The sequence below is a fragment of the Budorcas taxicolor genome, chromosome 13 (genome assembly GCF_023091745.1).
Source record: "Budorcas taxicolor isolate Tak-1 chromosome 13, Takin1.1, whole genome shotgun sequence".
Lineage (NCBI taxonomy): Eukaryota > Metazoa > Chordata > Mammalia > Artiodactyla > Bovidae > Budorcas > Budorcas taxicolor.
Window position 1 is genome coordinate 54,830,640 of NC_068922.1, and position 54,037 is coordinate 54,884,676.

Consider the following 54,037-nt stretch of genomic DNA (forward strand, 5'->3'; position numbering starts at 1 on the left):
CCTCAGGGACATGTCAGGAGCATCACACTTTAGCTGGGGGAAACAGATGTGTGGACCCACCCCTTGCTCGATGTGTGGGCTTGTCCTCATCAGGGCATCTGCAGTTGGGGGACCCTGAGGTGTGGGTAAAGCTGCCAGTGACACCTAGCAACACAGACCTGTCCCTGACCATCCTGGGGCTCAGGCTGCCGACACCCTGCCTGCAGCCTGCAGTTAATAACCCACCATGAGGCCCAGGTCGGATATTGGGAGCATTCAGTCGTGAAGCTCAGCTTCCACAGAGCACAGCACCGTCTGGGATGACAGAGCGGGCATCACCCTCACTGATGCCCTGTTTCTTCACAGCTGGGCACCTGCAAAAGCTTCCTCACCCCCTGCCTCACGCAGCAGACGGAGCATCCCTGTGAAAGGGTGCCAAAAGCTGTGGAATCAGAGGCCCACCTCTGCCTCAGCTGCCACCACCCGCGAGTCAGCGCTGCTGATGCTGGCTCCTGTCCACGTCCCATCTGGTGACGTCAGCCAGCATGTAATCCCTGCTATTAATAATTAGGGGCCAATTAACACAGATGAGCCCATTGCAGCATGTCACTCACACGCAGGCGGGTGTGGAAGCACTGGGGAGAGACTGGCAGGGGCAGGAGCGTTCGCTGCCCAAGGGGTCCTGTCCCAAGGCAGGGGGTGTGTTGGCTGGGAGTCCCAGGTTGGCAGGAAGGCCCCTGCACCAAGGCCTCCCAATTCCCTGGGGCTCCTTCCTCATCTCCAGTTGCAGCTGGCCTGCCAGGTGCGGCCTCCTCTGCTACCACCGCAGCGGCTGGCGGCCGTGCTCTAGCTCGGTGGCCACATGGCGGTCGTGCAGTTCCTTCAGACGCAGCAGCAGCTCCTCCAGGTTTTCCCCGGTGGCTGCCGACAGGGCGATGGCCTCCTGGCCCAGACGGGCCTGCAGCTGGGGCAGCCGGGCCCTGGCCTGCGGGAGGTCGATCTTGTTTGCCACGACAGCGTAGGGTCTCTTGGACAGGCCTTCGTCGTATTGCTCCAGCTCATACTTCAGGTCGTCCAGCTGTGTCCAGGGCTCTGGCACTGAAAGGTCCACCAGGAACAGGAGGAAGGGGCAGCGCTCGATGTGCCTAAGGAAGGCCAGGCCCAGGCCCCGGTTTTGGTGGGCACCCCGGATGATGCCGGGGATGTCAGCCACTGTGGAGAGACAAGCAGACAGTCAGGAGGGGAGCCCGGGGCCTCTGGGCACTGAGACTTTCCTTCCAAAAAGTATCTCATGAGTGAAGTCGTTCAATTTTCCGCCTTGCTGATTCACCAGGCCGATTCCATCTGAGGCACTGCAGCTTCCAGTCTTGCTAATGCTTTGAAATATTTGGGTGACAGGCATGATGACAGATCAGTCTAATAAGAACTACTTAACACATTCCAATCTCTCTGGCTTCAAAAGTGATTCAAAAAAGGGGAAAACGGCTTCCTGTAATCTATTAATAATTTGATTACCGATAGAAATTATGATAGAGTCCTCTGCAAATATAAAGTGCTATACAAACCACGTTGCCAGCAGGCTTACTATTTTTAATGGGTACATTATCTTCTGGAAAAAGTTTTCTTTCTCAAAATGGTACAGGGAAAGCTTTTAAAATCACATGTTGTCCACATGACTGATGCTGCCGAATTCCCCGTAGATGGAAAAGAAGAATAGAGGCGGTGAAAAGGAGTAATTTCCTCAGGTTTGAAATTTAAACTCAAATTCCCGAACTGCCACTAACAGATGCCTGGGGGAGGGGGTGGGAAGCAAATCTAAACCGATTTTGATAAAGAACTATAATTTTTAAATGAAGAAAAACAAGGCTGCATGTAGGTTACACAAGCATGGCTCTGAACTCCACCATCACCCAATCCTCTGAGAGATCCTACCTGCTATCTGCTGGTGGTCCTCGTAGTGAACAATCCCCACGTGGGGGTTCAGGGTCGTGAATGGGTAGGAGGCCACAGCGGGCCTTGCGTTTGAAATGGCCCGGAGAAGCGAGGACTTCCCGGCGTTGGGGAACCCAACCTGGAAGACAGTGAAGACTATCACCACAGAGTCTGTACCTGGTTGGGTCACAGAGTCTCAGGTTGGGAACAGGGGACAAGCAAGAACAGGGCTCCTAATGAAGCCAAGAGGACCTGATAGGAGAAAGCGGGCTGCTCAGCCGCCATGATGCACAAACACCCACCAGTCCAGCATGTGCCACCGTCTTGAGCTCCAGAAAGAGGACGCGCTCCTGGCCTGGCTGTCCGGGGGTGCAAGTCGTGGGTGCACGGTTGTCGTTAGCCAGGAAGAAGCGGTTACCCTTCCCCCCTGCCCCGCCCACTGCTGCAATGAACTCGTCTCCTGGGCGCGAGAGGTCAGCCAGGACTTCATTTCCCTCCTTCACCAAAGTGCCCACGGGGACCTGAAACACAACAAAGCGTTTTTAGGGGTTCCAGAGAAGGGGGTAGTTCAAGCTCCCAGAGGGAGGAGGGCCCTCAGGGTTCTGTGGGGCAGGCTGCACAATGGCTTCTCCCAGTAGCACTTCTATAGCATCAGGGTGAGCAGAGCATCTGCGAATGAGAGCGATGCTGAGGGCGTGAACCCACTGCTCACACGGAGATGCCCCAGGGGGTAGGGCAGGGGAGGCTTGCGGGGCTGCAGATAGGGACTGCGGACCTGTGGGTCCGCTCGCTGGAAGGCAGAATCGTCTCAGGACTGTGAACAGGTCACAGGTGCATATGGTATGAAATTGACACTGAGTCCCCGACTGGGGTTGCTCTGTGGAAGACAGGCCCCTCTGGACCACTCGCAGGACCTGGGAACCCGACGGCCCACAGGGTGGACAGGGGACTCCACGCCTGGCCTACCCGAATGTAGAGGACAGCGCCATTCCGCCCAAAGCAGTTCTTCCTGCCGCCGTCCTCGCCGTCAAACCCTTGGTACTGCGACAGGACAGAGGACAGAGACTTGACCTGCTGGTCAACTGGAAGTCAAAGCGGGAAGCGTCACCGCCCTCTGTGTTAAAGGCAGACCCGTCTCATTTCGTAAAGTTTCTCTTATTCAGATTAAGAATGCACACGGGATGAAGTCATGGCAAAAGTTACCAAACCAGCAATGAGACTTTTTGAAAAAGCTAAATTCTTATTTTCCTTTAAAAGATACTACAGTTTCCAAAAAATTCACAACTACCCACAATATCACTGTGATTTGAAAATAGCTGTACTTTATTATTATGCTGTGAATGGCTACTAACTCCAAGTGGACTGGTTTGCTAGGCCTTTGTGCTCCATGTGTTTAGGGGCGATCAACACCCTTTTAGCACTTGACTGAGATAGTAACAGTAACAGATTTAACCCTTGGACATATGGTACCAGAATGTTAGATTCTCTGATAGTCTTAAACAACAAACTATCAAAGCTGGTTTGAAAGTTGGTTTGGGGTAAAATATCTAAATGTAAACATCCACGTAATTTAATAAAATGATGTCCACACATCGGTTTTGAATTCAAATTCCTGTTAGGGCAAGAAGGTGCAAACTCCCCATCCAGAGATGACAGACAAAAGTGAAGTTCCCCAGCTGCCCAAGGGCACCTGCCTCTCAGGATGACATGGCCCCCGTTGCCTCCATCACCACCGTCAGGGCCTCCAAACTCCTTCCGGGGTTCACTGTGAAAGCAGCTCACCCCATTGCCTCCGCGTCCCCCTCGGATGAGCACTCGGCGATGATCCACAAAATGCCGTTTCTGCAGAGAGCACAGGGTGCCCTGATTGTTATTAACTCCGCAGTCCTTCCAAGGACCAAGCAGCCATTTGAAAGGTACCTTTTCTACCTAGGAAGAGCTTTAAAATTAGATGCTAATGATACTAACATTGTTAATCTCTCCTAAAATGCAAATATAAGAAAGAGTTCCCGGAAGTCACTGCTATTTGTAGGCAAATGTAAATCCACGACGCAGATGTAAAGAGTGGTCAGCGTGGAATACATGCCCCAGAAACAAACAACACTAACGACCTAAATACAGCACAGCACAGGAGACACTCCTTAAATAAAGCATCTTCCCAGATTTTTTTCAAATAGAAACACACTACTGAAATAACAGACCTTTACTAACGAAGTTTCTGTTCCTTAGCACGAGACACTGAGAGCGACGGTCCCTGGGCCATTGCCAGGCTTCCCGCTAAGGGCAGAAGTCTCTGGCCAACTGAGTAGGTCCACATTTTTAAATGTGGTGATGCAAACCGAGCTCCAATCTGTGAGCAAGTTCTTCTCCAGGTCCCTAAGGGAGCTACAACCGACCTCAAGAATTAGAACTAACCGACCAGGCTAATGTTTAATAAATGTTCACTGGCACAAGATGTCCAGCTGCCCGAGGTGCCAGGGTGCAAGTTGGGGCTACCACCCCAGACCAGCTGCCCTGTCCCAAGAAGCCTGCCTGCTTCCCACAGGAGCGCACAGGCAGATGTGGCCGCCCACACAGCCCCTCCGTGGGGACCAAGGCATCTGCATTTCCATAAGCAGATCTTTTTTTAAAAAAGGAAAACACACAAATATTTTAAGATGCTCTGGCACCACCACATGGAAAAACCATGAATTACTATTCAAAAACACAATGTATAATTTTGAACACGAGGGAAAGCAACCTGATGGGAAGAAAGCACAACTGATGAGCACTGAACAGAAGATAAAGCTCAGAATCAACGCTTACATTCCAGGGAGGAGACATAACCATTGGAAACCTGATACATCTGAGTACACTTACTGACTGCCAAAGTAATTTCCCCACAGGAAGTACTCTCTGCCCTAATGAGCCTCATGTGGAACCCCCTACTTAGGAGAAAACAAAGTGGTCTTAAACATGTACATTCTTCAATTTGATTAAAGATCATTCATATTTTAAATAGGTTTTGGTAAACAGAAGAACAAAAAAAGTGTAAGACTTTGAGAACTATAAAACTAAACGTCTATGTACCCCCTCTCCAATGTTATAAATTAAGAACTATTCACACATATTTAAGAATATGAAAGTGATAAGTGAAAGTGTTAGTCACGCAGTTGTATCTGACTTTTGTGACCCCATGGACTGTAGCCTGCTAGGCTCCCCTGTCCATGGAATTCTCCAGGCAAGAATACTGGAGTGGGTAAGCCGTTCCCTTCTCCATGCATTTAAGAATATATATAATACTTATCTCAGACACACAGGCTAGTGATACAGGAGTCTGGGCACCCTCCTGGTGAAGGCAGAGAATACCCAGAAGGGTCATCACTTCTACCACACTGGGCACCACCTTGGGGCCACCACAGTTTTGGCCAGCATGGTACTTGGTATCCACAGGCCTTCATCTCATGTCCTCATCTTCAAGGATAAATGAAGACAAGATAATGGGAGCTCAAAACAACACCCTGTGACTTCCAATGAGGAAACTGGAGGCAAATCCCTTCAGGGTTTCTAGAAGTCTCACCAGTTTTTTCTCCGAGAGTGGCTGCTTCCTCGGTGGTTCCTGGTGCTTGGTGCAGTCCGCACAGCTGACTGAGAGCAGTCTGGGAGAAGCGCGCAGCAGAAGGCGGCGGCTGGGCCCATGGACCATGCGGGCTGGTAGCATCCAGCACCCCACACCCTCCAACACCACTTGGGGTCTCGCTGAGAAAAGCCTTGAAGGTATCATGACTCCTTCACAAAAGGCAAACTGGTAAAATAAGACATCTGGTTTAAACCTGAACATGAAATTGAAACTAAAGAAGTGTGGGCGCCTGGGCCAAAAAAATCCTGATGTACGTTTCTGAAATAAATGAGCCCACGGAGGAAGCTCTCACCTCACTCCTCACTCACCACTTTCCACACGAGTCAGGCCCTCTTAGCCCATATGCCACTTGGAAGGAGTTCCCTGGTGGCCTAGTGGTTAGAATTCTGGGCTCTCATTGCCAGAAGCCTAGGCTCCCTCTGTGGCCAGGGAACTGAGAGCCCATAAGTCTTGAGGACAACCCCCTGCCCCCACGCCAAAACAAACCCATCTGTTTCTTACAACCCTATGAGAGGTAACACCGCATACTGGACTTTCTCCATTTACTTTTCTAGACTCCTTTCCCACCCTGCTCTGTTTCAAGAGAATACCCTGCAGGACCACCCTCAGTTGCCTTGCTGTTGGGCAATGGCTGGATGGAGTAGCAAGAGCTGGATATCGACTGAAGGCTGCACCACCAGCCAAGGAGGCCATGTCTACACTCCTCTGTCCTGGTCCTTCTCCTTACCCTGCGGGCGTCCAGGAGCGGCAGCAACGCCATTGTCACCAGCTCCAGATAAAAACATCAACTCTGCCGTTTCCCTGAATGCTCCCCTTCAAATGGGGGCCTTTACACCCTCCTTAAATTGTCCTCAAGAGACCGTGCCAGGATTTCGGACCCTTACATTTTGCACGCCCATTTTAAAGCAGTGGAGGCTGAGACTCAAGTGAGGCTGTCACTTGCCCACTTCACGTAGTATTCTCACTGCACCAGTGATTCACAGCAGTGTTCTTCAAATGCAGGACACACACACGACCACCGTCCAGGGCACCAAGGCAAAGGTCATTTTTAAAGAATCAATGTTGTGTTTCTTAACTCTGGACACGTTTCCGCTGCTAAAATCTATGTGCCTGAGAACTATCATTTAAAAGCGTGTTCTCCTTTCCGCTCGTGTCTCGAGAAGGGTCCTCTACAGAAGGAAGCCCCCTCCTGACGGACCGCGGTGCCAGACCAGGACGAGTCTGAGAGGTCCAGCCTGCCCCAAGCTGCCCTCAGAGCAGGACGCTGCTTCTGCAGAACTCTACACCCGTGTTCACGCTCACACTGTTCTGTGCGACCGCACCACCGCAAGTACAGAACAACACCCGCGAGGACCTCGGCCCGAGGGCTTCTCCGGGCTGCCGGAGCGCGCCCACGCGGGCTAAAGGGAAGCAGGAAGCCTGGGCCAGGGACTCGAGGGCGCTCTCGGTCCCACGCCTGTGCCCTACCCTCTCCCACGGGTGCCCGGACGCTACCCACACTCACCACTCCGCGGGCACGTCACTTCCGGTGCCGCCTCCAGGGATCACTTCCGGGACCGGCCCCGCCTGCGCAGGGTTCCTCAGCGCGAATGTGCGAGAGGGGGAGGGGCTACGGGCGTCCGGCGAGAGCCGAGGAGGGTTTCCAGCAAGTGGGCGGGTGTTTCCTTTGAACCCAGGGACTCCGACACCGCGGGCCGGGCAACCCTCTCCCACCGCGGCTTCCGGCTCCCCATCACCTCACGGAAACTCAGTCTTCAGGTCGGTTCTCGAAGAGCCAGTTTATTAATCACACCAAAGGCATAAAACAAGACTCCAAAGTCCGACTGAAGAGAGAAACGGCGGATGAGGACGGTTGTCCGAGGACGGCCTGTGCTCGTGAACGAGACGGGGCGACCTGCCCGGTCACGGCCGAATGGTCAGACGCCCACCTCTGGCTCCGAGGTTGAGCGGCCGCCGGCGCTCAGCGACCGCCGAGGCGAGGCTCCGGCTGGGCGCGGGAGAGATGCTCGGTCGGCCGTGCCGGGCCGGAGGTGCCGAGTCCAGACGCGGCCGGGGCGGGGTCGCCGCCCGGGCGCCCGCACCTCAGCCGGGAGACCAGGCGGCACCGACCGCGCCGCGCGGACAACTCGCTTCGGCCTGAGCTGCCGCGGACAGAAGAGACACGAGAGTAACGAGCCGCTAGCATCACTCCCCACATTACATAAAAATGGACGGCACGTTAAATAAACATTTTGTTATTAATCATTAAATATATTAACACCAACAATCATGTATAAATTAGGAAATAAATGTACAAACTATTTCACAAAGTGCTTTTTAAAATATATACACGACATTCAAGAAATTCTTAATGTAAGACATTTCAGATTGAAGTTTTGGGATAAGATTTTTCAAGTGTCCTTTTCCTTCAAAAAGTATTAATACAGCACTTAAAAACACACACACACACAAAAGGCATATTCCCATATTGGCAAAGAATAAAAATAAACTATTTTCACAGTTCTCAAATGTTTTAACATTTTCAACAGGAAATTTTAATCCCCGATTGAGTTTGCAAATTACTTCTATGAAAATTGTCAGGAAAGAACAGAACAAAATGAAGGGAAATGACTCCCTAAATTGAAATTGCTAATGTCTGTGTCATTTAGCAATTAAGGGCTCTCACTTAAGTAATTTAATATAGAGATGTATTTTTTAAGCCCTTACTAGTATTAAGGGTTTCTAAAACCCGAAAGTCTACAAAATAAACATTTCTATCCCACTATCCCTGTGATTCTGTCTCCACAGAAGAGGGCAGAACGTCCTAGAACAGGACTTGTACTGGACCCCAGCTGTCCCTTCAATGAGCCCTGGTGCTTCATCTGTAAAACAGCAACAGTAACTGTCGCCATGTTCCCAGTGGGGACGGAATTCATTCTGCTAGAAACACATTAAAAATGTCTTCTAGACTGCAAAGCATCCAATTATGGATAAAGTACTACCTTAAAATTTTAAAACAGAAGACTTCACTAAAACATCAACTTCAGTAGACTTGATATCAAGAACTGGATTTTTTAATTTTTTGGTTCTTGGAAATATGTCAGCATTTACCCGAAGATGTTTTTAAAGGGGCCATAATAAATATGGGTATTATTATCCAAGTAGAGGTTGATAAAACGTCTGTATGACTTACTAGTGAAATGTATAACTTTTCCTTTGACCTGACTTTTCCACATGAGCTATCTTTAACATTTGTGCAGAATTTAAATGGCATTTAATGTCCTAGGAATGTAAAAACGACTCAAATTTCTCTACGTTAGAGCTTTCCTTCTTTTTAGGAAGAACACAGTGAAATCAGTGGTGTTCTCTTTAAGATGTGAATTTCAGATATTCCTAAATGAAAAGGAATGCTCGCTTGGCAATCTGAATAAGCAGGTCCTGGAAGAAGTATAAAATAACTTGCCAACTCTTTGGAGAATTCAGTGTCACTATTTTAAATTATGAATTTAGAATTGAGCATATTACATATTAAAATTCCAGAAATGACCATCCGATAAACAAGGGTCAAACCCAAAGTAATTCCAGAGGACTACCCTCTCCTTCCTTCAGTTAAGTTAACACTGCTCTCCCTGGGTGAGGCTGATCACAGTTGCCTTCTTGGATTCCTACTTATTTGGAACAAAGTCATTGATCCCTCTTTACTTTGTAATACAAAAACGTGTAACTTTTTGGATAAACAGAACCAGTGAGAGACACAGGTAAGGAACGAGGTCTGGAAATCAAGGTTCAAGGCCTCTCCAAGTGAAGGTTATTTATCCTTTCCATTGGGTAACAAAGACTGATGCAAACCACAGAAAATGCCTGCCCAACTCCCCTGCCTTGAGGCCCAGGAAGAAAGAGGCTGCCATCCAGGGGCAGTGCAGCCAGTGAGAGACAAGTTTACAACCCCCAGTACAAACATGAGAGGAGAGTCAGACCTCAGGTCTGTTCATAAGAACATGCGGACTGTGGCCTCTGGTAGGTTTGTCCCATCACTGGGCAGAGAAGACTCCAATGACAAAGGGACCCCTAAAGCTAGCTAGAAACATGGATGGGGGGACAAAAAGGGACAACCTCTCTGTTGTATGGACATACAATACTATACACAGCACCAAATGTGTCACACCATCAAAGCGCCATCTGGCACCAGCGTGCACGCTCGGTGTCCTACCCCACATGAAAAGTGTGCGCTTCACAAGCAGACGCTGCGTGAGATGAGGGGCAGCCTACAGGTCACAGCCCCTCAGAACTGTCACTGGCCTGTCCATCCTGGGCGGACATGCCACCTCAGGATTCCTCATAGACACGGGTCCTTCACTGCTGGTAATTTCCGTACTGGCCCTGCAAGAGAGCAAGACACAGATTATGCTCCGACAGGCCTGCGTGAGATGACCTGGGATGAGACAGATCCCACCTCAGCCCACACCCAGGGTGAGAGGTGGATGGGGCATCGTTGGCCAGCGACCAAATGCCTCAGCCTGTGTCCATGAGGCAGGTGGGTAGCTGCTGTTCTGGAAGCCACCATCCAGGCTGAGAGACTGATTTAGGTCAGTGGGTGGAAGAGGTTGGTCCATGTGGTCACACAGCAGCTGACTGCACTGGGCCTGGGCCAGGTACCCCTGTCACATCCCCACCTGACCCTGCTGTGAGCAGGTTTGGGATGGGCTCCCCAGGTACACTCCCCTTGGCACCGCTTCCTACATGCTCACCGGAACGTTCCAAAAGCCAAAAAGGTTTGCTTCCCTAATAACTCTGCCCTGAGCTTGTTTACCTCTTGTTGAAAACTCGTTCTCTATGTATAACTGGCTCATTCTTTATCTCTCTTTGGGGAGCAGAGTGAGAAGTATTTAAATAATGAGATACAGGACCTTACCTATTCAGGTACCAAGAGAAAAACATCCCTAATCCACACAGTGCCTTAAGGTTTTATTAGCCACGTAAATGGTCGTTGGTGCCTCTGACCTACCACATAGTCACTGATGGATAGTCACCTCTTGCCCGGGACTGTCCTCCAAGGAGACTCCAGAGTGTCCAGGACCTGTCTCCTCCCACCTACCACCCTGCTCCTGCCCGAGACAGGTCCAACTGTGACAGGCAAGATGCAAGCTCTACAATCTGCCTAGGTGCCATAACCTGCAGGCACGCAACAGACACTGCCACTGCCAGGCATGAGGGAAACATCCGAGGTGTGAAAGGACGAGACTCTGGGAGAGTTTAGGACACAAAGAGCCAGCTGTGTCTGACTGAAGTGACAATTTTTAAAAACCTTACAGGCTCAGAGAATTCATGTTCCGGAGGAACCTGGGGAACCAGCCTGTCCCATTTTAGTATTCCTCATGGCCATAGGGGAAAACTTTGTCACATGTGATGCACAAGGCGGGGTGTGGGTCTGGAAACGGGCAGAAGGCTTGCCTGCTCGTAGCCATAAGGCCGCTGCTGCTGGGCGGACGGGCCCGTCTGAGATGCACGGTAGCTTCCGTACTGCTGGCCTTGTCCCTGCTGGTAGCTGGAGTACTGTGAGGGGGCACCCTGGGCAGGTCCTAGAACACAGCAGGATCATGAGATCACCCCCCGCACCCTCTCCCACAGGTCCTCCCAAGCCCCTGAGACGTGCATTCCTGCTAATTCAGTCGTGTCTGACTCTTTGCAACCCCATGGAATGTAGCCCGCCAGGCTCCTCTGTTCATGGGATTCTCCAGGCAAGAATATTGGAGTGGGTTGCCATGTCCTCTTCCAAGGATTCTCCCTGACCCAGGGATCCAACCTGCATCTACTGTGGCTCCTGCATTACAGGGGGATTCTTTACAGCTGAGCTACTGGGGAAGCCCCTGAGACATCAGCACCCATTTTTCTACCACATTAAACCTGAGTAGTGAAAGCACCACAGCTGGCGGCCAAACCTGCTATGCCCCAATGGCTCCAGCTATGCCTCCCCCACATCCAGACGGGGACTGGGGGCCGCTGTCAGAGCGCTAGACCTGCTTCTTGGGACCAGTCTACACAGTCACAGTTATTACTGTAAACACGAGTTAAATGTGCAGCAAATGGCGAGAACACAGCCAAGACAATGATGGTGCCTCGAAGCCTAAGTGGACAGGGAAGGCGGAATTGACAAAGGCTGAGGGGTTTTTCCAAAAGCTGCTTCAAGGCCTGGGACAGGGGAAATGCTGTGGTCCCAGAAAGAAGCACATGCCCAAAGCCAAAAGCAGGGGGCACGTCCAAGGGGCATGGGCACCAACCCAAGCTCCTGAGAGGCAGGGCTGAGACAGCTTGAACCGTAAAATAAAGAAGTTTGGATTATAAGCCAATGTGTAACATCAGTACCTATGAGCACCTACCAATAGAAATATATGATTAATAACTAAGTGAACAGGGGAGAAGACACCTATCTTCCCTGGAGAAGACTTCCTGGACAATCTATGTGGATGATGCCCCTCAGGTGGGGATGGACCCAGTGACACCACAGTCTGGAGGAGGGGATTGAGGGAGTGGGGCAGTGGGAAGGCCTGGCAGGCGCCATGGGCCACAGGACCACGGTCAGCCTCAGTAGAGGCAAGTCACATCCATGCGAGGGGATACGAAGGCACTTCCCCACCATGGTCTTTTTTTTAGAATCCAGACAAACCCAGCCTGATGGAGGGTCTACAAAGTGCCTGCCTAGCCCTCTTCAAAGTCCCAAGGTCAGGAAAGACAAGGAAAGTGCGAGCAACTTGCAACCCAAGGAGTTGTGGAACCCCGGACAGTCCAGGACAGGAAAGGACATGCAGGTAGGCCCATGAGATCTGAAGAAACTGGGTTCAGTCCACGGCCACACACCAGCGCTGGTTTCTTAGCTGTGACCATGGGGCGCTGGGAATAGAAGAGGTTAGCTACAGGGAACCATCAGCTTTCCCCATAGCTTTTCTGGAAACCTACAGCTGTTTCAAAATAAGATGTGCGCAGGCACCCATTGAATGACCATGTTCCTGCAACCCCCACCGCCTTACCGTAGCCTTGCTGTTGTCCGGGGTAGCTCTGCTGGTTGGGGTACTGCTGTTGGGAGTACGTCTGCTGCTGGGCTGTTCCCTGCTGGTACCCTGTCTGCTGCTGGCTGTACTGTGAGTTTCCTGCAGCGGGAAGTAGACATGAACTTGTTTCCAGGGAGCAATGGCAGCTCCATTGTCCCCCAAGGTTTGGGCTGCTTTGGGTTCCATAGATCGACTCTATTGCTCCAGTACCTTTTCTTTTCCACAACAATACAAATTATTTTACTATACTTCTCTCTTACTATCTGATAGAAATACAAATATATGGCCAAAATGAAAAGACTATTGCAGTTAAAACAAAGCCTGATACCAGGGCTTTGAGGTCCTGACCCCGGGGACCTGTGGCCTTATTTGGAAAGAGGGTCTTTGCAGATGTAATTGTTAAGGGGAAGCCATACTGGATCAGGCTGGGCCCTAATCCAGTGTTCCTATAAGAAGGAGATCTGGACACACACACAGGGAAAGGCTGTGTGACTCCCAGAGTTCAAAGGGACCCCACACGTTTCAGTGCCATTTCGTTTTACAGGCAAATGTGCAAGCCAGTTCAGACCTGTAATGTGTTTTTTCCTCTGACTTCATGGAAGAAAAGATGTAGAAATTTGCCTCTGTGTTCTTCATCTATATGTGGGTATAGTCCCAGAGATGTTTTAGGTTCATTTTTTCTTTTTTTTCCCAAAGAAAATGCCTTAATTCTCATTTTCAAGACTCTTAACTAGCCAGCCAGCACCCATGCTAAAAGCCTCATTTTTGGAAGAAAGCTCACAGTAAAAGTTGAGAGAGTGGTAAGCATATTAACAAATAGTTATCAAGGGTTAAGAGCGAGTGTTAACAACCATTTAAAAATCCTACACCTACAATGGAAAAGAACCTAAGAAAAGTACATATGTAAATATATGTATATATGTATAACTGAATCACTTTGCTGAACACCTGAAACACAACTCTGTCAATCAACTATATTTAAATAAAATGTTAAAAATCAATAAAAATTAAAAATATTTCTACAAAGTCTTCCTAACGCAGGTCACAAGAGTTTCAGATTGGTGTAGAGATTAAATTCCATTCAGTTTTCATACTGCCTTTATACAAAGACCAATTTAAGCCTAGTTTCATTGTTTTCTTTCAAATAGGGCTTTGCTCTTCAACACCACAGTGCCTGCCCTTTAACTTACAGTATGTCGGGTCCTACTTTGCATAAGACCCCACCCTCTAGCAGGAGCAGCTGGAGGCCGAGGGCCCAGGAGTGTTTACTCCTCTGTGGCATCAGAGAGCCAGTGAACAGCCTGCCCAGAAAGGAGAGCTGTTTGTTGTTTTGTTTTTGTTCTTTATTCAAAACATATTCTGGAAGTCAGAGACAGAGGCACCATGACAAGAGGCCAGGTTATGAACAATGGAATCCAAATAACCCATTTTTCTACATTATTTTTCCAGTTGTAAATAACTTGCCTCTTCTAGGAGTTATAAATTGTAAGTATTTAAAAACTGGGATCCTGATAATGTACATTTAAAAATAACAGCTTTATTGAGAGCAAATTCATGTGGAAAGGCTTAAAACCCCACTAGGAAGTCCATTTCCAGCTGCACACAAAGAAAAGGAACACACTCTGTAATATGGGCAAACTCTTCTCCAAGGTGGGCTCTGAGGAGCCTGTGGGTCTTTTAAAAAAATTATCTGTTTCTTATTTGGCTGAGCCAGCTCAGCTGTGCTGTGGCATGTGGGATCTTTAGTTGTGGCAGGTGGGATCTAGTCCCTTGACCAGGGAACGAACCCGTGTCTCCTGCACTGGGAGTGCGGAGTTTTAGCCACTGGACCACCAGGGAAATCTTTCCTCAGTCTTTCTGATTGATCACCATCTAAGGAAACACCTTGACCTCTGCTCCCTCCTCACCAACCATGGCCGGTCCCAGCAATAATGGCCAATGGGACAGTCGATGGCCAAGGAGGTGTCAGCAACTGGTGGAGATGGGGGTTCACTGTCCTTGTGTCTCCTGAGAAGTGCATCAGAGACTTGGCAGGTTTCTCCAGGGCTGCAGAGTTTCTGGGCCCATCTGCACGTTCTCATGTCTTACAGTCCCTGTTCTCCTTCTGTGGCAACAGGTAAAGGGGCTAATTCACAGCAGCAGCTGCTGAGGCCTGGACACAGCAGGTGTGCAGTGAGTGAGAACGCAGCACAGCTCTCATGCACCCAGAAAAACCTTCCCTTGATCCAGGGCCAAACCCCAGGGGAAGATGGGCTGGTTTGGACAACTCTGAAACAAGAGGCAGAACTCTCTGAACATGCCTGAGGAGTTCTCAGGAGGGTCTTGTGGGAGCAGCAGAGCCAGGGAGCCCAGATTCTGCCCTTCCTGGAACAACCCGGGGCTTTCCCACCACTGGGGCAGAGACGACAACTTCCCTTGTTTTTCTGCTCCTTTTCATTGGTTTCTATCTTTAAGAATATTGCGACAGCCTATGACGTGGCCATGAGAAAAGGAAACACTCATTGGTTAAAGAAGAGGCTGGTGTTAATAAATGTGGCAGGAATGTGGCCACAAAACAAAGGAACAAACCCATGATGGTGACTTGTCTATAAAACCTTGTCGTCAAGCACAGATGAGCCTCGGGGCCTGAGTGGCACCGAATGCCCACCCACAGTCACCACTGCCATCGGGAGAAACTGAGAATCGACCCGAGGACTGGGGGTCGGGGGCAGATCTGCACAGCCACAGGGTTAGCACTTTGATTTTCAACAACAGCCAATAATGTTTACTATTTCGAAGTTTGACTTCTAAATGGACAGATGCATTGATGCAATTTGAAATCTAAAAGCAAACCCAGTCCACCCGCCCAGCCTGGCCTTATCACCCCCGAGTCACTTCAATCGCTGTCTCCAGTATTTCTCGTCTGTTTATGGTGGGTGGGTGTGCTCTTAGCACTCATCGTTTTACACAGAAGGCAGCATCCAGACACTCTGGTGCTGCACACCTGGTATGACCCAGGGGACCTGCCACAGCAGTGCCCTGGACATGCTACAGTGGACACTGGCTGTGTCCAGCCTCTGCTCCTGCAAACCTCATGGAGAGAAAATGCCAGTGGGACATCAAGGTTTCCATGGAGGGCTCTGCAGTGGCCCCGACAGCAACCCTGTCCCACCCATCTGGGTTTGCTGTGCCCCGGACCACTTCTCGGCCCTCTCACTCCAGGGAACCTGCAGGGCGCCTGCCTCCTGTGAACAAAACCAGGACCAGCCACCTGTGTCTCTTGAGGTTCCTCATTCCCTTGGGGGACAAAGCTAATTATGGGAAAGTTCTTTATGTCGGCTTCAAGCCACCCCTAATCACCCCCACCCAACACCCCTGCCTTTCTCAGGGCACAGACCACTCCTCTGAAAGAAACACCCCACCTCCCAACCTAAAAAAGACCAGGCAGGCCACCCACTGAGGCGTGGCCAGTACCGTGTGTGGTCCTGTGCGGGGGTCACTAACCAGGTGGAACAAAACATTTCCAGACCCAGGAGGAAACCATGCCGTCTGCCACACCTGCCCTAAAAGAAGTCACTGGACGTTTTAGCAAAGTCCTCATCAATTATGGAGGGTGAGTGGTTGTAGCCCAAAGAGAGGGTACAAACTGCACTTGAGACTTCGACAAGCCCGCCCTGGTGAGCAGCGTGAGGGCTCTTCCTGAGGAGGAGGCTGAGCCCAGCTTTCCTGGAGAGGGTGGGGAAACGGAGGTAGTATTTACTGGGGACAGATGGTCAGTTCAGGAAGATGAAGGCTCTGGGGACGACGCTGTGATGGTACAACGCGCACGTGCTTAGTGCCGCTGGAGTGTGCACTTAAAATGGCTAAAATGGTAACGTTATGTGTTTTTACAATTAAAAACAGGTCACCTCAAAAGTCACATTTTCTAGTCACTCGTTCCACTCGCATCATCTGTCTTTTCTTTCCTGGGCCACTGGCAGCCCTGACATTGTCCCCACTCCTGACCAGCAGACTGGGGGCCCTGGATGCCATCACCCATGAGCTTATCAGTGGCCCCTCTCCTCTCAGGGTTTCCTGGGGGCAGCAGGAAGTCCTTTCCAGGGCCAGCTTGGTGCCATCACCTTGGCGGCCTTATCGGCACCCACCCCACTTCTGCAGGCCCTGTGCACGTTAGGCCTGGAGCTCACAGCCAGCTGCCTTACCGCCCTCGTAGTAGTGCTGCGTGGAGTCCTCAAACGACCGGTCGTAGCTCTGCTCTGTGTAGGATGCCGGCTGGTAGGCGTAGTCACCGTGTCCTGCAAGGAAATGGGGCGCCTAGCAGTCAGCAGAGGTCCTGGCTTCCCAGACCCGGGGAAGGCCACATGGACTCAGCCATCAGGTTGGGATGGCGTGCCCCTGGATATGGGTCCCGTGTCCTAGATTGAGCCTGTGGGGGCTCTTCCTGCTGTCTGGCAGCCGAGGTTCCTTTAAAGTGCAGATGGCTACCTGCTCCTGGGGCCAACAAGCCAAGGTTTACAGAGCATACTTGGTGCCCCATGTCCGACACACACGTGTCCGTTAGCTCTTAACGTTGCTATGTGGTCACCATCCCGTCGCCGACTCCCATTGGAGTGTGTGACCCCTCTGGTCTTGGCCACCTCCCCACTGCCCACTGCCTGACCTGGTCACACATCCCTGCATGGGGTCCTCCCCAAATCCCACCTGTCCTCTGCAGTCACTTTAAGGCATCTCCACAAATCCTGATTTTAAAGATGCCGGAATGGTGACACAGAAAAGGAAAATGACCTGCAGAAGGTGTAACTGAGCAGCTGGGAGGTGACTGTTACGAGACATACAGTTGGCTCGGGTTCGTTACCTTCCTGAAGGCACTTCACCACGAGCTCATATCCATCCTTCGGATATTTGTGTCCATCCATTCAGAGGACTGTGCCCCCAGCCCCAGGGAGCCCAGTGCCAGAAGCTTCTCTCAGCAGAGACCAGCCCCCACCCTCAAAGGGGACTCTGGGTGCTTTGCTGGTGGGGGCGCTGGGACTGAACTGGGAACAACTGGGGAGTGTGGACAGATGCCAAGGAAGTGGGCCTCACCATCGGGGTAGTACTGCTGGCTCATGGGCTCCGAAGCAGCCTGGCCGTGGCCGTACTGCTCACCGCCGTAGTACTCCTCCTGGCCCAAGTACTGCTGGGACGAGCCTGGGGGGACAGTGCTGATGTCACCTCCCCGAGCCCCAGAACCTCCCAGACGGGCCCACTCAGAGGACACCCCACAGGCCCACCCAGGGGACCCGGGGCCCTGCCGCATGTCCAGCCCCCAGGAGCCGGGCTTCCCACAACGGCCCTCCCCGCACTGGTTCCCTGTACCGAGGGTGGCCTCACCTTGCTGGGAGGGCCGGTAGGGCGCCATGGGCCGCTGCCCCATCACACCGCCGCCCTGCCCACTCTGGCCCATCATGGCCATGGACTGGCCCTGGTAGTGCTGGCTTCCGCCCTGCGCCGCGCTGTAGTGAGACGAGGCTGCCTGCTGGTGCATCATGGACACTGGGAAACACGACAGACCCCAGTAACCCAAGCAGTTCCCAGGTGGTGCCTCCCCCACCCCCAGACCAGCCTGCACCCTCACTCCAGGCTGCGGCTTCCACAAGGCCCCCCCAATGGGGCCACATCACTCTTCCTGCCAAAGTGCCTTTGGGTGACTCATAAAATGTGAAACGCGGCCCCCACCCGCTGGTCCCAGAGAAGCCTGTTGCCCTGCCCTCCCCAGACGGTAGCCTCAAAGGGCCCTGGGGGGCCCTGCCTGCCTGTCCTTTCCTTCCCCCTTGCTCGGGACCCTCCAGGCAACACTGTCCAGCACAAGGTATGTGAGCCACATCACGGAATGAAAAGAAACCGGTAAAATCTATTTCAGCAACATTTTATTTGACTCAATATATCCCAAATAGGTTGTTCTCAGTATGTAATTAACATAACGAGAAGCAAGGAGTAATTTCACACCTTCTGTTTCTGCTCTAAGCTTTGAAACTCACTGGGCACCCCAGTTTGGACCCAGTGCTTCCTGAGTGCTCAAGGCCCCAAGCTGTCAGGCTGGGCTCCTGCCACCCCTCAGCATGCCCTGCGTGCCTTCTGCCTGTGGGAGCCCTTCCCTGTCCTCCCAGCACAGGGTGGGGGGGGCATGCCACCACCCTTCAGAGCCTCCCCTGAAGCTGCCACGGGAGCAGCCAAGCCCCCTACCCACCGGGCCTGTACCCACCAGCCCCGCCCCTCAGGGAGCTGCCAGAGGAAGGGCCATGGGCCGAGCGGGGTGGTACCTGGGTTGGACTGCATGTTGATGTTGGCCCGGGACACGTAGTTGCTGATGGCGCCCTGGCTCTGCAGGGGTACACTCTGAGAGGCAGGGCCCGAGTGGCTGTAGCCGGGCCCCGAGCCATGGCCACTGCCCGACATACTCATGGAGGTGGTGGGCAGCGTGCTCTGTGCCGTCTGCTGCAGGGACACGTGGTTTGGACCTGTGGGGGGTGAGGGGGTGTGAAACCCACAGAAGACCGGCTCTGAAAGACATCCCCCGCGAGTTTCCTTCAGGTGACTGTGCAGGGGGGAGGCTGACCGCGGTCAGCAACCAGAGAAGGACGCAACCAGAGAAGGAAATGGCCTGCTTCCCATCACATGAATCAACCGTCCCAGTGGCTGCTACCGACTCTCAACCCAAGGACAGGACACCTGTGCACTCAGATGACCAGGTGACACGCGCCGATCTGCAGGGTCACAGCCAATCTGGGGCTGCAACAAGGGCCCTACCCCCCCACCCCGTATCACCCGCGCACTTGTGCCCGCAGCAGGGCCTCCGGGAAGAGGGGGTCTCCACCGCAGCACCAGCCACTCAGGAGCCCAGTCAGTGACCCACTTGCTTCCCAGAACCAACCCGAGCCCGACACGCCGGGGCTGCTCACCGTTGCCGATCTGGGCCTGCATGAGGGAGGAGGGTGGCAGGCCGGCCCCGATGGCATCGCTGAGGCTACCCTGTGAGTGCAGGCCCTGGGCTGAGCCGCTCTGGGACAGCCCTCCCGGGCCCAGCGTCATGCTCTGCGTTGGTGGCTGTGGCAACAGGAAGGTCACCAGGAAGAGGGTTAATGCGGAGAATGGCCTCTAGACCATCTCATCCAGGGACTCAGCCACCCCAAGACCTGCAGCCACATTTGCTGGCTGCCTAGCAAATGTCTCTAAGACAGACCACCGCTCTCATATAGCTGGACAGCTCAGGCCAAGACAAAAACGCTACTCCAAGTGTTCCTCGAGCTTTTCAACACACACTTTGAGGTTCAAAGCTGGACCCCCCCCCCCCCATTCCTGGGACTCAGGGAGATGCTTCACCAGCCCCAGTCGCATCCACCTCACCTTTTCCACACCCTTCCCCACCCACCTTGGTCTCTCTGGTAGCCCTGAGCCCTTGCACAGCCTGTCCTGTGCTATAGTATCAGGCTGCCAGGCACCCTGCTCCTCCTCCACGCCCAGGCCCACCTCTGGTCACAGGACTGAAGATGGAGCTTCCAAGTGACCCCCTACCTATCCGGGCACCCTCATCTCCCAGATCTGAACCAGAGAGCAGCCCTGTAGCTTTGGACCAACGGTGTCTATACCTCCCCCTCCCCCAGCCTTGGTGGGCACTCACGGCAGGCAGCAAAGACTGCATGTTCTGGTTGGAGTCTGCGATCGTGGCCAGGTAGACCAGATTCCGGTGTAGGATCTGCTGGTACCTGCAGGCGGAGGCGTAGGTGAGGGGAGGAGCCTGCCCAGCCCTGCAGCCAAGCCCTGGGGTTGGGGGGAACCGGCAGGTGGCACAGCGCTCTGCAATTCAGAAAGGGCCAGGGGTGGGGAGGGATACCCTGACCTGGTACCACTGAGTCTGTTCAGAGGATGGAGGTGGAGGTGAGTCAGAGGGATGTGGGGGCCAGGGAGACACAGGAGGGTCTGCCAGGGGGCTAGCCTCGCCGGTGGACCCTGGCACTGGGCTCACTTGATACCCCAGCCCTCGAAGAGGCAACAGCATCTATGAGAGCAGCTCGTGAGCCCCCTCTGCACCCAGTCCTGGGTCCCACAGTGGTCCGCTCTCCGCTACACTCGCATTTCCCTCCAAACCCGCCCACCTCTCCGTGGGGAGCCACCCAGGGGGAGCCGACTCAGCAGCTTGGCTGACCCCGAGGCCCCACTCTCTCAGGCCACCGAGCCTGAGGCAGCTGGGAGGGGTGCAGGCGGTGTGGCCACTCACTGGGTGCACTCGGCCGTCTTGCCCTTGCTCTGATAGTCCAGGATGCATTGGATCAGGTGATGGTTCTCGTCCAGCATCTGAAGGAGAAGCAGACGTGAGCGTGGGAACATGGTGTGTTTTCAGGTGGTCTTTCAGGGGGCTCAAGGGTACCATCCCACAGCTCATGAGGCCCAGTGGTGCCATCAGCAGAGCTGCCCCCTCACGGCCCGAGCCACCAGGGCCCAGCACTTTCCACATCCCTGGGCCAAGCCCGCAGCCCCACAGGGCCAGGGTCCATCACACCCGGCCCCACCCAGACAGGTCCCAGGTTGTCAGTCTGCAGAGGAAAACCCACAGCCTGCAGGACCTGTTTTCCAGGGTCCTTGAGGGTGGACTGGAGTCTGGAGAATGTGAGACCCACAAGTAATGGCCGTGTGGGGGGGACGCCTAGGGGAGGCATTCTCCAGAATGCCCCCACTTGGGGACAGCACCTGGGGCAGCCCTGGAGACCAGGAGGCGACAGAGGCTGCAGAAAAGGTCACTGCGTGGGAGCGTGGGAGGGGCTCCCAGAGACCGACCAGAAGGCCCTGAGTGGACACTTCCCATCAGGACGTGGGGCAGAGATGGGGAACCCAAGCACTGAGGGCCTCGCCCTCCCTGCTCATCCCTTGAGCCTTTGGGCTTGGTTTCTCTTGCTTGGCTTTTTTAGTTACAACCTCCTCCTCTTTGCTAGGCTGTTTTCCCCACCCTAGAGATGATGCGCCAAATTCTGCCATTCCCACGCCGGCGGAGGGGCGGACCCGAGATGGGGAGCCACAAGGGGGCGCTGTGGGCCGGGGCTGCCTGCGGAGCCCAGCGCAGGCAGGCTATTAGACCGACGAGGACTGGGCATCCCTGCCATTTGCCCAGAAAGTCTTTCCCAGATTAATTAAGAAAGGAAAACAACCACAGAAGGCCATGTCCTCTCCCTCTCAGAGCTGCCCCTAAAAGGCACCCCAGGCTCTACCTCCTAGGCTCCTGATGCCAGGCAAGAATCCTCTCCCAAAGTCACATGCTTCACATGAACCATAAATCCATTTCAGAATCCTTCCTGTCTGCTCAGAAAAGGGGGGATGCTAAGTGCTCAATGTTGGGATAACGAGCAATGACAGGAAAACCATAGGTTGAGACGTTAACCAGCTGTTACGAACATTTTTGTAGTTCTCATAACTATGAGAAAATGTTACACTGTTAGAATTTTTTTAAAACAAGCAACTATCTCACTTCATGGAAAGCAGAAGAGGAAAAAGTAGCAGCAGTGACAGATTTTATTTTCTTGGGCTCTAAAATCACTGTGCATGGTGACTGCAGCCATGAAATGAAAAGACATTTGCTCCTTGGAAGGAAAACTATGAAAAACCTAGACAGTGTATTAAAAAGCACAGACATCACTTTGCAGACAAAGCTCTGTATAGGCAAAGCTATGGTTTTTCCAGTAGTCATGTATGGATGTGTGAATTGAACCATGAAGAAGGCTGAGCACCAAAGAAGGCTCATGAAGAAGGCTGATGCTTTCTAACTGTGGTGCTAGAAAAGACTCACGAGAGTCCCTGTGATAGCAGGGAGATCAAACCAGTCAGTCCGAAAGGAAATCAACCCTGAATATTCATTGGAAAGACTGATGCTGAAGCTGAAGCTCCTATGCTTTGGTTACTCGATGAGAAGAGCTGACTCATTGGAAAAGACCCAGATCCTGGGAAAGATTGAAGTCAAAAGAAGAGGGAGGCAGAGGATGAGGTGGTTAGATAGCATTACCCACTAAATGGACATGAGTTTGAGCAAACTCCGGGATAGTGAAGGACAGGAAAGCCTGGTGCATTGCAGTCCATGGGGTTGCAAAGAAATGGGCTTCTTAACGGAGGCCACTGCATCTGTTGTTGCATCTCACAGGCTTAGCAGCTCCATCTTCCTGGATCAGGGATCAAACCCATGTCTCCTGCATTGGCAGGTGGATTCTTAGACAGTGGCCCACCTGGGAAATCGCTGAAGGAGACTTTCTGAGAATAATCAGACCCTGGGAGAGACTTCCCCAAGGTAGATGACCCAGTTCTGACTGAGACGTTCTGAGGAGGGATGACCTGATCCTGAGGTGGATGACACTCCTGAGGGGAGATGGCCCAATCCTAAGGGAGACTTCCTGAAGAGGAACGTCCCAAATCAGACAGAGATTCCCTAAGGAGAGACAGCCTGATCCATGAAAAGGATTTCTGAAGAGGGATTACCCAATTTCCAGGGAGACTTTCTGAAGAGAATGACCTGCTCTGAGGGAGATTTTGGGGGAGGAATGACCTGATCCTCAGGGAGATTCTGAGCAAGGATGACCTAACCCTGAGGGAGACTATCTGAGGACGAGTGTCGGGATCCTGAGGGATACGGTCTCAGGAGGGATGACTGGATCCTCAGGGAGACTTTCAGAGCAGGAATGATCTGATCCAGGAGACCTTCTGATGAGGATAATCAGACCCAGGGAGAGACTTCCTGAGGTGGGATGACTCAGTTCTGACAGAGATCTTCTGAGGAGGAAAGACCTGATATTTGAAACACTTCCTGTGGAGTGACGACCTGATCCTGGGTAAGCCTTTGGAGGAGAGATGATCTGATCCTTAGGGAGACTTGCAAGAGGAATGAGCCGATCCTGTGGGAGACTTTGTGAGGAGGGATGACTGGATCCAGAGGGAGACCTTCTGAGGCGAATTATTTGGCCCTGAGGGAGACTTTTGGACGAGAAATGAGCCAATGGGGAGTCTTTCAAACGAGGGGTGACTCAATCCTGAGGGAAGCACTCTCAGGAGGGATCAGCCCACCTGAAGGGAGACTTCCTGAGGATTGGAGACATCCTGAGGCATATTATCTGAGGGAGCTTATGAGTCCTAAGAGACTCTGTCAGAGGAAGAATGACCTGATCCTGAGGTATACGTTGTGAGATGGATTACCTGATCCTTAGGGAGACTTTCTGAAGAGAGACGACCAATTGCCTGGGAGACTTATAGAGGTGATGACCTAATCCTGACAGTGCCTGCCAGAGGAGGGACCACCTGGTCCTGAGGTGTGTCTTCTCAGGAGAGATAACTGGATGCTGAAGGGGAGCTTCTGAGAAGAAATGAGGCAATCCCAAAATATGCTGGGGAGCAACAACCCGATCCCGAGGGAGACTTAATACACTTTCTTAGCACAAACAGGAAAAGGCGTCTTCCACCCTAATTGAGTGCAGTGTGTCTGTGTTACTTGTATCCGACTCTTTGTGACCCCATGGACTGTAGCCCGCCAGGCTCCTCTGTCCACAGGATTCTCCAGGCAAGAATACTAACGTGAGTTGACATTCCCTCCTCCAGAGGATCTTCCCAACCCAGGAATCGAATCCAGGTCTCCTGCACTGCAGGTGGATTCTTTACCATCTGAGCCGCCACAGAAGCCCTATTGAGTGCAACTGACCCATAATCTTCAAAATGTCAAAGTTTTAAAGGCGAAGATAGAAGAATTCCTTACTGGGAAACTGAATACACATGACTTGGGATTTTCTTTTCCTATGAAGCACATTTTTGGCATAAATGGGGAATTAGAATTAGGTCTACAGACCAGATAACAGTCCTGTGTCCATGTCAGCTCCCACATTCCCATCTCTGTTCTGTGGTTATGTCTTTGTCTTTAGATAGTGGTGCTTGGACATTTGGGAGTAAAAGTCAGTTTGCAAATCTCAAACGATTCTGGCAAAAATAATATTTATACACAGGGCAGGGGGGCAGAGAGAGGAGGAGAGAGCAAATGAGGCAACAGGTTAACTTGGGGAAATCAGGGGGCAGAGAATATGGGAATTCTTTTAAAGGTTCATGTCCCACAAACCTTTTTTCAGGAATCTGTAAAATGATGTGGTCCCATAAAACAAGGGAGCAAATGGCAAAAGGGGAAGATCTCAGACCAACACAGAGGCCTAAAGAATGGGGACCACGGTGGAGGGAGACCCAGAGAGGCCCAAGAAGAGTAGCCCTGAAACCATGGACTTGACAGATTACCTGAGCTGAGCTTTCCATGACTGGGAGGAAGTCTAGGATAAAGTAGTGAGAGACGATTTAAAAGAAAGTGAGATAGCCAACTCCAGGGGAAAAAAAAAGACTGGACAGGAAAATGATCACACACAAGATTGTGCATGGAACATTTACACTACCACAACCAGAGGCGGATCAACCACCAGGGGGCCATCCTGGGGCAATAGGAGCACTTATGTGTGGTGGAAGAGGGAGCATGAATACGAGCCATGACCCCCCTTGCCGTCATCTTCATGTGAGAGCAAATGTTAGGGACTGAATATCTGCTGTCCCCCTAAAACTCCTGTGTTGAAGCCCTAACTCCCAATGTGATGGCGTCTGGAGGCAGTACCTTTGGGAGGTGTTCAGGTTTGGATAAAGTCATGGGGGTAGAGCCCCCATAATGCGATCACTGCCCTGGTGAGAAGAAGAAAACACCAGAGCTTCCTCTGGGATGAAGACGGCAAGAAGGTGGCCGTCCACAAATCAGGGGGCAGGTCCTCGCTGGGCATCAAATCTGCCACCACCTTCGTCTCAGACTTTCAGCCTCCAGGCTATGAGTGGACTGAGTCAACAGACAATGCTTAAAGCTAAAATCATTCAAGAAGCAGCCACTTGGTTTAGCAATGGTGAGGGCAAGTGGTGCTGCTGGGAGGTGGAAACCAGCATGGGGGTGGAAGAATGACCCTGAATTTCTAATACAAGCCCCACAGCACGATTTGATTCTTTATGTGCAGATGTGGTTTTGATGAGTGTAAAATCTAACCTTAAAACAAGAAGTAAATGACCAGAGGGAAACCCTGGCTCACTCTGTATTGGAGATTACAAACAGATTTTATTTCCTATGAAAGTGAAAGTCACCTCAGTCATGTCCAACTCTTTGTGACCCCATGGACTATATAGTTCATGGAATTCTCCAGGCAAGAATACTGGAGTGGGTAGCCTTTCCCTTCTCCAGGGGATCTTTCCAACCCAGGGATCTAACCCAGGTCTCCCAAATTGCAGGCGGATTCTTTACCAGCTGAGCTACCAGGGAAGCCCAAGAATACTGGAGTGGGTAGCCTATCCCTTCTCCAGCGGATCTTCCCAACCCAGGAATCGAACCAGGGTCTCCTGCATTGCAGGTGGATTCTTTACCAACTGAGCTGTCAGGGAAGCCCTGATATTTTCTGATCGACTGGAAATCCATTGGGGTCTCCCTGCGCAGGTTCATATCCTGCCAACTATGTGGTGGTTATCTGTGAATCAGTTCCTTCTTATTCCCTATATGTGCTTATTAAAATTTCTAAGAGAGGCATCTGTTGCTGTTACCATTTAAAAGATGATTCTATTATCTTTAAGCTTTTTTTTTGATCTTTAAAATTTTTATTTAACTTTTTCTTTTAAAAATTTTTTCATTTTATATTAGCGTATAAGTGATTTACAACTTTGTGTAAAAGGTAATTTTAAAGAGTCTGGGACTGCCAGGGCTGGGTGGGTCCAGGGGTTCACTTGTTCTTTTTCCTACCAGTGTGCCCATGCTAAGTCGCTTCAGTTGTGTCTGACTCTTTGCAACCCTATGGACTGTTGCCTTCCCCCAGGCTTCTCAGTCCATGGACTTCTCCAGGCAAGAATACTGGAATGGGTTGCCATCTCCTGCTTCAGGGGATCTTCCTGACCCAGGGATCAAACGCTTGTCTCAGGCATCTCCTGCACTGGCAGGGGCGTTCTTTACCACTAGTGCCACCTGGGAAGCCCCTTTCTCTACCAAGTGTGCGTCTAAAAAGTGTGTATCCTTAATACAAAGTTGAAAAATAACGACAACACTTACACTGACAGGGGGATTAACAATCTATTTCACATATTTATTGCTGTCTTCTGAGCTTTCTCACAGGAGACCCTGTGTCTTCCTGCACCAGAGGGCATGCCCCTTGCTCTCTGCCCTCTTGGGAAGCCTGGTTTTTCATAGGTTCAGGGGGATGGGGCAGGTGATGTCACAGAGAAAAGAGCTGGAGACTCATGAAGTATAAGAGCTGAAACCCAAGTGCCAGGCGTGGCCCAGGGCCTCTGGAGGCGAGAATCCTGGGGTAGACAGTAGAGAAGGTGGCAACACCATTTGGAGAAGCTGGTGCTCAGCATTGAGGGCCACGACTGCCAAGCGATGGTGAGATCCCATCTCTGAAGGCCTATCCTAGACCCAGGCAAGCGTGACAAGGAGGTGGCCAGACCCCACCCTTGCTTGCGATGGAGTGGGCAGTAGGTGGCTGGAGTCAGGGCGAGTCGGCCACGGGCACATATCTGCAACTGTGATCTTGACAGCAGGGATCCAGGAGCACTCAGCGATGATGTCTGAGCCATGGTTGGAAAGCCGACCAGGAACACACAGGTGGAGTTGGAGGTAGGGCAGCCTGAGTGGCAGGGACGGCCCAGGCAAAGGTGCGGTAGAGCAGGGCACATCCGAAAGCAGAGACAGAAGTTTTAGGAACGTGCAGAAGAGGATGTGGTGGAGATGGAGAACCATGGAGCGACTGGGGGAGGGGGAGGCCTATGCCCAGCAGAGGGGGACCTGCTGAACCGCAGCCTGGATGGACTGCAAAGGCCAATGCGACCAAGTTCATGGGACACAGGGCACAGCTGTTACCTGTTGCGTGTCACAAATGTCCCCATGCCCCATGGTGAAAACAGCGGCTTCTTAGTTCTCATGATTCGGGGCCGTCAGGGAGGTCTGCGCAGGTCTCTCCCGGCCTCCACTCTGGCATCGGTGGGGCCTCCTTGGCATGTGGTCACCCTGGTGGTCTCAGGCCCCAGTGGGTAGCCGGAGAGCACAGGTCTCATCAAGCCTCTGTTGTGCTGGCCGCTGTTTCAGTGGTCAGAGTACCATGAAGCAAAGCCTGGGGCCACCGTGGGGGTGGGAACACAGGCTCAGAGCTGGGGTGGCCCCACTCAGCTGCTGTTTCTGTGACAATCCACCACAGGCTTTACCAGGGACTGGACCTGGCTTCCAGGGAGGTGCTGACTGACCTGGCACTCTGCTGCCCATGGGGCTGCCTGGAGGTGAGGACACAGGTGATGGGGCAGGGCTGGCTCAGGGGCCGCTGACGCCATACGTGGGGTCCTGACTGGGTGGGTGAGGGATTGAGGATATCAGAAATTTGTGAAGGGGAGGGACTAGGGGTCCTAGAGCCCACAAGAGGGTGGGGTACAGGGACTGGAGCCATCAGGGAACCCTGGAATAGGGGCACAGAGGGACCTGGAGGCCCTGAAACTTGCTGCCGAGGGGGGATCAGGTCACCCCACAATGGGCAGAAAGACCCTTCACAACGTCCTTGTGCCTGTTCTTGTAATTAACAAAGGCTGTGCCCTCGAAATGGGAAGAAATTCACGGACGTGCTGAAGTACAGGCGGGCCCGGGGGAGGGTGGGTCTCCAAACCCCCACCCTCGGCTGCCACTCCAGCCAACCTCGGCTGTTCTGGAAGCATCTCCCTGTCCCCATTGTGCACACATGGGGAACATTTCCGTCCCGCTGGTCTCCCACCGTCCCTGTCTCAGCCACAAAGTTCCCCCCTCATTGTTTCCTAAGCACCAGAGAATTCCACAAAACAAATACATGGTACTCAGGGGCTTCTGTGGCTACAAAAGAGACCACAGTGCATGCCTGCACACGTGGGGTCAACTCCATGTAATAACTCCCGGGAGCCACCTGAGCTGTGGGAGGGACGACTGGAGAGCTGGGTAAGCGTCCCCGGGTGGCTGACCCCCCTCCCACCATGGTTCTCAGGGCAGACATTTTGCTAACCCATCAGGGCTCCTTCTCACCAGCACATAGGCAGCTGCCACCCGCCAACCCAGAGGATAACTAGGAGCCCCCAGGCCACAGACCCTGTTGATGAACGCTGACAGGACCCCTTCCAACAAACATCTGCCTGATGGGTGAATCTGTGAATGGGATGTGTGGGTTTCAAAAACCCCAAACCTTACTCCTATGGTGTCCTTGGGAGGGCTGGCCCCGCCCTGTGGTCCTCCCTCCGTGTCTGACATGTGTGTTCAGACTCGAAGGACATGGTAAGGCACGTTAACATGGCTGTGGTTGTTCAGTGGCTCAGTTGTGTCAAATTCTTTGCAACCCCATGGAGTGTAGCATGCCAGGCTTTCTCGTCCTTCACCATCTACTGGAGTTTGCTCAAACTCATGTCCATTGAGTCGATGATGACATCCAACCCTCTCATCCTCTGTCATCCCCTTCTCCTGCCTTCTATCTTTCTCAGCATTAGGGTCTTTTCCAGTGAGTCGGCTCTTCACATCAGGTGGCTAAAGTACTGGAGCCTCACCTTCAGCATCAGTCCTTCCAATGAATATTCAGGGTTGATATCCTTTAGGATTGACTGAGTTGATTTCCTTGATGTCCAAGGGACTCCAAACAGTCTTCTCCAGACTACAATTCAAAAGCGTCAATTCTCTGGTGCTCAGCCTTCTTTACGGTGCAACTCTCACATCTGTACATGACTACTGGAAAAACCATAGCTGTCACTATACTGACCTTTATTAGCAAAGTGGTATCTCTGCTTTTTAATATACTGTCCAGGTTCATCATAGCTTTTCTTCCAAGGAGGAAGCATCTTTCTATTTCATGGCTGCAGTGACTTCACTGTCCTCAGTAATTTTGGAGCCCAAGTAAGTAAAATCTGATCTATTTGCCATGAAGTAATGGGATGAATGCCATGATCTCAGTTTTTTGAGTGCTGAGTTTTAAGCCAGCTTTTTCACTCTCCTCTTTCTCCTCATCAAGAGGCTCTTTAGTTCCTCTTCACTTTCTGTTATAAGGTTGGTATCATCTGCGTTTCTGAGGTTATTGATATTTCTCCCAGAAGTCTTGATTCCAGCTTGTGCTTCATCCAGCTCAGCATTTCTCATGATGTATTCTGCATATAAGTTAAATAAGCAGGGTGACAATATACAGCCTTGATGTATTCCTTTCCCAATTTGGAGCCAGTCCGTTGTTCCATGTCTTGTTCTAACTGTTGCTTCTTGTCCTTCATACAGATTTCTCAGGAGGCAGGTAAGGTGATCTGGTATTCCCATCTCTTAAAGAATTTTCCACAGTTTGTTGTGATCCATGTTAACATGCATGCAGCTGCAAACATATGTCCATCCTCCTCAAGGATGTGGGGCCCCCACATTATTCAGTCACTGTCACTCTGCCCCTGTGAGCCTGGCTCCCTTCCTTCTTCATAGGACCCTGGACTCCTGCAGTTTGGGATCACCTATCCTTCAGGATCTACTCATCGCTTTTGCTCAATGTCAAGAATACCATCAAAAGGCTGAGACCATCACTTACTTACAAGGTGGCTCGCCTTCCTGTACCAGGTGATCACGTGTTACCACAAGTGCAGTTGAAAGGATCCAACCATGTCATCTTCCTTAAAACAAGGGACCTGAGGCCTGGGGGTGGAAGTGGGGGTAGGGGGCACTGGGCTGTGAGCTGCCATAGCTCCACCCTCACTGCAGACCCCACGGCCCACTGCCCATCCACCAGCCCTGCAGTCCCAGCACAGTCACCCATCTGCTCAGAAGCCGTGCTGGCCAAGGGGTTGGGGCCACATTTCAGGAGCCTCAGCTGCACAAACATATAGTATCTTTGCCCTGGGGCCTTCTGACTCCTGCCATGTTCACGCAGCAGGGCACACAGTCATGGTGCGGTCCAGACTGGCCCGACGTTGCCCAGGCCCTGCCACTTGTGGACACAAGAACTAGATCCCCTCACTGCGGGGGTGGGAGGGTGGCTTCTACTCAGAGCCTGGGGACTGCATGGATGCTGTCATCCAACTGCCAGCACAGGGCCCGCCAGCCCGGGGAGCAGGCTGGGGCAGAGGCTGGGGCAGAGGGCCGGGGCCCCGGGCAGGGCACAGTGGGGACACCTGTGAGTGAATGTCAGAGGGCCCCTGGCTGCCTCCCCCTCCCTCCACCTCCAGGCTCTGCAAGAGAGACACAGCCCTGAGGAGGCGGGCTTGCAGAGGGGTGGGTGTGGGGGGTGTGGGGGGGTGTGTGTGGCCTGTACTTTATCCAGAGGCTTCCATCCTCCACCAGGGGGCTCCCAGGACAACACCTGGGTTGGGGCAGTGCCTGGGCAGAAGGGCAGAGGCTGGGTGGGGGCTGTTCCCTCCCTGAGAACACCCACAGGGGCTGCACTCAGAGCCTCCACAGCGCAGGTTCAAGTGCGCTCAGGGGCAGCACCCTGCCTCCCCACCCAGGGCTAGTCCCAGAGACCACAGTGAGGGGACACCACCACTTCCACCCCAGGAGACCCTTCCCAGGCCTCTGCTCACTGAGGAGAAAGTGCTCTCAGTAATTACTGCCTGAGATCATCAACAGCAAAGTTCACAGGAGGCTCCGAGTCCCCAAGACCCTCTCAGTTGCGAATTTTAAAATGGCCAATCTACCTCCCCCATGAATTAGCCTACATTTTTAAGGCAAGTTTCAGGTCTGAGAGAGTACAGGGCACCCTCCCCTGACAATGGGTCACCCCTTACCCCTGTGCCCCCACCCTGCCCCTGGGCACAGAGGTCCTTGGGGCCGGGCAGCCACCCTGCTGGTCTCTCTTCTGTGCCTGACCTGCATCAGCAAACACACAACTGCCCACCCCTCCATAAGCTCCACGGAGCCTGTCTCCCCCACACAAGGGGCTCGGGTGCAAAGGGACAAGATGCTATCCCTGCTCTTCAGCTGAGGAAACCAATATAAACAGTGATGATAAAATTCCCATTTATTAAGCAACTACTATGTGCCAAGCAGCAAGGAGGCACCTACACGTCGGCCAAGGCAAAGCAGTCAAGGTCCCCTCCAACATGCCCCAGCCCAGCCACACAGGCTGCAGAGACAGCAGAACCCCAACCCCCACCAGTGACATCCAGAGCATGGTCTTGGGTCCCCAGCCGGAAAGAGCAGTTCAGGGTGGGTCCTGGCCTATAGGTCAGCTGGCCAGGTACACAGTCACTGGCTTTTCCTGGGGACACTGCCCACCTCCAACTCAGACCCTCTGGTCAAATCATGTCCTCCATGGTTCTCAGCCTCACACTATGCTTGGTCACTGCAAGCAAGACCACTGAGTGCATGACTGAGGGACCCCTAATCAGGCTGGCCCTTCTAGCCCCGCCAGTTTTGGTGCCTGATGTGAAGAGCCATCTCATTGGAAAAGACCTTGATGCTGGGAAAGACTGAAGGCAGGCAGAGAAGGCAGCAACAGAGGATGAGACGGTTGGATGGCATCATCGACTCAACAGACATGAGCCTGAGCAAACTCTGGGAGATGGTGAAGGACAGGGAAGTCTGGCGTGCTGCCGTCCACGGGGTCACAAAGAGTCGGACATGACTGAGCACTGAACAACACCTGCTCTACTCCCTGCAGACCACAGGCGGGACCACTGGTGACTCTCAACCTTTGAGACCCTTCCTATCTCCACTCTTTGGTCCTCCTTTTCTGATATGCCTCTGCCGCAAGTGTCCTCCTTTAGGAGTTGAACTGTGTCCCTCAAAATAACCTGGTCAAGTCCTATCTCCCAGTATCTGGGACCATGGCCTTATTTGGAAACTGGGGCCTTGGGAAAGTAATCAACTTATATTTGAGGTCACATGGATTAATGTGTTAGTTGCTCAGTCACGTCTGACTTTTTGTGACCCCATGGACTATAGTCCATCAGGCTCCTCTGTCCATGGGATTCTCCAGGCAAAAATAATGGAGTGGGTTGCCATTCCCTTCTACAGGGGATCTTCCTGACCCAGGATTGACCTCAGGTCTCCTGCATTGCTGGCGGATTCTTTACCATCTGAGCCAACAGGGAAGGATTAGGGTAGACCTTAAATCCCACACCTGGTGTCCTCATGAGAAGAGGGAGATTGGACACAGACACATAGGAAGGGGGCCAGGTGAAGATGGAGGCAGAGATCAGGATTATGCATCTGCAGGCCAAGGAGCTCCAAGGCCCACCAGCAAGCACCAGAAACTCAAGAGAAAAGCCTGGAATAGATCCTGCCTCGGATCCCAGAAAGGAAGCAACACTGCCAACACCATGGCTTTGGGTTTCCAGCCCTTAGAACTGTAAGAAAATTAATTGCAGCTGTTTTAAATGACCCTGTTTGTGGTAATCTGTTATGACAGCCATAGGAAGTGACTACTACTGCCTATCCCAAACACTTGACTGATGGAATCAGGGTCACAGATGTTCCAGCACATGCTAGGCACTGACACTGTGCCAGCCTGGGGACACAACAAGAACGGGTCAGCAACACAAAACTTGGGAGCCCAAGTGACATGTCAAAATGCTGCACTTACCACATGACTGCCAAGGGTGCACAAGGAAGGGGCATTTCAGTGAGGCCTTGAAGGTTGAGTAGGAGTTTGCCTGGCAAGCTCCTGTCTAAACATACTCTAAGGACAAGAGCGTACTCCCTGCTGTCTCACTACCAAGTAGGCTTCCAAGGAACCCCTGGCTTTTTCTCAACGCTCTGAGCATGAGCACATACTGTGGACACAGCTCATATGAGTGCAGAACATGTATCTCTGATGCCCTCTCAGAATACCAGTTTAGAGAGCTCTGCGTATATACACTGACAAAACACTAAGGTGACTACACAGACCGCTAGCCCTAAAAGGTCAAACCAGATGACAGCCTAAGCCGAAGACCCATCCCCAACGGTGAGCATGCAGACCTGCCCTGCGATGTAGTCTTTCTGATCTGATGTTTGGGAGCAGTGCTCAAACACACACTTCTGCCTAGAGACTTGCAAAGTGCAAACGACTGGATGAATGCTGACGCCAAGGCAGCTTCAGGAACAGTGACTGCACTCGTCACACTTAACTCCAAAACCCAGGGTCCTCAGAGCCCCTTGGGCTGCCAACATGTGCGTCTGGGTCACATGCGTGACTCTCTGCCCAACCAAGAGTCTGACACGGAGTGTCACTGTCAGGGAAGACCCTGGAGCTGCTGTCCAGGTGTGACTCCTGGCTCTACCGTGTACCAGCAGGCACGCAGCCTCCCTATACCTGTCTCCTGATCTGTAAAATGGGGACAATAGTAACTCGAGACATTAAACGAGTTGAGACCTGCAAAGCCCTTCGAATAAGGCCAGTGAGCACCCCATAAGGGTTAACCAATCAAATAAGAATGCTCTACTTTTAAACCTGTATTTCTCCTGCTTCTTAAGTCCTCTCTTCCCCATTTAGCATTTATGAAGCTCCTCATTTGTCAAAACCAGTCACGGCAAAAGTCGTCTCAAACAGTCAAGAGGCTGAGGAGAAGTCCACCAGGTCCCTGCAGGTCATCAAGGAAGAAGGGCCGCGGCCATTGAAGTGAATCCCTTCAGGGGAAAAACAAGCTCACAGAAACCAAGGCATACTGCAGAGGACCGCAGGTTAGAAAAGAAAATAACATAGCTGTCAAAAACACCAAAAAAATTCAAGCGGCAATGACTAACACTCTTCTTTCTTCTGAGCTTATCTTCTAAGGAAAAACAGTAGGAAAACTGAAATCTTCATTTTCACAACTTAAGGCTTTATTAAAGGTGCCCCCAAACCAACGGGAAGGTTATCTCTAGAAAACCACAAGGCCGAACTTAAAGAACGTGGGCAAGGCTGTAAAGCGAATGTGTAAAGTTTCTGTTAGTTGAGAGGCTAGCTAGGTGTCACACTGAAAGACAATTTGACACGCGAATAAGGGCAGCAAGATCTGGCCGGCAGGTCGGCCCCGGGGTGTAGCGCGCTCCTCGAAGGGCTGCGGGGCTGCTGAACTGCGTCCCACCCTCTGGATGCGCCCCTTTGTGCCTCCGAGTGCTAGCACTTACGGGGGCGGTAGGGGCCGGCTGCTGGGACCTATTCCTGTCGCCCCGTGCGCCCCTCAACCAGTCAAGGTGCGCGTAGGGGCCAGGGCCGCCCACCACGCAGCGCGACCGCTTTCGCCAGCGAAGCGGATCCCCTGTGCGCGCGGGGTGGCCGGCGGACACCACTCGGTGGGCGCCTGGTCCCACCGCCCTGCACCCCTGCCCATGGACTGTGGCCCCAAAGATGGTGAGTCACCACTGTGCCCGTGCGGCCCGCAGTCGATCCCGGGTTGGATCCGAGGATACCATCCCGCGAGCAGCATCTTTCGGACACCACCCCTTGGGCAGTCTGTTCCGCCACCCTGCGCCCCTGCCCGCGGCCCCTGGTCCCGAAAGCGGCGGGTCCCCACCGTGCCCGGCGTGGCCCAGGGTCATTCCCGGCTTGGATCCGCCGACACCACCCCGCGGGCCGCCCCGCGCCCTGCTCACGACCCACGCTCGCCCCCGCCCAAGCTGGCGCACGTCGGCAGCTAAGCGCGCGCGGGGCCCCGGCGGGGTCGCTGCGGTCGCCTGCGCCCCGGCTTTGTTCGCGCCCCGCGTCCGCCGGCTACCCTCGACCCGGCCGGGCGCCCGCCCGCACCCAGCGGCTCCCGGGCCAGCCCGGGGCCCCCAGCCCACCTTCTGGATGGTTTGCTGCGTGACCTCGCCTTTGCCTCTCGGCCGGGCGGACGCGAAAGCCACCGACATGGTAGCGGGCGCGGGATCAGCCCTAGATCATCGGGGTTTATTCTCCGGCTGCCGGAGGCGCTCATTCTCCGCAGTCCCTGGGGGGCGGGGGGCGCGGGGGACACTGCATTGTGGGCTCGTCCGCCCCGCCGCTGCCGCTTCGCCCTGAAGCCCTCCGCGCCCCTGTCTCGTGCGCCGCCTCAGCTTGAGGCAGAGCCCCGCACCGCGCCCCCGGGAGACCGCTCCGTGTCCCGCGCCCAGCCCGCGGCAGCCGCGCCACCCCCCGCGCCCGGCCGCCTGTGGTTCGGCCGGGCCCCGCCCCGTTGCGCGCGCACGTCAGCCAGCACCGCCTGACGCCCCGGGACGCCGCCTTACGCCGCTAGCGTAATCGGGGGCGCCGGGGGCGCCGGGGGCGGGCGGGCGCGCGCGGCGCCGGCGCAGCAACGTTGTGAATCGCCGGCTGCGCGGCCGTGAGTGTGCGCTTTTCCCGGGCCCGGCCGCGTCGTTCCGCAGGCATGAGCTACGACCGCGCCATCACCGTTTTCTCGCCCGACGGCCACCTTTTCCAAGTGGAGTACGCGCAGGAGGCCGTGAAGAAGGGCTCGACCGCGGTGAGCGGGGAGGCGGGGCGCGGGGGGCCGCCGAGGCCCGGGCGGCTGGGTGGGGCCCGGGCGCGTCTCGCCGACCCGCTTCCCCGGGGGCCACGCTGACGGGCGCGCAGTGGTTCGGGGCCCAGGGAGGCATGGTGGCCTGGGGCGCACACGGAAGCTGGGACTGGGGCGCCACTGCGAGAAAGGAGCGCCGCAAGCGGCGGTCGCGAGGGCAGACCGGGCGGCTCTCCAGGAGCCGGCTTCCGCGTATGGGCGAGCGGGCCTGCTGGTGCCTAGGCAAGGGCTCTGCTGGCTGCGGGCTTCGCTTCCCCGCGCCGTGTCCAGAGCCGAGCGCGCGCCTGCTGCCGACGCCATCTTGGCGGGAGCCCCCGCGCGGGCCTGGGGGGCCTGGGGCGGTGCGAGGGCGCGGGGCTTAGAGAGGCAGGGCCCGGCCCTTGCTAGTTCCCGGGCGCTCCTTGAAGGAGTAGGTGGCTGGGGCGGACAGAGTCTGGACAGCTCCCAGGTAGCCGACTCCCCCCTCCCTGTCGTCCCCCGCCCCCAGAAAGTAGTTGCCCTCCAGGCCCGGGGCGATCTCGAGAACAAAGGGCGGCCGGTGTCGCATCGGCACTGCAGTTCCCGGGCTGCCGGCGCGGCGGGCAGGCTCCCTCCTGGGTCCGACTGCTGAGTCCTCCCACTTTGGACCCTGCCCCCGACTCGGGTCCCGTCGCACCTGAGCGGTCTGTCATTTAGGCCGCTGCTTCAGGTGTGAATACCTGTTGTCTTTAAGATAACCTGTCAGTTTATCAGTCAAACTGGATGATGGGTTTTTGTGTTGTTTTTTTTTTTTTCCTAATCATTTAGTGTTTCAGAGGCCTGAGTAGGCAGGGACGGTTGTGAATTTTGAAGTTTTTTTATTTTGTGAATCTCGAAATTAAGGCTCCCAAATCCACTTTCTGACCTACCTCAGCTCAGCTTGAAGACTACTGGGGGAATGTCAACTGACACCCCTCCACCGTGGGCCAGCCAGATGGCTGCCTCTGCTTGCCCTGACTGCTGCCTCGGGGCCTGGCCTTTGCAGACAGTTTATGAGAAAGCTCCTTGAAATCTGAAACGCTGCCACATGGTGCTTCTTTGCACGGGACATGGAAATTTCTAAACATCCAACAGGGCTCGGACCTGGCCCCCCACATTGAAGAATTAGCTGGCCCAGGTGCCTGTAGGGCCAAGGCTGAGATACCCTGTCCAAACTGAGAGTAGTTGCTTTTACAAGTGATTGTCTCGTTTGTGTCTGCTGTGCTTTGAGTGGGTTAACTGGGCAGCCAATGTGGTTCCCCCCCCATGTATTTAAAACATCTTTTTTTCTGCTATAGTGTCAGCCGTAAGCAGAGAGCCATGGGTCTCCCAGTAATAGTTGATATGTTGTTCATCTGATACCATACCAGGCACTTCTCCACCGCTGTGCACATTGATTTCAAAAGTGCAGGAGGGGGAGTTCCTTGGTGGTCCAGTGGTTAGGACTCCGTACTTTCACTGCTGTGACCCAGGTTCAGTCCCTGGTCAGGGAGCTAGGATCCCTTGAGCCTGGTGGTATAATCAAAAAAGAAAAAACAAGTGCACAGGAGAGAGAGGGAAGGGTTCGGGTACAGTTTCATAATCACAGCAACACTGCTTTTGGAACACCTGACTTCACTGTTAGGGACTCATGCTCAAGCTTTACAGAGACTCTGATTCACTGGGTTGAAATGACACATGTTCACAAACATATGGATTATATAGCAGTTTTTCCTCAGTTGTGTTGTAACTGAAACTACACATCAGTATTTTAAGGCACAAGGTTAGGTGCCTAGATGGTGATGCCTGGGCTAGCTCTCCCAAAAGTGGATTAAGGCCCACAGTTTGCAGGGTGTGCGTGCCCCCACAGGGGTGTTCACAGGACCATGTTAACGTCTGCTCTTAGTGCTGTGTCTCTGGTGGCAAAACCTCTGGTCAGTTTCATAAGTGCCCCGTTGATATCTATTGAAGGTCGGTGTTCGAGGAAAAGACATTGTTGTTCTTGGTGTGGAGAAGAAGTCAGTGGCTAAACTGCAGGATGAAAGGACAGTGCGGAAGATCTGTGCTCTGGATGATAATGTCTGCATGGCATTCGCCGGTGAGTCTGGGGCCAGCACTGTCCATGTCTCTTGGAAGAACGGCCCTCTGGAGGTTAACCTAGTGAAAGGGCTATGGGGGGCACGTGATTGGGTAAACCGAAATCGTTTAAGAGAAAGATTTGGCCTTGAAGAAAAGGGCTGGCCTCAGTTTCAGGGGTATGATCCTCCCCAGGAGGCTGAAGCAAAGGGGCTAAATCAATGGTTCCAAAAAGAGGGGGTGTGCTGTCTCCTCATTGCTGCTGTCAGGAGGAAGGTCAGCTGTGCATAGTTAACCGTGTACCTATGAAGTGGGGCAAGCTGGACAGCGCCCTGCTCTCGGGATGTGCAGTGTTCTTGCACTTATGTGGTTTCAGTCATTTCCTCCTTCAGCAGGAAGATCCCAGTTCCCATAGAGACTGACTTGTCAAAGACTTAGTGTGTGTGTAGCCTAGCACCCCTAGCTCCTTACCTATGCAGCTTTCTCAGAGGATTTCACAGAGGCTGCTGGTTCCACTGTGGGGCTCAGAGTAACCTTGGTGCTGCCTGTCAGGACCAGTTTTAGAACATGCCCGAGGTTATCTGCTGTCCATTCATGTGATCTGCGCCATCCTTGACAATTGTCCAGATGAGGCATGGCTTAGGGGGCGTTGTCTTTGTGATCCTTGCAGGCCTCACAGCTGATGCAAGAATAGTCATCAACAGGGCCCGCGTGGAATGCCAGAGCCACCGACTGACCGTGGAGGACCCGGTCACCGTGGAGTACATCACCCGTTATATTGCCAGTCTGAAGCAGGTGGGTGTTCCTGCTGTGGCTCGGCTCTGGTGATGAGCTGTGTCCTGGAGCGTCCTGCCACGGGACATCACTGTGGGCAAATCGGGAGACTGCGCTTGTTCCACAGGCACAGTCCTAACCTTGACTTCATTGCAGTTTTACTATTGTGTATCCTTTTCAGTGGTATTTGTGGTGTTTTTATTTAGTGGCCTGGAGTAGTCCAGATTTATATTTCTAGAGGGACATGATGTAGTTTTTGTTTAGTTCTGAATGACCTGTCACCAAACAATTGTGAAGGGGCTAAAAGCCACCCCCGCTCTTGGTGAAATCTTAGTCACCTGTGAACCTGGTATGTAGCCAGATTGTGTCTGCTGTCAAAGTAACTCCAAGGAACCCCAGCTCCATGATGCAGTTCTGTTCTTTCTAAGAATGAAAATGTAGCACAGGAAGGAGGAATGCTGAGAAACCATGGGCTCGTTTCATTTTTCACTTGAATTACAAGTAACCTGAACGTGGGCTTAATTTATTTTCATCCTTTTGTTAAAATGTGTGTTTGGAACACAGTGTGTTTTATTTGCGGTGGGTTCTGGGCAGCCTCCATGAGGAGGCTGCAGTGTCACTGCGTCTCTTTCTCCACTAGCGCTACACGCAGAGCAATGGGCGCCGGCCGTTTGGCATCTCTGCCCTCATTGTGGGTTTCGACTTTGATGGCACCCCCCGACTCTATCAGACTGACCCCTCGGGCACATACCATGCCTGGAAGGTGAGTCCCTGACAAAATAGGGGCTTGGGGCCATCTTGCCTGTAGAAACAGTTTTGGAGGCTGTTGGGACCTTGAGCTGGCTTCATCCTATAGAGGGATGTATGCATACACACGTTGCGTGCTCATGACACTTGTGATGTGGAAGCCGGGAAATTGTTCAGTGTTGATGTTTGGGAGCAAAGGATAGTGAGCTGTAAGGACACGTGGCGTATGCAAGATGGCCATGTGTCTTTCATTAGAATCCCATTCTTGGTGGGCATGAGCACCAACTCCAAATAGCCTTTTGCAAAAAGAAGCCATGGGGCAGGGTCTCCCCCAGCCCGGCTGCCTCTCCACAGTACGTGGGAGCAGGGTGGCACTGGCTGTCTCTGGATTGTTGGATTCTGTGCCATGTAACACACATCCCTGTTTCAGGCCAATGCTATAGGCCGGGGTGCCAAGTCAGTGCGTGAATTCCTGGAGAAGAATTATACTGATGAAGCCATTGAAACAGATGATCTGACTATTAAGCTGGTTATCAAGGCCCTTCTGGAAGTAAGTTTGTATTTGAAACCTGGGCAAGATGAATACACCCATGCTATGGTGGTGGTGGTACTTGGCCTGGGGAATGGACAGCATGGGATGGAACAGCCTAATGTGTAGGCAACAAGGAGAGGCGCAGGCACTCACGGTACCACCAGGCACCACTTTGGTGCTGTCAGCTCCTTTATACATCTGGGGCAGTCAGGGTACCAAGTGGCTAAGTTGGCCTAGAGTTCAGACTTTCTGAGGCTCAAGCTATTGCTAGAGTCAGAATTAGAAGAACTGGGAATAATGGATGGGAGCTGTGAGGTCTTAAGAGTTTGTCAAGACCTTGGAGGTGCTGGGGGTGAAGCCAAAGAGGCAGAGGGGGATTACAGCTCTAAGGCTAGGCTGGGGCCCAGGCATCAGGCCTCGGTGATGGGGCAGGCTGCGAGCAGTTGGCAGGGCCCTGAGTCCATCTGCCCGCAGGAGGAGGGACAGCAAGCCTGCCCAAACCCAGCTGTGCCAAGATCAGAGGAGTGCAGATAGCTCACAAGGCCGCATCAGTGGGCAGCCAGGGCACCCCGTGTCCACCCCTCCCCTTGTGCAGCAGTTCTGGGTTCAGGTTCATGGGGTACCAAGTCTGGTTGAGGTGGGTGAAGTGTCTGATGCTCTTTTCTCCCCTCAAAGGTGGTTCAGTCAGGTGGCAAAAACATAGAGCTTGCTGTCATGAGGCGAGATCAACCCCTGAAGGTAAGCACCAAGTTGGTTTGCTGTCCTTCTCTTTGGGTGCGTTCCCAGTGGTCAGGGCAGGGGGCAGTGCATGTTCAGAACCGCTCTAGCGCCAAGAAATGTTCTTTCCAAGGGTCCCCACACGAGTGGAAAAGAAAGCATTCCCACATTGACCATCTACACATTGGTTCCACCTTGTCCCCTGGGTCGGCCACATGTGGCTTCGCTCTCCTGTAGAAGCAGCCAGAGGGGGCATCTGGGACTTAGGTTTGGGGGCACCTTGTGTGGCTAATCATATACTATTCCTTTGGTAGATTTTAAATCCTGAAGAGATTGAGAAATATGTTGCTGAGATTGAGAAAGAAAAAGAAGAAAATGAAAAGAAGAAACAAAAGAAAGCATCATGATGAAATGAAATTTTGCTTGTAACGATTTTTAAATTCAAATCATGGCTGATTTCCAAAAGGATACATATGTGTTTCCATTCCACTTATCCATACTGTCCAAGTGTCCTACAATAAATTTGCCTATTTTTTAACCTTTCTTTCAGAGGTGATTGCATCTTTAAGGTGTATGGCTAGCTCTTTAGGGAACTTGTTCACTTTGGGTCTCTGGAACACTCCTTTCTGCTCCTCACCGAGGTCTAAGACAAGGGGATGGTTGAGTGGAATCCCTCCCTTGGGATTTGTGGAAAGGCTATACAGGGCAGTAGACAAGAGGCACCATGGAGGCAGAAACTTGGGGTTTCTCCAGTTTAAGGGTTCTAGACACAGAATGACCATTTCTTCTCACACTTTGTTGTAGTCCTTGATGAATGTATGACATCAGGACACAAGGACAGACTGTGCTCAGTTTAAACCTGGAGCTCACTTTGCAGCGCAGCTCCGGAACTGGTCTTGAATTTCTGGTTCTAGTAAATCAGGTCAGCATTCCTGTTTTGATCCTTAAGACTTCTGGTTCCTACCCCCACCCCCTTTTTAACCAGAAAGATTATCCTCCTTTTAGCTTCCAGCCCACTTACAGAGTAAGTGATGGTCCTAAACTTTGCCTGGGTAGAAGAACCCCTTCCACCCGCTTTGCCTGCATAGCTCTCTGCCTCTTGTGGGCTCTACTACCAGCTTTAGCAATGGCATTGCCTTTTGGCTTCCGGTACCGCAGGAGAACCCAGAGAGCTCTCTTGAGTCTCTGGGCTGGTGGTCTCTTCTGACTGCACTGGTAGTACTCCAGGGCTCTGCTCTGTCTCGTCTGTGGCTTTTCTTGAACTGAGTTCTCGGTTCAGTGGATTATATCCATCCATCAGACTCCTGAAGAGTACAGGGTGATCCAGGGGCAGGACTTGGCACTTTGACTGCTGAGGGGCCCCCCCCCATTCATTCATTCACTCCCTGGTCCGGAACCTAAGATCCCATAAGCCACACAGCACAGCCAAAACAGTGAAAAGGCCTAGATACATTGTAAACTCAGCCTGAAGTGTCACAATGATTGACAGTTTAAATTTTTAATAGCAAGGTTGGTCGTAGGTGGTAAACTGACAACTATATTTAGAATCTCTAGCAGAGAAATACTTGTTGAGCTTGAGTGTGGAGTCACCTACCTAGTTTAGAACTAGTGTTTAGGCTGGTTGTATCCAGCAGGTCAACTGTGGAAGGTATTTATTTTTCACTGGTCAAAGATGTCAGTCGCCCGAATGGAAAGTTGCCAAGAATTTGTTCAAATTCTGCAACTACCACCAGGGCTCAGGACCTGCTAGGAGTGGTGGACTGCCCAGAAGAGGACGTTGGCCAGAACACAAGGCTTGGTCCACCTGCTGCCTGGCCCTGCCCTGAGACTGCCTTTGAGAAACCACCTGCATGCCCATTAACAGTGATGTGAAGTGCTTCCACCTCGAAGCAGCCAGGTCTCTGCTTTTCTCTGTGGTCCAAGGGTCCAGCCCTGTAACACGTTATAAAGCATCAACATGAAGTTCTGGGGGTGTGGAAACTGCATTAAGGTAGCAAGCCTTCTGAAGCTGGTTCTTTAAACCAGTGTCCCAAGCGTCCAGAGAGCAGGATCACTCACCCCAAAAGGGCCTGGCTGACGGCCCACACCCAGACTGACCAGGTCTTGCTCACAGCACCAGGTGTCCCCAGAGATCTGACCAGCTCAAGGCCTGAACAGCACACGCACAGCATGCATGTGGGACAGGCATGTTAACCCTGATGTAATTTAGGCAACAGAATCAACAGGACTATTTCTAGAGCAAGAGAAGAGTTTTAAAGGTTTGCGTGTTTATTTATAATTACAAGTTTACATTACTCCAACAGAGCAACCCCATTGCTATGCTCTAATTCTTAGCCATGAAGTCCTACAAAAATAAACCTAAGCTTTTACAGTAACGTAATACAGAACTAAAACCTTTATGCCTACTTAAAGGGATTTAGTTACCAAGGTGCTTACGTTCACCACAATGCCCTGTCAGAGGGAACATGCTTCTACTAAAGGTCTCATGCAACGAATTTATATTCCCACCCTCCCCTCCACCTACCAGTAAAACAAAAACATGGAACTATTTACAACTGAGAAGAAATATGCTCTCGGTCAATCGACCTCGCAAAAAAAAAAGACTGGCTCATTTCCAAGTGGATGAGACACCGAACAGTGTTCGGCCTGAGTCCACCACTGACTGGCCTGGGTCAGGGACTGGCAAAGACAGGCACGCCACAGAGGGGCTTGTCCTGGGTGTTCACCCCCCACCCCGATTCCTACAGAACCACACTCCAAGTGACAGCTCACCACAGGAGCCCCCCACCCCAACCCCACCAGCCCCTACCTTGACATTGCCCCTTGGGATATCAGGGTCATCTGCTTTGCTTAAACAACATGATCTGTGGGACACCGCACTTTTCCCTGCCCTAGGCCCACCCGCCCCCACATGCCCCCGTGCTGGCCGTGCCCAGCTCCTGGGCCCCACCTGTGGCAGTGGGGGTGCCAGGCCAACAGCGTCCGCGGCCAGTTGAGTTACAGAGATGCATTTGGCTGCTGCATTTGCCAAATGAAATTTGGTTCCACCTTAAAGTCAAAGCTGTCCAAGAAAGGTCACAAAATGAGGATCACGCTTTCGCTCCAGAACCTTTCTGCAGATCACCAGAACCTTACAATCAGGCTGTGCACAACTAAAAAGGAAAAATAGGCTAGGACACCTCAAAGCGGTCTCCCATGTACACTTCCCCAAACAAGAGGTTCTAACCCAGACCACATCCAAGTTCAGTCCAAAACTTAAGTAGTAATGTGGAACTTTCCAAACTCAGTAAACGAAGTGACCATGTCTCTCCCAGTTAAGTGCAGCGTTCTCCATCGTCCTTGTAGACACGGCCTGGCACCCGTGCTGCTTCAGCAAGAGCCTTCGAGAAGACATGACACCTGGTTAGTGTCTCACCGGGCAGCTCCCCAGCCCAAGCCCAGCACATCCTGGCTTCCAATGAAGAATGTGCTACTCAACCTTCCCCCGACCCCAAGTCAGCCAACACAACTTGAGGTCATTGCTTTTGTCCACACTGGGGGTCGGGAAGCAGCTCCAGGTCCCACCTGCAGCTCACGTACCATCCAGACCCCAAGGGGCACACGTGATCCCTCGACCTAGTTAAAGATGCAGACTCGGGGGCACTGCAGGGCCAGGCTGGGGCTAGCCCCAGCTTGTAATCATCTTTCCTGACTGACCACACTAGAGAAGGAAACACCCCACCCTTCTGTGCCTGGACCCTCACTTTGACAACCTGGGGCCTGAGTCCTACCGTCCCTGAGAGCCCCCCAAGTGATTAAGATTAATGGGGCCCAGTTTGGCCACGATGCTAAAGGATCACGAAGCCCCCTTACTTACCTTTGGCTGCCTCGTTACACCCTGCCGGTCCCAGCTCTGTGGGAAGTCGGGTTACGGCGGGTTGCACCGTTGCCCCTGCCCCCTCGAAATCCACCCCGGAAACTACGGCCTCGGAGGAACCTCCCTGACACTCCGAAGGTCTCCGTGTTGAGCTTCCTCTCCTCAGCCCACGTCGTCCGCCTGGAACTGAACCACAAACAAAAAACGTGAAACTGACTGCAGCAGGCAGCTCCTCACACAGCCTGGGGAGGAAGGAGGACAGATGGTGACTCATCACTGGAGCCATGGGGGGCGGGGGGGGGGGGGCAGCGGCAATCCAGTCAGGACCGTGGAGCTGGAGCCTCTGCACTGCAAGAGTTCCCAGGCCTGTTTCCCACTGGACAGGTCTCTCACACCTGCAACCTCTTAAGGCCAGCACAAGGCCGCTATGTGCTCGGGGAGGGGAGACAAGAGCCTCTTCCTTTCCTTTCTGCTGCACCCCCAGCGTCCACTACTCGAGTAACAAAGGGACCTGAGTGTCCACACCATGCTCATCCTGCAGACTCCATTTACTGTCTAGCATGTTCCTGGGCAGCACCTAGGCATCAGCTGTTGGGTATTAAAAACAAAGCACATACAAGTTCCCGGCCTCAAGCCATCAGGTTTAAGAAAACCGTGGACACCCTTGCCAGCTGCCTAGGTGGCAAGGGCCTCAAGCCAGCAAGGTGAGACCAGGAAGCAGGCCCAGGCGAGGTGGTACAGAACTGAACATCAGCAGTACCAGCAGGGAGCACTTTCCACCCCCACCTTGATGGGGAAAGGGCAGCTGAGCAAAGAGGTGCCTGGACCTGGGTCAGATCACTCTAGCACCAGTGACCACCCGGGCTCCCAGGCCCCCACTTACTGCTGGTGCCACTGGGGCTACTGTATGCATGATGGTAAAACTGTGAATGGGGGCCCCAGAGATCTGCCCTGAACCTGAGATCTGGGTTTGGTCTCCATGGGAGCATGCCCCCAGTCTCAAGAGCACAGGTACACCAGCTCCACACCAGCTCCCCGAGGGCTTGCCTGGTCCCTCAACCCCCCAACCTGGTTTTGAGTTCAGAGGAGATGTTGTCAAAGAAGGACTTGGACTTGTCGTAGTAGCAGTTGGGCCCCAAGTGGTCCTCCTCAGCAGGGGCCTCGTCACTCTGGGTCACCACAGCCAGGTCCTTCTCTTCCCCCTTCTCAGCTTTGTCATCTGCACAGAGAAGCGGAGCACTGAGATGCCAGGGAGCAAACCAAGCCCCTTCTGCCAGGACAGGACCCCACTGCACCACTCTGGCTGACTGAGGCTTTGGGAAATGCCCGGGAGTATTCTGCACTGAGTGAAAGCTCTTCTGCTCCTCAGGGCTGGTCTCTTTCACCCCACACTGTCCCAGGCCCTGCAGTCTGGTCTTGTCCCCGCTCCAGACTCCTCTCCTTGCCAGGAATTCCTTATATGACAGGCACACTTTCCCAATGACCACCATTCCCAGCTGCCCCTCACCCCCAGCTATCTTTCCTTGACCCACTCTATGGACACTCCTGCGGGGAGGGCAAATTTTCAGACCTTTAAAATTCAGTTTCTTCTTAAATTCCTTGTCCAGCTCTTCTCGGTTGAACTGGGCATTTGCACTCTCAAAATCAAAGTCACCTTCAAACTTGATTGTGTTTTCCTTGATGTTAGTTGGACGGCTTTGCCCTCTGGAGCGGTTCCTTGTTCGTCTGTTCCCTGTGAGAAGAAAGGGTGGCCTTGGCTGGTAAGCCACTAACCCAACATTCCTCAGCATGAAACAGTAGACCAAGAGGGACAGGATACATGGAAGCCACCGCTGAACCCGGCCCCCTTAAACTGTCACCCATGGGAAGCAGGCAGGAGCAGAGAGCAGAGCAGGGCCCCCAGAACTCTAAGTGGTGACTGCTGTTACCTGAGCGCCGCCTCTGAGGCCTTCTGTTCTCGTCGTTCACCTGCCCTTGCGTTTGCACAGCTGCTGGCTGAGCGACATCTAAGGCGCAAAAGGGAAGAGTTTAAGGCCAGCGCCCGCAGAAGCAGAGCCCAGCAAGGGACGTGGGCGGCACCCCCAGGGGACACGTGGCAAGAGGCTGCCCTGCAAAGCCTATAGGGCTTGTGAGGTGTGGGGCCGGGGGGTCTAGTTAAAAAAATAGAGATCCCCCCAGGAAGCGCTGTGCCTATGAGAACATGAATAAAGACCAGGCAAGAGAGCAGTTAAGTACCGGTGGTAGCCTTGCTGCTGGATGGGGCCGGGCGCCCGTTGAGCTGCATGCCCACGGTGCCCTTGCCAGGTAACAGCTTCTTGGAGTTCAAGTTATCAAGAGATCCAGTTTGGACGGCCTGCTCCACCATGGGGCTCTTGCCAACTGAGACAGACGGAAAGGTGGCTCCTGAGTTGAGGAGAAGAAGATTTAAAAATGGAGAAAAGAAGCAAGCCTCACACCCCGCACCCTGATACTTGTCTCCCAGATGGTGAGTGAGGCAGGAGAGGAAGGCAACTGCCTTGAGAAAGTCTACCAAACACAGCACAGCCCCGACCTGTACCATCCCCTGCATTGAGTCTGGGCAGCAACGAAGCCAGCAGGCTCCCCTAGTTAGGGCACCCCGAGGAGGGAAACCCTTACCACCACGAACACCTCTCAAGTGCCTTAGAAAACGCTTCCCCCAAACCACATAAGCTCTAACCCCGTGGGGGCTTGACAGTCCTGAGATGCTGGTGAATTCACGGTCTGAGAATATGTTTCACTCTGGGCCCTGCTAGACAAGAACCATCTCAGTCTGGCATCTTCCACAAAATGCAGTGGTCAGCCTTTGAAGTTAAAAATGCTAGAACACGGTCATTTTTGCTTAAGGCACAATAAAGTCAAAAAGGATGAAGCGATGAGAGCTGACTACAGCAAAGTGACAGCCTGCGCTCCTCCCGTGAAGGCTCCTTGTTAGGAGCCCAGGGTTCCCAGGCTACCCCTGGAGCAGGCACTGCAGGGGTCTTTCCCCACCCCGAGGCATCCCCAGGCCTGAGGGCAAGAGAGAAGCCCCGGAAGCCAATCTTGGCAGAATTCCCAGCTCGAAAGAGGGGCTCAGCCACAAGAGGAGGCCAGAGGGGAGGTCAGGCCATCTCCCCTCCCGCGTTCCTGTGGGCACTGTTCAACAGACGGCTGAAGACTAGGTGGAGGCGCACAGACTTCTGGGACAGAATGAGCCCTAACCATGGAGTAGCCATGTTTGGAGGAGCAGCCCAGCACACATGAGCACAGGACAGTCTACCTTCTGCTCCACACACAACAGAAACGACGGTCAGAAATTCCTGGTAAAGATCAGAAGTACTCAGAAGCCAGGCCCTACACACAGGTACTTTTTTTTATTTTGGCCACACCACAAAGCATGCAGGATCTTAGTTTCCTGACCAGGGATTGAACCTGTGCCTCCTTCAGGGGAAGCACGAATTCTTAACCATTGGACTACCAGGGAAGTCCCCACACTGGTACTCCTAAGTGTTCTCTGTGGTGGCATTAATTAACCTAGACCACTTCCTCTGACAATCGCGTCACTGAGCACGGCCTTCCCGCAACAAGACACAGCTGCATCCTACCCACCCTGTAACCAGACTGGGCAAGAACCTTGGGCTTGTTTGCCTTTCACATAAACAGACCAGTCAAACTATCTTGCCTTTAGAGCAGTTCTAAGTAAAGAGCCCTAAGAACCACCAACTATCTCAGGCAATTTTTAAGTGGGGAAAACCCATCACTACAGCCATAGCTCAGATCCTCTGGCATCCATGCAGGAAAGCAACACAAGCAGGTTAACAGACTGACAGTAGTTGTGGGCCATTGTGGACCGAGTCTCTGCAGTGGTGAGGGCGGCGCACAGTGCTCTCGTGTCAGATTGCTGGTGAAAGCAGAAGGCCCAGAAAGGTCAAGAAACTCCCCCAAGTGCAGGCACCCGGCAGACAGGTTGCACAAACCAGTGTTAATAAGCCAAGGATCAGGCCCACTGTTCACCTGGTCCACAGCTCAGGTTGGCCACCCAATTTTAATGGTGCTTCTTTCCCCAAAGATAGCTGAGGCCCCCGATTCCTCATGCCCTGGGTGGTGAGGAAAGTGCCACACGGATCCCAGAGCAGCAGGCGATCACCCTGCAGTCTTCCCCACCAGAAACCCCAGAAAAGGGCCTTCTCAGTAAACGTAATTACGGTATAGGTGGCAACAGGCCCTGGACTCAGGATGAGTGAACAAAGTGCACTGCCGGTTCTTTCTAATCAGTTATTTAAAACTGTGGGAGTCATTACTCCAGGATCATGTGCAGAACCACACAGAAGCACTTGAACTGATCCATGGGCTCAGCAAGTCATTTGCTACAGCTACTGTCATTCTGGGCTACTGGTTTACCCCTCGCTCTTAGCTCGCAACACAGCATGCAGTTTTCCAAAACTGCTGTTACCCTTGGAAGTGAGCTGGTGTGGCTCTGAGGACATGTCAAGCTCTGAAACAGGTTGTGGAGATGGAGAAGAACTAGGGCTGGAAGCCGCGGCTGAGGCTGGAGGGCTTACCAACTTTTCTAAAAGAAGATAAAGGAGACAAGAGCAAACAAGAAAGCACACAGGTGAGTAAGGAGAGACTCTGCTTGCACCCAGCAGGCTCTTTCACGGGGCACTCTGATCACACAAGCCTCATCTAGGAAAAGGGAGCCAGGTGAGAAGGGCTCCTGCACTGTGGGAGCAGTGGTCAAGACGGCAGGATTCTTACAAGCATGACTCATGAGCGAAGTAGGCAATGCCTGCAACTCTGTGCTCTGAATGCACTGCAAACCTATGGCCAGGTAACCCTCAGTCTATGCGTGTAGAGGAGAATTTACTGAGCCGTGGGGGAAATTTCACTTTTGAGCAAAGCACTGACAGGAGAATGATAAAAGGATAGAATAGGTGGGTGTTGCATTTAACTTTTATATTTATAGGCTGACAAATGTGTAAGTGGTTAGAGCTCATCTGTAATTACACACATCAGTTATTTCTTCCTTGAAGCAGACGTACCACAACTTCCACCCAGACACAGGCTATTTTAAAGGAATTCTGATTCGATTCATCTGTTTCAAAACTCATACTGCTGCCTCTCATTCATTTGAGGAATTACTAATTTCTCACTAGCTGAAGGGGCACTGAGAAAGATACATTACGCAGTGTGCACTACAATCTGGATGTGACAAGAATACAGTGTCCCCACCACCAGGGTCTGTGCCCATCACCTGGATGTCACAGCACAGGCAGTTCACAGGTGGCAAAGGTTACTCACCTAAACCCAAGGAAGCGGCATACTGCTGGCTAAGCAGGGAGCTGGCGGCCAGCTGGCTGTAGGGCGGCATCCCTCGGAAGGGGCTGTAAGGCACGTGTGGCTGGAAGGAGGAGGCCGAGCCCGAGCCCAGGGAAGACTGAGCAACGAGACACACAGGTGAGAGCAGCGCAAGGCCTCCCGTCACCCTGCCTGGAGAGCACCGTGCAGACCAGCAAAGGCAGCCAGGCTGTCGGCCTGTGTTCGCAGAGGCTGAAGCGGCACCGAGGCCCATGAGCCTCCAAGATGGTCTCAGGGAGCTCAGAACTGCCCTTTCCATACTTTATCCCCAGCTACACCAGTCTATGAAATTCTAACACGATCTTCTCCTAACACTATGAACCCCTCTAATGGCCCCCCGCTGCCTATGACTAAAAACTCAAGAGGACCAGGGGCATCGACTAGGCCCTTCCCCCAACATTCAGGGCCCCAGCTGTGCCACTAGGGAACTGTCTTCACGCATCTCCTCTCTGGCTCCCCACCTTCAGGTAGACTGGTGCCTGGGCCCCGCTGTCTCTCAAGGACTTGCTCAGGTACTTCCTTCTTGTCAGCTTCCTAGGGACACTCACTCCAAACCTTTCTAAAGTCTGGCCTGGGGCTTCTTTATGGGCTCCACAGCCCAGAGTGCAAGCTCCTACCTCCCAGGGGGCACGCTCAGCCCCAGAGCCTCCTGCAGTGTGAACCCCAACAGAGTCAGTGACTGTCGAAGTTTACAAGTCAAGAAAGTATCAGCTTGGGCTCCCTAGTAATCCAGGGCAAATGCCCTAATGCAGCAGGCAGGCATGTGGCGTGAGACCTCCAACGTCAATGTTCCACAACTCTGAATACAACGCCCGGACAGTGTGGAAAGAGCGAGTTCCACTGACCCAAGTCCCTCCAAGCATCTCTGCTGCTCATAGCACGCCACTGGGGCTTCAGGCTTTCCCAACCCGACACTAAGGACAAGCCCCCCAGGTGCATATCAGTAATTTCCCCTAGAAGCATCTGGCCCCAACCCCTCCCAGCACACCCACCTCCCTCTTCAGTACACCCCACTGCATGCTAGAGGAGCTTAAGACCTCCCACAGAACACCAACCGCCTAGACAAAAATTCAATTACTTTTCATGAAAAGATCATTTTTTGAGTTGAGCACTCTGGCCAGACGACACCAAGTTCCACTTGGAAACCAGCACCTCTTAGAAACAATGTCCACAACAGAAACACAGCGAGGCACTTACTTGAACGATAGCAGGATCCTGAGGGAGCGTGTGCTGAGCTTTCGGAGGTTCACACACAGTAATATCTTTGATATCACTTCCCCGGAAGATGATGTACTCATAAATCTCCTCTCTAGGGGGGGCAGGCCTATCTGTGGGACGGTCTTCAGTACCAAAGGACCTCACTTAGGGGTTGAGAAAAAGAAGGGTTAATTTGTTGTCCTCAACCAAGTGCATTCAATCAGTCCCCTCCTAGGAGCCATCCACAGCACCCAGTTTCCACGTTTCAACTAATACCCACCCACAATTATCAATGGAGAAGATGCCATTATCAACTGACAAGACCCCAGCTGTCGAAGCTCCAAAAAGCTCTAGGTCACAAAGAACAAGGAAAGATTGATGAAGCTCAATGTTCTCAGTTTCAAATACAAGCCAGCACTCTCACAAAATGAGTCGTCTGGTTTGCAGAACCCCCGTTCACATCTGACTTAGCAGATTAAACGGCCCCAAAGCTGCTTTTTGATTGAAACTTCACGACACATCAGCCCTGGGGAGTCTGTTTTCAACTGAGAAAAGCTGTGGGTTGAGTGCTATCCCCACTCTTCTGTCCACAACCAGCCTGGGAGGAGCTGGTAGAGAAACAATGGGAGAGGGGGGCCCTGAACAGGGACGCCCACCAGCAGTGTCACGGTCTCCTAGAGGAACTTCCTATGGGGTTAATCCTTAATGCCAGGGTTCAAGGAGCCCAAGCAAGTGTCTCCTCCTGGGATCTCTGAGGCACAGATGGGCTTGAGGCTGCCTCTAATTTGAGCACACTGAGGACCAGGAACTACTCTGGGCTTCAGGTTTTCCAACCAGGGTCTCAGGCCAAATGTGGTCAAAAAGTACAAATAATTATAATCTTATAATACTAGTTAGCAATTAGTACTTATACTAACACAATACTAACAGTACTTGTATCAACACCTCCTGGAGCAACGCATCCATCCAAAAACTTAACAACTAGTCTTTGGAGGACCTATTCCCAGAGCTGGGAACTGACTGCGACCTAAAGGCCTGGGGCTCTAACACAGGAGCGTGCGCGCTGCGCCTTGACCCTTGAAGCCCATCACAATGTCCTTAGCCTAACAAGACCCACCAACCACACGGGGCTTCTGTAGACCTGGCTGCACGCAGCACTTCTAGGAGGCAGGGGAACCACACTAGTTACCTTCCCGGAGGATGAAGACAAAGGAACTTTGGGGCCACCTCCTGCCTCAACACACTCAGAAAGACTCTGGGCTCCAGCAGAGGCACAATGCAGCCATCTTTTCCCTAGTCTCCCAGGACTTCAGTGGGGTTACCAGCGCCCGCAGGGAGGGGTCTGTCACCAAAGGATAAACCCACACACCAAACGTCTGAATTAGAGTAGGAAGGCGCTTTCAAACGGAGCACCTAGCCGCAAACCGATGCTCTTATCCTGGCAGGAGAATCCATTAAGACGTGGTATTTGTTCAGGCTCAAGGCCCCAGCTGCTTAATAGGTTCCAGAAGGGCTTGCAGGAGTCGTTTTCTCACCCCCTGCCCCCACAGCGTCCCGGAGGCCCGGCGAGACTCGGGTCTGCCCACCCCCCATACCTCCCTTCCCCTCCCCTCCCCCCAGGGACCAGGTTTTCTCGGCGCCCGCGGCCCGCGGCCCTAGGGCAGGCAACCCCAGCAACGCCGAGCCACCTATAGAGGTGGGCTACGCCACCATGGAGAACGGGGGGCGGCGCCGCGGGAGCTGGACCCGCCCCCACCTCCCCACCCCAACTCCGGGCTGCGCCGGGCGGCCGCTCACAATTACGCCGCCTCCGGGGCCGGGGGAGCCCATTGTGCGGGTCGAGCCCCGGAGGGCTGCAACGGGACAGGGGCGGAGGCCGGGGGCGCCCCGGGGGGCGCGGACCGGATGCGGGGGCGCGCCGGGGGACGGGGGGAGGGGCACCCCGGGGGGGTGAGGCGGGACTGGGGAAGGGGCGCGCTGGTGAGGTGGGGGTAGGGCGGGGGCGCGGGCCCGGCTGTTGGCGGGGGTGGGGGCCGGACGGTTGGGGCGGCCGCGGGGCGCTACCTTTGGCGAGCGCCACGGTGGAGTTGTCCGTGTCGATGGTGTAGAGGATGCCCTCGTAGCGGATTTGCGCCTTGGAGATGAGGCTGATCTTGCTGCCCAGGTACGGGGTGCCCGAGGAGCCGCTCATGGCGGCGGCCGCCCGGCCGGGCTTGGCCCGCTCGCCTCCGCGCGGTCGCCTCGTCGCCCTCTCCTCGGCCTCGGCGCCGCCTCACCGCCGCGCGAGGGCCTGCGCGGGGACCTGCGAGCGAGCGGCGGCGGCGCGCGGCCGGGGGCTCTGAGGGGAGCGCGGGGGAGGAGGGGCCACAGCAGCCACATCCGGGGCCTGCGCCGCCCCGCCCCGCCCCGCCCCCACACGCTGGCCGCCCATTGGCTCGCCTCGCCGGCCTCCCTTTAAATATGGCCGTGCCGCCGGCCTGGGGGCGGGCCCGCGATCTGCTCCTGCGCAGCTCGCGCCACTAGCCCGGGCGGGCTTTTCCCTGCTTTCCGTCCCACTTCTCGGCTGGCTCCCAGCGGGCCCCGCGCAGGGTGGTAGCACGAGACGCGACTGGCAGGACTGGGGGAGGGGTGGGAATTAGCCAGGGCGGAGCGCGCGTGCGCGGGAGGGGCGGGGCACACGTGTGGCGAAGGGGCGGGGCGCCAAGTTCTGCCTGCGGCGCGTGCTAATCTCGCCACCCAGGGGCAGGGAGCCAGTGGACAGTCTTCACGGCTCTCAGTTTCCTCTTTATAGCAGC

General features: G+C 53.4%; 4 protein-coding genes and 1 non-coding gene across 6 annotated transcripts; 2 read left to right on the plus strand and 3 right to left on the minus strand.

Annotated features, from left to right (window-relative positions):
* Positions 1-684: 684 nt before the first annotated feature.
* Positions 685-5,690, minus strand: MTG2 (mitochondrial ribosome associated GTPase 2). 2 transcript variants are annotated; one of them, XM_052650944.1, is made up of 6 exons: positions 5,471-5,690; positions 3,606-3,753; positions 2,878-2,993; positions 2,214-2,432; positions 1,912-2,050; positions 685-1,191 (listed from the first exon to the last, which is right to left on the minus strand). In XM_052650944.1, exons 1-6 carry the CDS (start codon positions 5,672-5,674, stop codon positions 797-799), a joined length of 1,221 nt encoding a protein of 406 aa, XP_052506904.1. In that variant the 5' UTR covers positions 5,675-5,690; the 3' UTR covers positions 685-796. The 2 variants fall into 2 exon arrangements, with proteins under 2 accessions (XP_052506904.1, XP_052506905.1); XM_052650945.1 differs by lacking the exon at positions 2,214-2,432.
* A 2,271-nt stretch (positions 5,691-7,961) lies between these two features.
* SS18L1 (SS18L1 subunit of BAF chromatin remodeling complex) lies at positions 7,962-35,411 on the minus strand. The gene is made up of 11 exons (XM_052650995.1): positions 35,300-35,411; positions 20,792-20,868; positions 20,195-20,279; positions 19,476-19,620; positions 18,837-19,034; positions 17,908-18,069; positions 17,620-17,724; positions 16,737-16,829; positions 12,535-12,654; positions 10,961-11,088; positions 7,962-9,889 (listed from the first exon to the last, which is right to left on the minus strand). Exons 1-11 carry the CDS (start codon positions 35,366-35,368, stop codon positions 9,863-9,865), a joined length of 1,209 nt encoding a protein of 402 aa, XP_052506955.1. The 5' UTR covers positions 35,369-35,411; the 3' UTR covers positions 7,962-9,862.
* A 341-nt stretch (positions 35,412-35,752) lies between these two features.
* Positions 35,753-41,377, plus strand: PSMA7 (proteasome 20S subunit alpha 7). The gene is made up of 7 exons (XM_052650473.1): positions 35,753-35,958; positions 37,960-38,086; positions 38,735-38,859; positions 39,479-39,601; positions 40,016-40,135; positions 40,793-40,855; positions 41,149-41,377. The coding sequence occupies exons 1-7, from the start codon at positions 35,863-35,865 to the stop codon at positions 41,239-41,241; spliced, it is 747 nt and encodes a 248-aa protein (XP_052506433.1). The 5' UTR covers positions 35,753-35,862; the 3' UTR covers positions 41,242-41,377.
* On the plus strand, positions 37,431-37,502 carry TRNAE-UUC (transfer RNA glutamic acid (anticodon UUC)). Its single transcript has one exon. It is a non-coding gene; the product is annotated as a tRNA-Glu (tRNA).
* Positions 41,378-43,651: 2,274 nt separating the features above from the next.
* On the minus strand, positions 43,652-53,510 carry LSM14B (LSM family member 14B). The gene is made up of 10 exons (XM_052650549.1): positions 53,307-53,510; positions 51,243-51,406; positions 49,989-50,124; positions 49,141-49,257; positions 46,926-47,093; positions 46,619-46,696; positions 46,261-46,422; positions 45,759-45,909; positions 44,691-44,876; positions 43,652-44,214 (listed from the first exon to the last, which is right to left on the minus strand). Exons 1-9 carry the CDS (start codon positions 53,431-53,433, stop codon positions 44,705-44,707), a joined length of 1,275 nt encoding a protein of 424 aa, XP_052506509.1. The 5' UTR covers positions 53,434-53,510; the 3' UTR covers positions 43,652-44,214; positions 44,691-44,704.
* Between the last annotated feature and the right edge of the window lie 527 nt (positions 53,511-54,037).

What these genes read in the sequence shown, in the direction of transcription:
- MTG2 (XM_052650944.1), bottom strand. Translation starts at nt 5,674, where the DNA reads ATGATACCTTCAAGGCTTTTCTCAGCGAGACCCCAAGTGGTGTTGGAG. An exon ending in GGGCCATGTCATCCTGAGAG is followed by an intron (nt 2,994 to 3,605) that starts GCAGGTGCCCTT and finishes TTTGACTTCCAG; the next exon opens with TTGACCAGCAGGTCAAGTCT. An exon ending in CGGTGGCACATGCTGGACTG is followed by an intron (nt 2,051 to 2,213) that starts GTGGGTGTTTGT and finishes ACTGTCTTCCAG; the next exon opens with GTTGGGTTCCCCAACGCCGG.
- LSM14B (XM_052650549.1), bottom strand. Translation starts at nt 53,433, where the DNA reads ATGAGCGGCTCCTCGGGCACCCCGTACCTGGGCAGCAAGATCAGCCTC. An exon ending in AGGATCCTGCTATCGTTCAA is followed by an intron (nt 50,125 to 51,242) that starts GTAAGTGCCTCG and finishes CTCGTTGCTCAG; the next exon opens with TCTTCCCTGGGCTCGGGCTC. An exon ending in TCCTCTGAACTCAAAACCAG is followed by an intron (nt 44,877 to 45,758) that starts GTTGGGGGGTTG and finishes TTTGTGGTTCAG; the next exon opens with TTCCAGGCGGACGACGTGGG.
- PSMA7 (XM_052650473.1), top strand. Translation starts at nt 35,863, where the DNA reads ATGAGCTACGACCGCGCCATCACCGTTTTCTCGCCCGACGGCCACCTT. An exon ending in TGAAGAAGGGCTCGACCGCG is followed by an intron (nt 35,959 to 37,959) that starts GTGAGCGGGGAG and finishes TATCTATTGAAG; the next exon opens with GTCGGTGTTCGAGGAAAAGA. An exon ending in ATATTGCCAGTCTGAAGCAG is followed by an intron (nt 38,860 to 39,478) that starts GTGGGTGTTCCT and finishes TTTCTCCACTAG; the next exon opens with CGCTACACGCAGAGCAATGG.
- SS18L1 (XM_052650995.1), bottom strand. Translation starts at nt 35,368, where the DNA reads ATGTCGGTGGCTTTCGCGTCCGCCCGGCCGAGAGGCAAAGGCGAGGTC. An exon ending in CTACCGGCCCTCCCAGCAAG is followed by an intron (nt 17,725 to 17,907) that starts GTGAGGCCACCC and finishes CTGTCCCCCCAG; the next exon opens with GCTCGTCCCAGCAGTACTTG. An exon ending in GCAGCACTACTACGAGGGCG is followed by an intron (nt 12,655 to 16,736) that starts GTAAGGCAGCTG and finishes TTCCCGCTGCAG; the next exon opens with GAAACTCACAGTACAGCCAG.